Source organism: Bufo bufo, chromosome 1 (genome assembly GCF_905171765.1).
Source record: "Bufo bufo chromosome 1, aBufBuf1.1, whole genome shotgun sequence".
NCBI lineage: Eukaryota > Metazoa > Chordata > Amphibia > Anura > Bufonidae > Bufo > Bufo bufo.
The window spans coordinates 260,962,750-261,034,838 of record NC_053389.1 but is presented as its reverse complement, the minus strand read 5'-3'; positions in this window follow the sequence as shown (position 1 = coordinate 261,034,838).

Genomic DNA, 72,089 nt, shown 5'->3' with positions numbered 1-72,089 from the left:
TTTAGACTTCTGTTTCTCCGTATCCAGGAGGAACAGGTGGTCTACCCAGCTCCTAGTTCAGGGATCGGCGGAGCATGAGTAGGGATCCGATGTTCCTGAGCATGAGCCCTCCTACCTTCAAGGTCGGCTCATGCAGCTAGGAGTTAGGGTCAGATTAGGGATGCGTTACGAGGTGACCTGCTCCCTAGTTCTGTGGTCCTGGCCGAGCAGCCACTTACATCTCGTGGCATCGCACGGCTGAGGGTTTTTCCCCATCCTCAGCCGTGACAACTGCCTTAAACAAGTTCTCAGCAGCAAAAATGCCCAATCCACTATTAATTTATTACTGGATGATATAAATACGTAGGTTATCCAAAGACATACCTTCCCTGAAGTGGCCGACAGTACCATATTTAATGCTGGGGTTTTGGATAGTGGTGTGGCTATGTCATTTCTAGGAATGATCTACAATTACCAGTTTTGCTAAATAGATTGTCGTTAACTATCTTGGACATTGCCAGGGTGGGGCTTACATTCCCCGAATTTACCAGCTACAATGTTGGCAAGTATGTCCCTGCAGCTATAGCGTCTTTGCTTTGCAGTTGATGATGTGCCTTACATGCATATGACCACTGCAGCCAATCACTGGCCTCAGCAGTGATGCTATCATGTAGGCCACAAGACTGATGAGGCCAGTGGTTTGGTGGAAGTATTTGATATAATCACTACAAGGAAGGGTTTCCAACCATCCAGAAATGTCTGCACTGTCTGTAAAAATAGGTGATTTTTTTCCTGTGTCCATGAAAAAAATAGACGCGTCTGTGATATTTTGAGGCTGGTGGTACTTTATCTTTATCAGTTGTTATGGGTTTCCAATTTGCAGTAAAAAATGTTGTCTGTCTGTGATTTTGGGATAAGTTATCCAGAAAAAAGAAAAATTGTGGTTGGCAACTCTGCTTCAAGGCCAGTATACAAAGACCACCTGGAGTGGTTGGAGCTTTACCAGTTGAAAACTGGCTATTTTATTTATTCTATCACATTCCCTGTTTCACAATTTTTTTAAAATATAGGAAACTATGAGCAGAGGAATTTGCCAGACAATATATCAGATTATTGACCCCTGAAGCAATGGGGCCAGCTCCAGAGACACAACTGTTAATCATGGGACCCCATAGCAACATTTTAAAGGGAATTTGTCATCAGTGACCTACTTCCTTATCTAACTGCTTGCATAGACACATAGCAGTGGTTCATCTTCTTAAAATGCTTTATTTTTTTGTTGTTGATCTGAGGCTCCGTCCCCGGCTGTCATCTAAAGGCACAAAGGAAATGGTCTAAGGTGTCCCGTGAAAAATAATATCAAATACATGTAGGAAAGCTCAGAAATTAATTAGTTACCCATATTTGCAGTTAGATAGACCCATTGCTACAAATGAAAACACTTCGCAATTAAGCGGTTAAACCTAAAAAAGCATAAAGAAATAGGGCACACCATCATAAGGGTTAACTGGAAACCTGCTTCTGTGTTGCTATGCCAAATTTTAGGGCAAAACATGGTCTTGCTGATGAGTAGAAATGAGTGAAGTTTTTAAAAATTTGAGACGTCAGTTTTGCCGAAGTTTGACAAGAAGTTAAATTTGTTCCGAATTAATTTGTCACGAATTGCTGTGTTAAAACCCCATTCAGGCTATCAATCAATGGAACCATTTTTAACGGCCGCATAGACAGAAGTGCACCTGCCTAAAAGCCGTTAAAAACAGTAATGCTATAGTGCAGGGATGGCCAACCTGAGGCACTCCAGCTGTTGCAAAACTACAACTCCCAGCATGCTCAGACTGCCTACAGCTATCAGCCTACAGCAGGGCATGGCGGGAGTTGTAGTTTTACAACACCTGGAGAGACGCAGGTTGGCCATGCCTGCTGTAATGCAACAGGGCCTTTAGGATTTTAAAAAAAACATACTCGCCTCATCCACTGTGATCAGTGATGACGTCACCATGTGATCATCATGACACTCAGCACAAGTCCTTTGGCAGATCTTTTTCAATCAAGAGACCAGTGGACTGTTCCTCTCTCGACTGATGTGAGGTTTTTTTTTCTGTTCTTTCAACTCCAGGAGCCATTTTAGGAAAAATGCTTAGTTACCACGAAGTGTGAGGACATTCAGTTTTGTTTAGAGATTGAATTCCACTTTAGATGGTTCGCTTCGTTCAACACTACTGATCAGGATTATTTTTTCAGCTTTACTACCTTCCTGAAAGTATAAATCATGACATTTGTAGAGTCCCAGACCTGGGGGTACTACTAATTGTATATTTTTTTATTGTTATGTATTTTACTGTTATTTTCCTGACAGTTAGTACCATCAAGAAAATAGCAAAGGTTGGCAGGAACAGGGTTAACCATCCAGTTGCTCCACTCTTGGTAGGAGTGGGCTGGTCCTGCTTCCTGCCAAGAGGGGGGAGTTCCAGTGTAGCTACTGAGCAGAGAGGAAGCAATCAGCAGTGCTCCTGTTCCTGTTATCTAATCTTCAGAGGGAGCCATTCCAAATTGTTCTCAAGTAAAGCCTTGAGAGTCCAGACAGAGTGACCTTCTACTTCTGCATCTACAGACACTGTTGTACGGTGAGAGAATACCATGACCACTACACTTCGATCCCATTGCGATTCTTGGGCGTGAAAGCTGTTTCGTGACCAAGATCACCATGCAGCTGTGAGAGGGGGAAACAGTTCTCCTTGTCTAAACACAGTTTGTGTGAATAAATTAGATGTTCTGGACTGACATTCTGCTGTTTAGCCACAAGATGCCACTGTTTCGTAACATAGCTACAGACTGCACATATATCTCCATATTCATGAGAAAGGTGGGGTTTACACACAAGCTCTGGAGAGGAAGAGAAAGACAGAGCAGCCATCTTAGAGGGAGGTGAAGCTAAGGAGCTGTGTGAGCAGAGAGTCTGATGGCATCCAGGTGTGAGAGCAACCCTCAGATACCAGAGCTGCAGCTGAGTGCAGCTGATCGTATCCAAGACCCTGATCCTGTCCATAGGAAGGAAGATTGCGGCCAGGAATGCTGATGAGAGCAGAGGAACAAAGCAACATACACTGCGGTACCGCATGCTTGTTGGAGACACATTTGTTCTGTTCAGACTCATCAGCGGATGCATCATCGGTAAGATCGTGCACGCACCTCATCACAGTGTTGGGGCCTAGAGACTGAGACCAGGCATGTAGTTAGTTAGTAAGGGTTTCTGTTTGTGTCAGGCCACAAGTGTTATTCCTGTTCATTTCAAGGACTTCATAACTTAAAGTGACATTTCACTTTGGGGAGCTGATAAAATTCTCACAAACTCAAGCCAGGCTGGAGTTTTCTTGCTCAGGAGGAATACTCAGGCACGTGCTACAGGACCAGTTATGGGAGGGGGAATACTGTAGAACTTGTTAAGATTGTAAGCTGTTGTGCTGCATCGCAGGATAGCCCGTAACACACAACCATACAGTGGTTCTTGTTTTTAGGAAAATAGGGTAATGCCCACCAGCCTGTAAATTACTTCACTTTTTTCCTTCATCCATCGGATGGCTTTGTGCTATGCAGCACAAGGGTCTCAGCCTACGGGCTGTGTGTATGTAAATTGGTTGTATGTTCTCAGCATTTGTGATTGTGTTTATTGCCACATTTAAGTAAAATTCAGTTTTGGCAAAAGATGTGTTGGGGTTGCTTTCCTCGTTCGTGACTTCACTGTATCCTGGGGAGCCCATCCCAGTACATGGCTTACACAGCCGAACCCTAATTATACAGGTATGATGATTTTGTTCAAAAAATAACAACAGCTCAAGATAATTAAAAAAGTTATGTGAAGGAAATGAATCTCCTTACGGGCCCTAAGGAATGACATACAGTCAGGTCCATAAATATTGGGACATCGACACAGTTCTAACATTTTTGGCACGATACACCACCACAATGGATTTGAAATGAAACGAACAAGATGTGCTTTAACTGCAGACTGTCAGCTTTAATTTGAGGGTATTTACATACAAATCAGGTGAATGGTGTAGGAATTAGAACAGTTTGCATATGTGGCTCCCACTTGTTAAGGGACCAAAAGTAATGGGACATAATAATAATTAAAAATGAAGCTTTCACTTTTTAATACTTGGTTCCAAATCCTTTGCAGTCAATTACAGCCTGAAGTCTGGAACGCGTAGGAATCACCAGACTCTGGGTTTGATCCCTGGTGATGCTCTGCCAGGCCTCTACTGCAACTGTCTTTAGTTCCTGCTTGTTCTTGGGGCATTTTCCCTTCAGTTTTGTCTTCAGCAAGTGAAATGCATGCTCAATCGGATTCAGGTCAGGTGATTGACTTGGCCATTGCATAATATTTAATTTCTTTCCCTTAAAAAACTCTTCGTTTGCTTTTGCACTATGCTTTGGGTCATTGTCCATCTGCACTGTGAAGTGCAGTCCAATGAGTTCTGAAGCATTTGGCTGAATATGAGCAGATAATATTGTCTGAAACACTTCAGAATTCATCCTGCTGCTTTTGTCAGCAGTCACATCATCAATAAATACAAGAGAACCAGTTCCATTAGCAGCCATACATGCCACGCCATGACACTACCACCATCATGCTTCACTGATGAGGTGGTATGCTTAGGATCATGAGCAGTTCCTTTCCTTCTCCATACTCTTCTCTTCCCATCACTCTGGTACAAGTTGATCTTGGTCTCATCTGTCCATAAGATGTTGTTCTAGAACTGTGAAGGCTTTTTTAGATGTCGTTTGGCAAACTCTAATCTGGCCTTCCTGTTTTTGAGACTCACCAATGGTTTATATCTTGTGGTGAACCCTCTGTATTCACTCTGGTGAAGTCTTCTCTTGATTGTTGACTTTGACACACATACACCTACCTCCTGGAGAGTGTTCTTAATCTGACCAACTGTTGTGAAGGGTGTTTTCTTCACCGGGGAAAGAATTCTTCGGTCATCCACCACAGTTGTTTTCTGTGGTCTTCCGGGTCCTTTGGTGTTGCTGAGCTCACCGGTGCATTCCTTCTTTTTCCACGCCTAATGTTTTTGCTATCTCTCTGATGGGTTTGTTTTGTTGTTTTCAGCCTAATGATGGATTGCTTCACTGATAGTGACAGCCCTTTGGATGTCATCTTGAGAGTTGACAGCAACAGATTCCAAATGCAAATAGTACACTTGAAATGAACTCTGGACCTTTCATCTGCTCATCGTAATTGGGATAACAAGGGAATAACATACACCTGGCCATGGAACAGCGGAGAAGCCAATTGTCCCATTACTTTTGGTCCCTTAACAAGTGGGAGGCACATATGCAAACTGTTGTAATTCCTACACCGTTCACCTGATTTGGATGTAAATACCCTCAAATTAAAGCTGACAGTCTGCAGTTAAAGCACATCTTCTTCGTTTCATTTCAAATCCATTGTGGTGGTGTATAGAGCCAAAAATGTTAGAATTGTGTTGATGTCCCAATATTTATGAACCTGACTGTATGTAGGCTGTCTACATGGGTTGCAGGACATGAAAATTTTTCTTGTAATATTTTTAATATTTGGATTAAAGTTGGAGTTTTTATGATTTCCCACTGAGTGCCAGACTTCTTGCCCTTTTTTGAATCTTTACTTTTACTCTCCTCTGTCAGGTTAATGGCACCATTATGGCTGTTTTCCTACTAGAAATCCAACAGATGTGGTTAAAAGTATTAATTTTTATCATTTCAAATATAAAGTATCATTTAAAGTACAAGTTATAGTGAGTAATATAATTGCCAATTCATGACATATCATCCGACATGTTTTACCGCAGGGTCTGCTGTAGATGGAAAAATCACTGAACAAAGTGGCCTAAATGGGAGGAAATGCTCAACCCCAAACACTGTAGCGTGTTTATAATCGGGGGAGAAATTCCTCTGCAAGTTATCCGTTGGTAACGGAAAATCCCAGCAAAAATACATACAATGGAGGATGCCGGCAGCGGACCACATGCACCACAAAAACATCCTACACAAGATGATTTCTGTATTCTTATATTTTCATCCACACATTATTTCATCTTGTGTAGGATGTTTTTGTGGTGCATGTGGTCCACTGCCGGCACACGGTGTGATGTGGGTCTTACCACTAAACTACCTATCGTGTGTGAACACAGTCTGATAGGTGCTAAGGACCAACTCACAGCCAAACTTCTACATACCTCCATAGTAAGATCACTAATATAATGGGAGGGAGGAGGAGGCTGCGAGCCCCACCTATAACAGGCCATGTGACACAGGCTACCAGGTGCACCAGAATGTTACCAATGACAAGCATTAGTACATTCAATACATGTAAAGAAAATTACTGAGTAAAGTGGCCTAAATAGGAGGAAATGCTCAACCCCAAACACTGTAGCGTGTTTATAATCGGGGGAGCAATTCCTCCGCAAGTGATCCATTGCTAATGGCAATCCCCAGAAAAAATGCATACAATGTAGGATGCCGGCAGCGGACCACATGCACCGCAAAAACATCCTACACAAGATGAAATAATGTGTGGATGAAAATATAAGAATACATAAATCACTGAAAAAAAGTGCACCACAGTAATATGCGACTGACCATACTGGCTAGACCCTCACTCTGATGTTAAAAGCTGAGACTTTAGCCAATATATTCCAGTCAGGGGTGCGCAGGGCTCCGATATGTTCCTGACTGGAATATTGTGATGAATACCGTACCACTCGTGCCCCGACTGATGCCGAACGTCAACTACGTCGAGCTCATGAGATACGGTATGGTCACTGGTTACCAAGGCATGATGTTACACCCACCTGGAGGAGCGGGTAAGGTCAGTCTTGGTACAGTTTTCACAGACTTCTCCTGTCCACACCGGCACAGAGAGGCAACAAGCTGAGAGCCTTTTCACTGCCCAAGACTGCCACCAGTTTCTTGTTTGATATAAGCCCGGTCCACTAACGGGATTATATAGGGCAAGAAACCAACCCGCGGTAGCGTATAACTAGGCCGAAACACGGACGTGGGGATTCATGATCGAGATACAAGACAGCACAAGATTAAATTATATATTTAATCGCCTTAAGGGCTCACTAGACAATACACTATACACGCAAGGAATATATACTGTGGTCTGAGGTTACAAATACAGGTGGTATGGTACAAACAGGGTTAAGCAGAACAAAAGTCAGTTTACCAGATGGATGAGTCCTTTTGGGTTGCGATGAGTTCTTAGCTGTATTCACATGGAGGGCAGTGATGTCAGCAGGTTGCACGTCCCTCTAAACACATGGCAAGATGTGACCCTCCTTCAGAGAAAATACACGCCCGCTTGCTGGCACAAGCCTTTTAAACTGTAGCCGGCCCCTCCTCTTCCCGCCTTTGGGAAGGGTCCTCCCCTCCCTGCTGATCCTGGCAGCTCAATGACCCGCAAAACCCTTTAGGGTTCATAGCTCCAGACCAGAAGGTCACAGGGAGATGGTTCGGGGACCAACTGACCTGTCTGGATTCCGTCTACAAGTAGAGTCCAAGCATGGTACCGTTATTTCGTTTCTGTGGGAAGATATGTATATCTCCCTTTCCTGGCATCCCACCGCCATACTATGACCATGGGCCTGTTTATCGTGGCTACAGGGACACAAATATGTATCCTGTTTGTGCCTGTGATGGCCAGGCGATTCATAATTCCTTATGAACTGCCAGATCCAGAAAGTCTGATAATTTCCATTGAACTAAAGAATGGACTAGTCCTCCTGCAGAGAGGTTTTTCCGGTTCCATTAGCTGGGTTCCTGGCTGGCTGAATGGAAGTGTGAAAAGCTGTAAACACTAGTGGACTGCTAGAGGTCCTCTGCCATCTGCTGGCTATGAAGCATCCCCCCCCCCCCCCCTTCCCTGTGGAGCTCACTACCTCTGCTAACTTTTTAGCTGCTGGCTTGTGTGGTGACATGGCTGACAGTAAATATTAATCCATATTCCTCACAAATATATTGGCTAAAGTCTCAGCTTTTAACATCAGCGTGAGGGTCTAGCCAGTATGGTCAGTCGCATATTATTGTGATGCACCTTTTTTGAGTGATTTATGTTTGCTGTAGATAGGGCTCTGCTCATGAAGTAGAACGGAATGTGACGCATGGGATGCCATAAGCAGATTAGGAGTGTTAGTCCCAGGTTCCCGGTTATAGCTGTTAAGTAAATAATTGTCAGCAGAGGGCTTATACGTAATGTATGTGTGGTTTTACATTAAAGGTGGGAAAGGATATGAATTATTGAGTTGTGGGCAGTATGATGTATTCATGAGATGCTGCTGGTGAATTACTGATGTGATTTGACAGTTGCAGTAGAACAGTCAATACAGAAACTGCTCATTCAAATTGCTTGCCCAAGGCATTATACAGCTATCTCTATTATTAAATCTGTTATTAAATCAGGGCAACTAGCATGGTCTGATGATGTCACCTTTCTCATGGCCTCCAGATCTTGCCTTACTCCAAGGTTAGTGTTTCTGACCATTTGCAGTCTCACTTTGTATGCTGCAGCAGCAGTAAGCTATTCAGTTTCACAATGTCCTTACCTTCTGCCTTCTTGCTTCCCTCCAACTGGCAACTTCTTTGCTGGACTATTTGATATATATATATATTTTTTATATTTGATCTTTATTACTTTTTTCACTTTAAAATTGACAGCATTAGGGCCATATGCCCCGTGTTTGACAAAGTATACAAGACATAATGCAATTGTGACAGTATGATATAAAGAAGGGGACGCAGACCCTGTTAACATTTACTAAGAATCACAATGACAATCACAAAAACATTTTAACATTTCGAAACTATCAATGGGATACCACTGCATACATCCTAAAGCGAGCGAACAAGACATGTTCCTGATATACTGTATTGCTACAAGAAAATAAAATTGAGTCAACTGTGATTTAAAGAATGACTTCTACTAGAGATCATATCGATGGTCAAGCCAACCTCTCACTCCCCTCCCGGACCTGTAATCTACCTAGACTCCCCCGCAGCTGCTCCATCAAGTACCACTCCGTTAAAGTAAATGGTTGCACAATAGCCCGTAATTCGGCATCAGACATATATTTGACAAGGTAGCACCTCCACTTCTGGAACAATTTCTTTGCATGTTTTTCTTTAGTATGAAAAGTCGCCAGTCTCTCTAGTCCAAAAAGAGCTTTGATTTGTATATGCTTACCGGCTATTGTCGGTAACTCCGATTGCAGCCAATGTTGCAGTATTTGGCGTTTGGCAACCATACAGAGTGAGTGGGACAATTGAGGGGGACTCCCTTCCCTATCGGTATCTTCTACCCAGTGAAATAAATATAGCAAGGGATGTAATGTATACCTCCGTCCCCATATCTCATATGCCATTTCATCCACCGCAGACCATAGTTGCTGACTTTTAGGACAAGACCAGAGACCGTAAAAAAGATCAGTGAAACCTTGACCGCATTTTGGGCAATGTGTTATACAATCCGGTCTAAGCGGGTGAGGTGATATGTTAAAACCATATATAGCCTTGTGCATTATGCGTAGCTAAGTGTCCCTCCACACCTCATTAATCCCTTTAGCAATACCTGAGAGACATTTTCAACTCCCAGGTGTACCTCCCACTGACTAAAGTCTCCCATTTTATTATATTGCGTGTCTTCTTGTCGTAAGCCATGATAGAGACGAGAGACTGATGTCCTCCCACCTCCTAGCCCCAAAAGCTTATCCATCACATTTTGCCCGATCTCCTTATGTACCATGACTAGATTGGAATGTATGGCCGCTTTTACTTGTGCAAATTGTATCGTTTGGAACCTACTTAGGGAGTACTTCTCTACTAGTTCATCTTGACTAAACCAGCGAGGTTCTGAAGAATGCAGTAAATGCTTAGCCTGCTGAATCCCTTTATCTCTCCATTCTCTAAAGAGACTATTGGTTCGGCCCAGAGGAAATTCAGGATTTTTCCATAAAGGTAGATGTTTAGATACCCTGAAAGAAAACCAGTACTTCCAACGCAAGATGCGCCAGGTCGCTATGGTATTCTTAAAGAGTATCGAGGATTTAACATGAGTTGGGACACAAGACAGGCTAGCATGAAGCAGGGCGGTTACGGACCATGGAGCACAAAACACACTTTCTAATGATAAAGCAGAGAAATAACTAGTTCCGTTAATCCAATCTGCTATGTGTCTAGCCATGCAAGCCAAGTTGTAACGTCGAACATCTGGGAACGCAATACCCCCTAACTCTGTGGGGGCAATGAGCTTCTGCAGGTCTATTCTGGGACGTTTGCCATGCCATAAGAATCTAACAAATGCTGAGCATAGTTTATTCACGCCTTCGTGTTTTAATAGTAAGGGAATCGTCTGCAATGGGCATAGTAGTTTTGACATGGACATAATTTTTAATAGATGGTTGCGGCCCATTAATGATAAAGGGAGGTTGTGCCACTGTTGTAGCTCGGTAATAATCTTTGCTATTAATGGGGTATAATTTAGTTTGTAAATGGATTCCATGTTGCTTCCTATTTTGATGCCCAAATATGTGATGAAGGACCTAGCAATTGGTATTCCTTCTATCTCTGCTTCCATGTTTCTGTTGGCCTTGCCATGCAGAAAAAGGATTTAGCTTTTGGCGTTGTTCACTTTAAGACCCGAGAATGAGCCGAAACTTGACAAGGTTTGAAGAACGTTGGATAGATGCAGTATCGGATCTTCCATAAATAACACTATGTCATCTGCGAACAACGCGAAACTCAAATTTTGGGATCCCACCTCCAACCCCTTGAAAACACCATGAGAGTTAAGGTATCTGGCTAAAGGTTCAATGGCAAGGTCGAATAAAAGGGGGGACAGAGGGCAACCTTGCCATGTACCCCATCGTAACGCAAATCTTGGGGACATGAAACCCGTCAGGGAAATCCTGGCAGTGGGATTAGAGTATATCTGTGCTAGTGTGGTACGAAAGTTACCCCTAAATCCCAAGACATCTAACACCTGATTAAGCCAGCGCCAACTAATACTGTCGAACGCTTTCTCAGTATAAAGCGTGACTATGGCCGGTGTTTTTTATTTGTATTTAAACGTTTTCGCCACAGAAAAGGCCAACAATACTTTTCTAATGTTAGTCACCGCGGATCTCCCCTTAACAAATCCCACCTGTAGCGGCGAGACCAGTGAAGGGAGGATCCCCGCCATTCTATTCGCCAGGATCTTTGAAAGTATTTTCATGTCTTGATTAATTAGGGAGATAGGTCTATATGAAGAGGGATCCTCATAGTCCTTGCCCTTTTTATATATGAGAGAAATCAACGCCGTGTTCATTTGATCTGGGATCCCCTGTCCTTCCATAATAGAGGAATATAGTGTAGTCAGTGTCGGCGTTACCTGTTGGCTTAATATTTTATAAAAATCAGACGTGTAACCGTCCGGACCTGGAGCCTTTCCCGTGGGGAAAGATTTGATGGTAGTTTGAATCTCAACCGCAGAGATTGGCGCATTTGTTCCTCCGATAATTTTGGCAGAGACAGGCCCTCCAGGAAATTTCTTCCCAGCTCCTCATCTCCTTCCCTGCTTTCATAAAAGTGGGCAAAGTATTCCCCTAAAACATTGGTGATGTGTTGGGGATTATGCACCCTAGTATCATTACTAGTTTGAATACTATGGATATGTGTACGTCGTCTCTTCCCTTTCGCCAGGGACGCCAGATTTATGTCCAAATTTGTGCAGCTCTGTCAAGTTTGGTTCGTTTGAATTGTTCCAGTTTGTCCGCCCACTCATCAAATTCCTTCTGAGCTGATACCCACTGTTCTTTACGGTCGGGGGTTTTCTCCAACTGGAAGTTTTTATATGCACAATGTAATGTCTCACTAGAAACCTGATAGCGTTCCCTTGCCATTTTCTTGATCGAGGATACATACGCTATTAAGCGCCCCCTCAAAACTGCCTTCCCCGTCTCCCAAAATAGAGCTGGTGAATGTACATGCTCCTTGTTGTCCCAAACGTATTCCATTCACCAGCCCTATACAAGCTGTTGGAAGTTATCGTCAGGTATAAGGAAGCTCGGAAACCTCCAAACATAGTCTTGCCCTCTGGGAAAGAGGTCTATTAAGTCCAGTAGTATCGGGGCATGATTACTATCTCCAATAGCTATCTTGAATATCTTCCCTAAAACACTAGGGGACAGAAACATGTAATCTATCCGCGATCAGCTATTATGGGCGTGAGAATAATGCGTATACTCCCTACCCTGGGGGTGCTTAAGCCTCCAGCTATCCTTAATGCCAGTAGAGGCTGCAAAATTAGGCAAGGTCCACACTTGTTTTGTATTACCATCATTTTTCCTATCCTCGAGAACATGCATCGCTAAATTAAAGTCTCCTCCTACAATTTTGAAGGGATGAGGGTCGCTCACTATCGTGTTTCCTACCTTATCTAAGAATCCCTTTTGATCCTGGTTTGGTGCGTAGATATTGTAGATACTGTAGTCCCCAAAAGGGCCAGATATATCGATATGTAACATTCTGCCTTCAGTATATGGAACATTCGCATGGAGCACATGAGGAACATGCCGCCCTATCAACGTCACCACCCCTGCTTTTCTCCCAACTGCTTCAGAGCCATAATACCGTTCCTACCCACAGTTTCTCCATTCGTGCAAAGTCATCCCTGGTGAGGTGGGTCTCCTGTAGCAGCGCCACGTCGGATTTGAGCCGTTTCAGTTGTCTTAGGATTTTCATGCGTTTGTTGGGGGAACGCAGCCCCTTTACGTTCCATGATATAATTCTCATGTAACGCCACTACAGAAGACCTCGCATCTACAACTAAACCACCTACTTCCACAGGAGAAGGATTGTACCCAGTTTCTACAGAGGGGTTGCCTCCCAGCCGAGCACCCCCTCCATCGTACATACATCTCTTGTTGCTTACTCTCTAGATGCACAGTGATGATCCCCACAAACTCGAAAAACGATAACAACTTAAAGAGAAATAAAAATAGTGGTAACATCAATCTAACACAGTAATACTGGGTCACTACCCCAGGTAAATAGACTTTCCTTTTTTCTGGTATAAACGGCAATCAAGTATACAGCATTTTCTCACCGTTAGTAAACTATAGGCTATAGACCAAGGTCCTCCTCTATGCGCTGTCAAATATACAGGGAAGCGGTCGCATCAGTCACGGGGCTGCTTGATGCTGCTTGGCCGAGGACCTCTGTTCTTTAGGCGAACCGCGAACCCTGGAAAAGGAAGCAGATGGCACTCTATTCCAACTGCGGCTGTCATCCGAGTTTTCTGGGGTCTTCTGTCGTGTCTCTCTTGGCGATATCTCTGCTCCGCCGTAACGGTGTAGGTAGTTCTCGGCAGTCTTCGGGTCTGAAAATTGGCTAAATGTGCCATCATCATGTTTTATCTTAAGGACGGCAGGGTAAATCAGTTGAAATTTAATTCCTTTTTCGTATAGTTCAGAGCACATGGCACTAAAGGCTCTACGTTTCCTTGTGGTTTCTGCCGAATAGTCCGCAAAATCTAGCGCTTTATGACCACAAACAATTAACGGTTCCTTTCTCAGCCTGTATGCTTTTAAAATGTCCTCCTTGTCAGTGTAATCTAGATATTTGCAAATGACCTGACGTGGCCGAGAGTTCACAGAAGGTGAAGAGGGTGGTTCTCTCTGGGGTCCCACACGGTGTGCTCTTTCTACTCTTCGTCTCCCAGGAAGACCAAGGGCTTGGGGCAAATCCGCCTCGAACAGGCGGCGCAGATCTTGTGGCGGCACCGATTCAGGTATCCCCACCAGCCGCAGGTTACTCCTTCTGGACCTGTTTTCAAGGTCCTAAACTTTCTCATGAAGCTTAGCCATTGATTGAGCAAGATCTTTATGCTTAGTTGTTGCCTCTGCTGAATCTTCTTCTATACAGGCCACTCTCTGTTCAAGCTCTTGGAACCTGTGATCATGTAGTGCCACCTCCTCTTGCAGCTTGTTCAATGCTGCTTTGATTGTGGATGATAAAGAGGCTGTTAGGTCTGGGGCAAGCTGTTTGGCTACTTCTATAGCTAGTTGTTTTATGTCAGCTGCCACCCCCCCCGCTGAGGCAAACATATCGGCCTAGGTACTTTCTGTGTCATCGCTCACCGCCCTTTGTTCTCCGCTCTGCGGCATCTTTGTAGGTGTCTGCGCCATTTTTGAAGGCTCCCTGGTGACTTCTGAAGCTGCGCGGCTGGAGGTAATTGCTTTGTGCCCACTCCTGAGCAGGTACCTCTCCATACGATCGGTGATGGCCGTGGGTAATTGTTTGGTGTCATGGCTAGCAGGGGAGGTCTGTGGAGCGGGTCTGTTGTGACTAATGGTGAGGAGCTGTAGCTGCCGCGTCCTCACATACCAGCACCGGAACCGGAAGCCGACTATTTGATATTGACCTCCATCTTCTCGCTATGCTTTACGTCTTCTGGTAATTTTGACTTTATGGTATTGACAATTGGCTATCCTGCATTCATACATCTGTGATGCATATCTGGGACTGCAACCTTGACCTCTTACTGAGAACGTCTGTACTTCCATGGGGGGTTAAAGGTGAAGATTATAAAAGTTCTTCATACCAGGGTTAGTCAGTGCCAAATTGGTAGCAACAGTAGAGTTTCACATTGGCCATGGCGCTCACCCAGTTGTTTCTAACACTATATCATACCGTACCAGTAACACTGGTAGATGAGTTCATCTCCCTTTTTCTCCTTGCAGAATTACCTCTACATGTCACTGAGCATGCTCACTACATTCTTCCATAGAAGTCATTTAGTTATTTTCTGACTTAGTTGTATTTTATCCTGGTTCCATAATGGCTGCCCTCATAATAATGTACCACCACTCAAGCACAGGAAGACAATAGTCAGGTCTATAAATGGGTTCCCTGGGATTTCTATATTGATTGCTCATTCTTAAAATGAGATTGGGGGGAGGGGGTCTGACCTCATTCACCTTCACCAATCAGATGTATGCTAGTAGCTTCAGCACCATTTATAGGTGCGATATGCTAGACCTAACAGGGGAATTATGCGTGAGGTCACGGTGTGAGCAATAGGTGGGCCGAGGTAAATACAGTTCTGGTTACTCACGGTTATGTCGTCCCTGGGCAGGCTTGCATACTGTAAGTGAAGAGGAGAACGGCACAGGAATTCTCTGGGGCACACTCTGGTGTAAGGGACACAGGCCAGATGGTGGTTCGAGGTGCCCTTGATGGTCTGTATTAATGTGCCTATGGCAAGGTCCTTTGTAGTCGTGATGCCAGTACCTTTTGTATGGAGGTACAACCATTTACTGTAGTGTTAATTGAGGAACTTGAAACTGAGACAAGAAGGATGAAATCCAGGGTGGAACTTTACGGAAGATAACTCCTGATAACAGTACATCCAAAGTATTAAACAGTCTCTTGGTACAGCCAGGCATTAAGCACAAGCTCACATGCATATGAGGGAAAAGGGAAATGCAAGTCCTCAGTGAAAAACAGGCTCTTTGTAATGAATATGAAAGCTATTGCTTCAGATTAGGCTTGTAAAAAATGAAAGTCTTAGGCCTCATGCACACGACCGTATTTTTTTGCGGTCCGCAAAACGGGGTTCCGTTTTTCCGTGATCCGTGACCGTTTTTTCGTCCGTGGGTCTTCCTTGATTTTTGGAGGATCCACGGACATGAAAAAAAAGTCGTTTTGGTGTCCGCCTGGCCGTGCGGAGCCAAAAGGATCCGTCCTAAATTACAATGCAAGTCAATGGGGACGGATCCGTTTGACGTTGACACAATATGGTGCAATTTCAAACTGATCCGTCCCCCATTGACTTTCAATGTAAAGTCAGGAGTTAATATACCATCGGATCGGAGTTTTCTCCAATCCGATGGTATATTTTAACTTGAAGCGTCCCCATTACCATGGGAACGCCTCTATGTTAGAATATACCGTCGGATTTGAGTTACATCGTGAAACTCAAAGCCGACAGTATATTCTGACACAGAGGCGTTCCCATGGTGATGGGGACGCTTCAGGTTAGAATATACTAAAAGAACTGTGTACATGACTGCCCCCTGCTGCCTGGCAGGTGCTGCCAGGCAGCAGGGGGCAGCCCCCTCCCCCCTGTAGCTAGCACATTGGTAGCCAGTGTGGCCAGCCCCCCCTCCCTCCCCTGTAGTTAACTCATTGGTGGCCAGTGCGGCCGCCCCCCCCTCCCCTGTAGTTAACTCATTGGTGGCCAGTGGGCCCCCCCCTCCCCTGTAGTTAACTCATTGGTGGCCAGTGGGCCCCCCCTCCCTCCCCTGTAGTTAACTCGTTGGTGGCCAGTGGGCCTTCTCCCCTCCCTCCCCCTCCTAATTAAAATCTCCCCCCTATCATTGGTGGCAGCGGAGTGTACCGATCGGAGTCCCAGTTTAATCGCTGGGGCTCAGATCGGTAACCATGGCAACCAGGACGCTACTGCAGTCCCGGTTGCCATGGTTACTTAGCAATTTGTAGAACCATTATACTTACCTGCGAGCTGCGATGGTCTGCGTCCGGTCGGGAGCTCCTCCTACTGGTAAGTGACAGGTCCGGCCGGGAGCTCCTCCTACTGGTAAGTGACATGACCTGTCACTTACCAGTAGGAGGAGCTCCCGGTCGGACCTGTCACTTACCAGTAGGAGGAGCTCCCGGCCGGACCTGTCACTTACCAGTAGGAGGAGCTCTCGACCGGACGCAGACCATCGCAGCTCGCAGGTAAGTATAATGGTTCTACAAATTGCTAAGTAACCATGGCAACCGGGACTGCAGTAGCGTCCTGGTTGCCATGGTTACCGATCGGAGCCCCAGCGATTAAACTGGGACTCCGATCGGTACTCTCCGCTGCCACCAATGATAGGGGGGGGATTTTAATCAGGAGGGGGAGGGAGGGGAGAAGGCCCACTGGCCACCAACGCGTTAACTACAGGGGAGGGAGGGGGGGGCCCACTGGCCACCAATGAGTTAACTACAGGGGAGGGGGGGGCCCACTGGCCACCAATGAGTTAACTACAGGGGAGGGGGGGGGCCCACTGGCCACCAATGAGTTAACTACAGGGGAGGGGGGGGGGGGCCGGCCGCACCGGCCACCAATGTGTTAACTACAGGGGGGGGGGCTGCCCCCTGCTGCCTGGCAGCACCTTCCAGGCAGCAGGGGGCAGAGTCATGTACACAGTTCTGTTAGTATATTCTAACCTGAAGCGTCCCCATCACCATGGGAACGCCTCTGTGTTAGAATATACTGTCGGTTCTGAGTTTTCACGAAGTGAAAACTCAGCTTTGAAAAAGCTTTTATGCAGACGGATCTTCGGATCCATCTGTATAAAAACTAATCTACGGCCACGGATCACGGACACGGATGCCGATCTTGTGTGCATCCGTGTTCTTTCACGGACCCATTGACTTGAATGGGTCCGTGAACCGTTGGCCGTGAAAAAAATAGGACAGGTCCTATTTTTTTCACGGCCAGGAAACACGGATCACGGATGCAGCTGCAAAACGGTGCATTTTCCGATTTTTTCCACGGACCCATTGAAAGTCAGTGGGTCCGCGAAAAAAAAACCTGAAAACGGCACAACGGCCACGGGTGCACACAACGGTCGTGTGCATGAGGCCTTACACTGGTAAAAACTCCGGCCTTATTCTAACCTTGGTTGAAGGTGCTTTTCTAAATCCTGGAACTTCTATTCCAATGTTGTTCTGACAGTTGGCCTAACTGTCCTCAGAGTTTGAACTGGTGGCAAGGGTGCCTTACGCTGTCTCCTACACCTGATACAAAGGTGCCTAGTAAGCCCTTAAGTAATGGCCGTCTTGCTGATCCTTTGTCCTGAATAAATTTTAGTAATCCCTTAGATACTCGGCTGAATGCAGCTTGGACATTGGTCACCCCGGAGGAGCGATCTATAGGAGTGGATTGCTCACCTCTAGGTAGAATAGTTGCAGGCTTTAACCCTGGATTGTGGAACCGGCAGGGACAGAGCAGAGAGGCTGTGAATAGGACTCCCTCCAGCTGTACAGCTACATTGCTGCTGCTTTCTGACTAAGCTTATGAGTGAACTGGTCTGTTCTAGAATGAACTCTAAACTCAACTGCCTAACTAGGTCTGAGCTAAGCTATATATATACACTGACACTACTCCATCTTGTGGAGAAACTAGTGTAGTGCACCCTAACTAGGCCTCTGTAAAGAATATTGCATGTAGAATCACATTGTGACATGGGAGAATATGACAGGAGATGAAGTACAAAATGCAGGCATATTACATGACATTAAAACATAATAAAAACACGTTTGCGGTGCCCACCATCACGTAGTGGGACACTGCATAGGCACTGGAAGTACTCAGCTCCACCCATTAAAGTGAATGGGAGCAGAACAGCAGTAACCAGCTCTGTCCACTACACATTGGACAGAGCTGTGGATTTCTAGAGCTGATCCTGTGTCTGAGATAAATTGAAACAGCTTGTTGGTGGAGGTGAAGGGGGTCATCGGACTCCTGCCGATCAGATATTGATTGCCTATTCTGAAGATTGGCCATCAATATAAAATTCCCAGAGGACCTCTATTCCAAGGCTGCAGACCATGAAGTCAGAAGAATGAGAATATTTTCTGTTATGCATCATTTTTACATCAGGACAAGTAGCAGAAATAATGACTGTGTGTTTGTTTGTTCTTCTACCTGACTATTCCAGCCTCACCGCTGCCCACACACTCAATAAAATTCATCGTATACGAAAGGATTTGTGAATGTTTGTCTTCTGGAGAGATTTAATTTCCTAAACGATTGTTATGTCTGCAAAGTAAAATTCGGGGCAATTATTGTAACAAATAGTGTAATTAAATTGAGTTGCATTTGTAACATTACTAAATGAGTTTAACTTTCGCAATTTGCCAGGTGGTCTCTCCATGTTTTTTTTTTTTTTTTTTAGCTTTACTTTAGCCCAGGGGCAGACACAGACAGCAGAGGGCCCTTGCCTGGCCCCTTCCCCCCAAGCCAAATTCTCAACATAACCTATTCCGTCCTAACATTACTTATAGTAATACAAAACATACAGGGTAAGGCAACTTTCACACCTGTGGCACTACGGCCACCTGATTCGGCAGAGAATGCATGGAATTGGCCGGACACAAACTCAGGCATGCAGCAGTTTGTGTCCCGCTGATTCTCTGCATTTTTGCCAGATTGTGGCCAGATCTCTGCCAGACCCCATTATATTTAAAAGGGTTTTCCGGGTTCTTAACCCAGACATACCCTTATTTTCACCCAGGCAGCCTCCCTGAAGCTAGCATCGGAGCATCTCATACTCCAAAGCGCTCCCTTGCCCTGCGCTAAATCGCGCAGGGCACGGGCTCTTTTGTTTATCATAACACACTGCAGAAGCTTCCGCCCGGCAGTGTGTTCGGTGACATCACCGGCTCTGATGGGCGGGCTTTAGCGCTGCCCTAGCCGTTTTACTGGCTAGGGCAGCGCTAAATCCCGCCCATTAGTGTCGGTGATGTCACCAGGCTTCCTGGCAGCCCCATGGAGAGCCCGGTACGTTACCGGATCTCCAAAAAATGCCTTTGCGATTTAGCGCAGGGCAAAGGAGAGCATCGGAGCATGAACTGCTCCGATGCTCAAGTCAGGGGGGCTGCCTGGGTGAAAATAGACGTATGTCCGGGTTCAGCTCTGAACTCGGACAACCACTTTAATGGGGCCGGCGGGCATTCTGCTTCCTGGAGCATTCCGGCAGGCTGTTCTCTGCTGGAAGAGCCTGCCAGAATCACTAATTTAGATGTGAAGGTAGCCTAATACAGGTCCACATACCTCTTACTTCCAGTGATGTCTCCTTTGATGTAGATGTTCTCTGTCCTCATCTTCTCCATTCAGATCAGACCGCCATGGTGATTTCTTTCAGCCATTTCTTCTCTCTGCAGAGTTTGACAGACAGACATCTTAGTTTCCTAGTTTTCCATCATCCTCCCACCTTCTGAACACCCCATCCTGCAACCTCTAATATTGTGCCTGCTGTGCTCCCCATACTAGTTACACACAGATAGTTGCCCTTAAATAATTGGCACAGTGTCCTAAAAAATAACTGCGCCCAGGAAACAGTGTCCCTAATAGTGTAAACATAATGTTCCCCAAAAATAATTGTGCTAAGCTGATACTGTGCCAGTATGCCCACCAAAGTAACAGTGCTCCCCAAAGTCCCACCAATTGAAATAATTATCTACCAGACAACACTTAGTAGTAATAGTGCCCCTACAGTAATAATGTCCCCACTGTGTCCCAGAAGTAGTAATGCTCCCATAGTGCTCATACTAGTATTCAGATTCCTCATAGTCCCTCAACTGTAATAAAGCCCACCATAATGCCCCGGTAGTAATAATTATCTTTATCATGTGTAACAGTAAAAAAATGCCCCCTTATAATGTGTGCCAGTACATAAAAATGCCCTGTTGTGTGGCAGTATAAAAAATACCTCCTCTTAGTGCCCCCTGTAGAGTCAATGTCCCCATAGTACCCTCATAATGTGTGCCAATGCCCCCCTACTGTGTGCCCAAAAAACCCTCTTAGTGCCCCCAGTTGAGCCAAGGTCCTCATAGTGCTCTATAATTTGCGCCAGTATAAAATACTCCTATATTGTGCACCTCCCCTTGTCCCCATTTTGCCTGACAATGTGCCAGTATAAAATGCCCCCATAATGTGTGCCAGTATATAAGAGAGAGTCACCAGTAGATGCCCCCATAGTGCTCCCCCCTTCTCCATAGTGCCCCCCATGTGTGTTAGCATATAAGATAGGGCCCCCATAGTGCTCCTCCCCCTCCATAGTGGCCCCCATATCTGTCAATATATAAGATAGAGCCCCAGAAGATGCCCCCATAGTGCTCCTTGTGGCAGGCGCAGCACTATGAAGTGCCTTTTGCACTGTGGCATTAGAAGAATTTTGATATCTCTGACCTTTTAGTCTAACCAGACTATCTATTTCCATTCTATGGAAACAGTAGGTTTAAAGAGCACACCAAATGCTTGAAATAACTTCTTTATTAACTTCAACTTTTTGTAACGGTCACGTCCACACACACACAGGGGAAAGGATAGTGACCACTGCGCTCCACCCTCACCCCTGGCCCTGCCTACTTGCCTCACGAGTCCTGATGACAGGGGACAACTGGACGACAGTCCCTAACTTAGGATATGTGCAGGGAAGACAGACAAGACAAAATACGGAACATGAACGGACCGGGTCAGAACCAAGAGAGCTACGCAGTACAAAGGATTAAGCAAAGAATGGTCAGGAGAAGCCGGGGTCAAATACCAGGAGAGCAGAGAAGTACAAGAGGAGTCCTAAGAGAGTAGTCAGGTGGGAGCCGAGGTCACAATACCAGGACGGATGCGCAGTACAGGAGGAGCAGGCAAAAGGATGGTCAGGGAACAGGATCAGGTAAGTATTCAGCAGTCCAACAAATAGCCAGGAACCTAGAAATTAACAGGCAACCTGTAGCCAGCAGGCTGCCTGTATTTATAGTGGGGAGTGAGGGTCATGTGACGTGGCCAGCGTCACATGACCGACAGACCAACCAGTCGAGCACAGAGTGATCAGCTCGGCACTCAAGGCAGACTAGGAGCAGGGAGCCACCCAGCTAGTAAAGCCGCCCTGGGAATGAGGTCAAACACAGAACCTCATTCCAAAAGCTAAGCAACAGGTCTGCGGGCAATGGGGGACCGAGTGCACCTTCGGAACCCCGTGACACTTTTCTTCATATATAACACTGCCACCTCCGCAGCAGATAGTCCATATACAAAACACGTGTTGAGTAAAGTATCATAGAATGGCAGTATGCATAAGATGGTGGTTCAACTGTTCAACCTTGTCATTCAACATAAAATGGTGGATATATTTCTCTCTTCAGTATCTGTACTCTCACTTTAAGGTATTTAAGTAGTGTTGAGCGAACAGTTCGAGCATAGTTCGGGTCCGTACCGAATTTTGGGGTGTTCGTGACACGGACCCGAACCCGAACTTTTTCGTAAAAGTTCGGGTTCGTCGTTCGGCATGTATTTTGGCGCATTTTGAAAGGCTGCAAAGCAGCCAATCAACATGCATCATACTACTTGCCCTAAGATGCCATCGCAGCCATGCCTACTATTGGCAAGGCTGTGATTGGCCAAGTGCAGCATGTGACTCAGCCTCTTTATAAGCTTGTGCGCACGTCGGGACGTGCTCACTCCCGATGTGAATAGAACAGGGATAGACGCAGCTGATGCTAGGGCGAGAATAGGCAGGGATAATTGAATAACTGGAAGCAAATTTCTCTCCTCCACCTGTGATTCATCTGAACAACTGCAGCTGAGCTGCTTTTTTGATAGGGATTGGCTATTTTTAGAGTGGCCAGAGTGATTTTTCCATCCACATGTACCTGGGCTGACCGCCGGCCGCCATTTTGCGACTTGTAGTGCTGCAGCAGAAGCTGCCACAGTGTGCATTCCAAAGCTCCAAACAAGTCAGACATCTACACCTGGGATTCAGACCAATAGCGATTTAGCAGCACAGTCCAAGGCTATTTTTTTTAAAGGTTGTGCAGACCATTTTGTGGCACATGTTACTGGGCTGATAGGCGGCGGCCATCTTAGGACTAGTGCTGCAGCACAATCTCTCCCAACGTCCATTAATCACTTGTAATAGTGGTCTGTGCCATAGAAATCCTACATCAGGGACTTGGGTGTGCTTGTGTCACCCCTACTAATACCAGTCCACCTGTAATCCATACAGTGAAAAGCCATAAAGTATTCCAGTGAGGGAATTTTTTTTTTATTTAAAAAAGGCCAAGTTAGTTTATCTGGCGTTCAATATACTAGATACAGTTAGGCCTGCGTTTCATACATCTGGAATTAGCAAACTAATGTGCTGGGGTTGGGAAAACATATATGTACCCATACTAGAATCTGTCAAAGAAAGCGGTACTCACATATAACAGTCATTCCATCTGTAATCCATACAGTCAAAAGACTGAAAGTATTCCAGTGAGGGAATTTTTTTTATTTAAAAAAGGCCAAGTTAGTTTATCTGGCGTTCAATATACTAGATACAGTTAGGCCTGCGTTTCATACATCTGGAATTAGCAAATTAATGTGCTGGGGTTGGGAAAACATATATGTACCCATACTAGAATCTGTCAAAGAAAGCGGTACTCACATATAACAGTCATTCCATCTGTAATCCATACAGTCAAAAGACTGAAAGTATTCCAGTGAGGGAATTTGTTTTATTTAAAAAAGGCCAAGTTAGTTTATCTGGCGTTCAATATACTAGATACAGTTAGGCCTGCGTTTCATACATCTGGAATTAGCAAACTAATGTGCTGGGGTTGGGAAAACATATATGTACCCATACTAGAATCTGTCAAAGAAAGCGGTACTCACATATAACAGTCATTCCATCTGTAATCCATACAGTCAAAAGACTGAAAGTATTCCAGTGAGGGAATTTTTTTTATTTAAAAAAGGCCAAGTTAGTTTATCTGGCGTTCAATATACTAGATACAGTTAGGCCTGCGTTTCATACATCTGGAATTATCAAACTAATGTGCTGGGGTTGGGAAAACATATATGTACCCATACTAGAATCTGTCAAAGAAAGCGGTACTCACATATAACAGTCATTCCATCTGTAATCCATACAGTCAAAAGACTGAAAGTATTCCAGTGAGGGAATTTTTTTTTTATTTAAAAAAGGCCAAGTTAGTTTATCTGGCGTTCAATATACTAGATACAGTTAGGCCTGCGTTTCATACATCTGGAATTAGCAAACTAATGTGCTGGGGTTGGGAAAACATATATGTACCCATACTAGAATCTGTCAAAGAAAGCAGTACTCACATATAACAGTCATTCCATCTGTAATCCATACAGTCAAAAGACTGAAAGTATTCCAGTGAGGGAATTTTTTTTATTTAAAAAAGGCCAAGTTAGTTTATCTGGCGTTCAATATACTAGATACAGTTAGGCCTGCGTTTCATACATCTGGAATTAGCAAACTAATGTGCTGGGGTTGGGAAAACATATATGTACCCATACTAGAATCTGTCAAAGAAAGCGGTACTCACATATAACAGTCATTCCATCTGTAATCCATACAGTCAAAAGACTGAAAATATTCCAGTGAGGGAATTTGTTTTATTTAAAAAAGGCCAAGTTAGTTTATCTGGCGTTCAATATACTAGATACAGTTAGGCCTGCGTTTCATACATCTGGAATTAGCAAACTAATGTGCTGGGGTTGGGAAAACATATATGTACCCATACTAGAATCTGTCAAAGAAAGCGGTACTCACATATAACAGTCATTCCATCTGTAATCCATACAGTCAAAAGACTGAAAGTATTCCAGTGAGGGAATTTTTTTTATTTAAAAAAGGCCAAGTTAGTTTATCTGGCGTTCAATATACTAGATACAGTTAGGCCTGCGTTTCATACATCTGGAATTAGCAAACTAATGTGCTGGGGTTGGGAAAACATATATGTACCCATACTAGAATCTGTCAAAGAAAGCGGTACTCACATATAACAGTCATTCCATCTGTAATCCATACAGTCAAAAGACTGAAAGTATTCCAGTGAGGGAATTTTTTTTTTATTTAAAAAAGGCCAAGTTAGTTTATCTGGCGTTCAATATACTAGATACAGTTAGGCCTGCGTTTCATACATCTGGAATTAGCAAACTAATGTGCTGGGGTTGGGAAAACATATATGTACCCATACTAGAATCTGTCAAAGAAAGCGGTACTCACATATAACAGTCATTCCATCTGTAATCCATACAGTCAAAAGACTGAAAGTATTCCAGTGAGGGAATTTTTTTTATTTAAAAAAGGCCTAGTTAGTTTATCTGGCGTTCAATATACTAGATACAGTTAGGCCTGCGTTTCATACATCTGGAATTAGCAAACTAATGTGCTGGGGTTGGGAAAACATATATGTACCCATACTAGAATCTGTCAAAGAAAGCGGTACTCACATATAACAGTCATTCCATCTGTAATCCATACAGTCAAAAGACTGAAAGTATTCCAGTGAGGGAATTTGTTTTATTTAAAAAAGGCCAAGTTAGTTTATCTGGCGTTCAATATACTAGATACAGTTAGGCCTGCGTTTCATACATCTGGAATTAGCAAACTAATGTGCTGGGGTTGGGAAAACATATATGTACCCATACTAGAATCTGTCAAAGAAAGCGGTACTCACATATAACAGTCATTCCATCTGTAATCCATACAGTCAAAAGACTGAAAGTATTCCAGTGAGGGAATTTTTTTTATTTAAAAAAGGCCAAGTTAGTTTATCTGGCGTTCAATATACTAGATACAGTTAGGCCTGCGTTTCATACATCTGGAATTAGCAAACTAATGTGCTGGGGTTGGGAAAACATATATGTACCCATACTAGAATCTGTCAAAGAAAGCGGTACTCACATATAACAGTCATTCCATCTGTAATCCATACAGTCAAAAGACTGAAAGTATTCCAGTGAGGGAATTTTTTTTTATTTAAAAAAGGCAAAGTTAGTTTATCTGGCGTTCAATATACTAGATACAGTTAGGCCTGCGTTTCATACATCTGGAATTAGCAAACTAATGTGCTGGGGTTGGGAAAACATATATGTACCCATACTAGAATCTGTCAAAGAAAGCGGTACTCACATATAACAGTCATTCCATCTGTAATCCATACAGTCAAAAGACTGAAAGTATTCCAGTGAGGGAATTTTTTTTATTTAAAAAAGGCCAAGTTAGTTTATCTGGCGTTCAATATACTAGATACAGTTAGGCCTGCGTTTCATACATCTGGAATTAGCAAACTAATGTGCTGGGGTTGGGAAAACATATATGTACCCATACTAGAATCTGTCAAAGAAAGCGGTACTCACATATAACAGTCATTCCATCTGTAATCCATACAGTCAAAAGACTGAAAATATTCCAGTGAGGGAATTTGTTTTATTTAAAAAAGGCCAAGTTAGTTTATCTGGCGTTCAATATACTAGATACAGTTAGGCCTGCGTTTCATACATCTGGAATTAGCAAACTAATGTGCTGGGGTTGGGAAAACATATATGTACCCATACTAGAATCTGTCAAAGAAAGCGGTACTCACATATAACAGTCATTCCATCTGTAATCCATACAGTCAAAAGACTGAAAGTATTCCAGTGAGGGAATTTGTTTTATTTAAAAAAGGCCAAGTTAGTTTATCTGGCGTTCAATATACTAGATACAGTTAGGCCTGCGTTTCATACATCTGGAATTAGCAAACTAATGTGCTGGGGTTGGGAAAACATATATGTACCCATACTAGAATCTGTCAAAGAAAGCGGTACTCACATATAACAGTCATTCCATCTGTAATCCATACAGTCAAAAGACTGAAAGTATTCCAGTGAGGGAATTTTTTTTTTATTTAAAAAAGGCCAAGTTAGTTTATCTGGCGTTCAATATACTAGATACAGTTAGGCCTGCGTTTCATACATCTGGAATTAGCAAACTAATGTGCTGGGGTTGGGAAAACATATATGTACCCATACTAGAATCTGTCAAAGAAAGCGGTACTCACATATAACAGTCATTCCATCTGTAATCCATACAGTCAAAAGACTGAAAGTATTCCAGTGAGGGGATCTTGCTTATAAAAAATAATATATTTCATTGTGGTGCGAGTTGAATCGCAACAATGAAGAAAAATACTATTAAGGGACGAGGACGCGGTCGTGGTGGTGTCCGTGGAGCCTCTGTTGCTGGTAGAGGACGTGGCCGTTCGGCCCCAGGCGCACACAGTAGGGAACGAACTCCCTCAACTAGCCGGCAGAATGTACCGCAATATCTCGTGGGGCCCAATGACGCTCTTAGGATGGTAAGGCCTGAGCAGGTACAGGCATTAATCGATTGGGTGGCCGACAGTGCTTCCAGAACGTTCACCACATGGTCTTCCACCCAGTCTTCTGCGGAAAGCGCACAGGTGGCACCTGAAAACCAAGCCCATCAGTCTGTCACATCACCCCCAAGCATATCAGGGAAACGGTCTGAGCCACAAGTTATGCAGCAGTCTCTTCTTCTGTTTGAAGACTCTGCTTCCAGGGTTTCCCAGGGGCGTCCACCTAGCCATTCCCCAGTGGAGGAAGACATACCATGCACTGACGCACAACCACTTATGTCTCCAGATGAAGAGGACATGGGAATACCACCACAGCAGAGTCACCGACTCTCTGATGATGACGAAACACAGGTGCCCACTGCCGCGTCTTTTTGCAGTGTGCAGACTGAACAGGAGGAGGTCAGGGAGGGAGACTGGGTGGAAGACGATGCAGAGGACGATGAGGTCTTAGACCCCACATGGACTGAAGGTCGTGGCGATGACTTTCACAGTTCAGAGGAAGAGGTAGTGGTGAGACCGAGACAACAGCGAAGCCAAAGAGGGAGCAGTGGGCCAAAGCAGACGAGCCGCCGCCCCCAGAGTTCGCCTGCTACTGGACATCGCCAACAGGGACCCAGCCCCACAAAGGCAGCTTCAAAGAGTTCCCTGGCATGGCACTTCTTTAAACAATGTCCTACCGACAAGACCCGAGTGACTTGCACGCTCTGCCATCAGAGCCTGAGGCGAGGCATTAACGTTCTGAACCTCAGCACAACCTGCATGACCAGGCATCTACATGCAAAGCATGAACTGCAGTGGGGTACACACCTTAAAAACCAGGCACTCGCTGAGGCTCCCCCTGCTCCCTCTACCGCTGCTGCCTCGGCTTCCGCCTCGAGAGGAATGTTGCCACCTGCCGAGCAGCAAACAGAGGATGTGCCACCGACACCACCACCACCGCCACCGTCAACTAGCGTCTCCACTATATCACACAGCAGCGTTCAGCTCTCAATATCTCAAACCTTAGAGAGGAAGCGCAAATTCCCCCCGAGTCACCCTCGAGCCCTTGGCCTGAACGCCAGCATTTCTAAACTGCTGGCCTTTGAAATGCTGTCATTCCGGCTGGTGGACACAGACAGCTTCAAACAGCTGATGGCCATGGCTGTCCCGCAGTATGTGGTTCCCAGCCGCCACTACTTCTCCAAGACAGCCGTGCCTTCCCTGCACATGCAAGTGTCCGATAAAATCAAGTGTGCACTGCGCAACGCCATTTGTGGCAAGGTCCACCTAACCACAGATACGTGTACCAGTAAGCACGGCCAGGGACGCTATATCTCACTAACTGCACACTGGATGAATGTAGTGGCGGCTGGGCCCCCGGCGGACAGTTCCTTGGCGCACGTCCTTCCGCCCCCTAGGATCGCAGGGCATCATTCTCTGCCTCCTGTAGCCTCCTCCTCCTACTCGGCTTCCTCCTCCACTGCTTCCACCAGCTCATCCGGTCAGCCACACACCTTCACCACCAACTTCAGCACAGCCCGGGGTAAACGTCAGCAGGCCATTCTGAAACTCATATGTTTGGGGGACAGGCCCCACACCGCACAGGAGTTGTGGCGGGGTATTGAACAACAGACCGACGAGTGGTTTCTGCCGGTGGGCCTCAAGCCAGGCCTGGTGGTATGCGATAATGGGCGAAATCTCGTGGCAGCTCTGGGACTAGCCGGTTTGACGCACATCCCTTGCCTGGCGCATGTGCTGAACTTGGTGGTGCAGAGGTTCATTCACCACTACCCCAACATGTCAGAGCTGCTGCATAAAGTGCGGGCCGTCTGTGCGCGCTTCCGCCGTTCACATCCTGCCGCTGCTCGCCTGTCTGCGCTACAGCGGAACTTCGGCCTTCCCGCTCACCGCCTCATATGCGACGTGCCCACCCGGTGGAACTCCACCTTGCACATGCTGGAGAGACTGTGCGAGCAGCAGCAGGCCATAGTGGAGTTTCAGCTGCAGCACGCTCGCGTCAGTCGTACTGCCGAACAGCACCACTTCACCACCAATGATTGGGCCTCCATGCGAGACCTGTGTGCCCTGCTGCGCTGTTTCGAGTACTCCACCAACATGGCCAGTGGCAATGACACTGTTATCAGCGTTACAATACCACTTCTATGTCTCCTTGAGAAAACACTTAGGGCAATGATGTTAGAGGAGGTGGCCCAGGTGGAGGAGGAGGAGGAGGATGAGGGCTCGTTTCTAACACTTTCGGGCCAGTCTGTTCGAAGTGGCTCAGAGGGAGGTTTGTTTAAGCAGCAGAGGACAGGTTCACAAGTCGCCAGCCAAGGCACTGTACTGGAGGACGAGGAGGAGGAGGAGGTGGAAGGGGACGAGGATGACGCAAGTTCAAAGCGGGGTGGCAGCCCAGGCCCATCACTGGTGCGTGGCTGGGGGGATACGGTGGACGATGACGATACGCCTCCCACAGAGGACAGCTTGTCCTTACCCATGGGTAGCCTGGCCCACATGAGCGAATATATGCTCCAATGCCTGCGCAACGACAGCAGAGTTGCCCACGTTTTAACGTGTGCAGACTACTGGGTGGCCACCCTGCTGGATCCCCGGTATAAAGACAATGTGCCCACTTTAATTCCTGAACTGGAGCGCGACCGTAAGATGCGCGAGTACAAGCGCACGCTGATAGAGGCGCTCTTGAGAGCATTCCCACATGTCACAGGGGAACAGGTGGAAGGTGAAGGCAGAGGAGTGGCAAGAGGTCGCCAACGCAGCTGTGTCACGGCCAGCTCATCTGAGGGCAGGGTTAGCATGGCAGAAATTTGGAAAAGTTTTGTCTCCACGCCACAGCTATCTGCACCGACACCTGATACGGAACGTGTTAGCAGGAGGCAGCATTTCACTAACATGGTTGAACAGTATGTCTGCACACCCCTCCACATCCTGACGGATGGTTCGGCCCCATTCAACTACTGGGTTTCGAAATTGTCCACGTGGCCAGAGTTAGCATGTTATGCCTTGGAGGTGCTTTCCTGCCCGGCGGCCAGCGTTTTATCTGAACGCGTATTCAGCACGGCAGGGGGCGTCATTACTGACAAGCGCAGCCGCCTGTCCACAGCCAACGTGGACAAGCTGACCTTCATAAAGATGAACCAGGCATGGATCCCACAGGACCTGTCCCTCCCTTGTGCAGAGTAGTCCTTATTAACTGCCTAAAACATGTCTTGTTGTGCTACGGGCCACTTCTTTATTTGATACAAATTTTATGAAACCCACAGTTGAATGAAACTCTTCTCTGTCTGGGCGCCGGGGCCTAACCAGATGAAAGTGGCCGGTTAAACTAACGGGTGACATGAAGCCATAACCTCTGCCATGCTACCTCTGTCTTCTGTCTGGGTGCTGAGGCCTAAGTCAAATAAAGCGGTCTTCTGCTGTGCTGGGGGATATGAAGCTAATCTCTGACCTCTCTCCTCTGTCTGGGTCCAAAGGCCTAAATCACTGAAAGAGGCCTTCTCCTGTGGTGTGTGATATGATGCCAGAATATGTGCTGTGGGGCCTCTCTCCTCTTCCTGGGTGCAGGGGTCAAATAAACTAAATTGTGGCCTACTCCTGTGGTGGTTGATATGATGCCTGATTCTCTGATGTGGAACCTCTCTCCTCTGTTTGGGTGAAGGTGTCAAAGTAACTAAATGGTGGCTTCTCCTGTGGTGGCTGATATGATGCCAGAATATGTGCTGTGGTGCCTCTCTCCTCTTCCTGGGTGCGGGGGTAAAAGTAACTCAATGGTGGCTTCTCCTGTGGTGGCTGATATGATGCCAGAATATGTGCTGTGGTGCCTCTCTCCTCTTCCTGGGTGCGGGGGTCAAAGTAACTCAATGGTGGCTTCTCCTGTGGTGGCTGATATGATGCCAGAATATGTGCTGTGGTGCCTCTCTCCTCTTCCTAGGTGCAGGGGTCAAAGTAACTAAATGGTGGCTTCTCCTGTGGTGGTTGATATGATGCCTGATTCTCTGCTGTGAAACCTCTCTCCTCCATCTGGGTGTAGGGGTCAAAGTCTTTCAAAGTCGCCTTCTCCTGTGCTGATTGATATAAAGCTGATGGTTGTGCCATCTGACATGGTTGCCAGGGTCTGATTCAATGGGGGCCTACTCCTGTGGTGGGTGATCTAAATGCCTGATTCTCTGCTGTGAAACCTCTCTCCTCCGTCTGGGTGTAGGGGTCAAAGTCTTTCAAAGTCGCCTTCTCCTGTGCTGATTGATATGAAGCTGATGGTTGTGCCATCTGACATGGTTGCCGGGGTCCCATTAAATTGGGGCCTACTCCTGTGGTGGGTGATCTAAATGCCTGATTCTCTGCTTTGAAACCTCTCTCCTCCGTCCGGGTGTAGGGGTCAAAGTCTGTCAAAGTCGCCTTCTCCTGTGCTGATTGATATAAAGCTTATGCTTGTGCCATCTGACATGGTTGCCGGGGTCTGATTCAATGGTGGCCTACTCCTGTGGTGGGTGATCTAAATGCCTGATTCTCTGCTGTGTAACCTCTCTCCTCCATCTGGGTGTAGGGGTCAAAGTAACTAAATGGTGGCCTACTCCTGTGGTGGGTGATATGATGCCTGGTTCTCTGCTGTGGGACCTCTCTCCTTTGTCTGGGTGCTGTGGTCAAAATAATAGTAAGTGACCTTCTCCATTGGTGGGTGACTTGAAGCCTGATTCTGTGCTATGGGACCTCACTCCAATTAATATTGTTTAATTTTTATTTATTTTATGTTAACTCATCATTTCCCTATCTACATTTGTTTGCAGGGGATTTAACTACATTTTGCTGCCTTTTGCAGCCCTCTAGCCCTTTCCGGGTGTGTTTTACAGCCTTTTTAGTGCCCAAAAGTTCGGGTCCCCATTGACTTCTATGGGGTTCGGGTTCGGGATGAAGTTCGGGTCGAGTTCGGATCCCGAACCCGAACATTTTTCGAAAGTTCGGCCGAACTCGTCGAACCCGAACATCCAGGTGTTCGCTCAACTCTATATTTAAGCACTTTATGATCTCTCTGAGAGGTATATCTGAGGTTAAGCAATAGTTCTACTTGCTCAACTTGGTTTGCACTATACAATTGCTTATGATCTGGTATGAGCAGTTCACAGTTTGTATGGTTGCAATTTGTATGGAATTTGTATGGTTTGCAATTGTATGGTATTTGCAATTGATGGAAGCCTCTCTGCTTCCATAAAACACAGCTCTTAGTGGAGTAAATGTCTGTTCAGCTTCTCGCTCTGGTGAATAATAATTTCTAGCTGCTCCTGCTAGGGAATTTCCCACACAGGCTATGTGTGAGGCTGGCTGTGATTGGTCAAAACTCATGGTCTGTGTGAGGCTGGCTAGGATTGGTCAAGGCTCCAGCCAAGCAACAAAAGTTTAAAATGCTTTCTGTTGTCTCTGCTATGTCATTGAGCTTACCTTAGATTATATAATGAATCTTAAAGGCATATTATCTTTTCTGCTTCTGTGGACACAATATATATATGTAACAGTTATATGACATCAAAACATGAAGTCACTGTAAATAACTCTGCCCTTGTCTTTAACACACAAACATAGCAACTGTAATAAGGTTAATGGCAGGTCTAGCTGTATAAACATATAAGCTATATTAGCAACCTAGGACAGGTCTTAGCTGGCCAGCTACACTCCTCTCCCCCCTTCTCCATAGTGCTCCCCATGTGTGCCAGTATATAAGATAGGGCCCCCATAGTGCTCCTGCCCCTCCATAGTGCCCCCCATCTGTGCCAGTACATGACAAGATAGGGCCCCGAGTAGATGCCCCCATGAGTGCCAAATAGGACCCCTAGTAAAGTGTAAATAAAATAAAAAAACTCACAAACTTACCTTCTTGCCGCTTTCAGCGATGCAGGCCTGTGTCCCGCGCTGTACGGCTCAGGTGGCGTGATTACGTCATTGTGCCAGCTGCGCCGGCCTTTGATAGGCTACAGGCACTATGCACAGTCGGTATGTCCGCCCCTGCTTTAGCATACAGTTCTGGTAGATATTGAGAAGAAAAGGAGGACTTTAGATTTTATTGTGGTGTCAGTTGGAGCACTGTGGTCACCGTTACTAGTATTGCACACGGTATTCTTTACTAATAACATCGTTTTTCGGAGGTGAATCGCCTCCTTCATCAGGTAAAATGGTACAGATGGATGTACTATTTTACCTGATGAATGAGGTGATTCACCTCAGAAACGCGTTGTTGCAATATTCCTACCGGTAACCGCAGTACCCCACCACCATAAAATCTAAAGTATTCCTTTTTATCTACTCTACTTACCTGGATTCCTCCAATGATCTGTTCATTAAGACTGACCAGAGGACGTGGGCAGCAGCGAGGAGCACCAGCCATCATATGGCCCGGACATATCATGCTTGGATTGCTGTTGTGACTTTCACTTACCTCTATTCTGATGCTCACTGTAACCCATGATGTTTTGCATGAGGTGCTCTCTCTCTCTCTGTTGTTTTTCTCATGTTCTAGGAGATCTGTGTGACAGCCCAAAAGGTTGCCCGTTACACCTATTCACCCAAAAAAAATATATGCTCTACTCACCAGGAAAAGGGAGTCCCAGTCCCACATTGTTAGTGAGTGTAGGTACTGTAGCAATGAATAAAAGTTAAATCTAACACTCATTCTCAAGGTTCTATCAAGACATTGTCACGTGCCGGAGGCCCAAGGCAGACCTCCGGGACGTCTTGCAAACAGGACATGGGCAAGATTCAGACCAGGGACCAACAGAATACTTTATTACACATGCAATAAAAGCACATGACAGTAAAACAGGTTAGGTAGTGGTAGCACTACCACAGAACCAAGTGCATCTGCACACCAGAGGCAAAACCAGAGGGCAGAAAGCCAATGAGCCGCGTTCTTCACAAAGCCCCTGGTGGTGGGGATGAACTTGGCCGAGGGCTCACTGCTCACACCTCCAGGAAGGTCCCAATAGACTTGGCCCCTACCTGCAAGGAACCACGCTGGTATAAGCACCAGCGGAATAGACAACAGGACTGGAACCCAACTAAACACAGGAAAAGAATCAGACAACAAGACAAACGGGAACCAGCACAGAAGCAGGTGCCTGGACCCCAAGCGGAATGGAAGCATGGCGGTCTCAGGCAGAGATGCACACAGACTAGAGATCCACATAGACTGTAGAGATCCTCCCTCCAGAGAACCCAGGGACCCTCTCACGAAGGCAGGACAAACACGGGATAGGAACAGAAGCAGAAAGGAACTACAGACAGACAAGAACAGACAAGGATCAGAAGTAGTAGGCACTGCCAGGCAGGACATGGGACAGAATACATCAGAAGCAGTTTAGCACTGCCAGGCTATCAGATGCAGTTGCGCACTGCTAGGCGAAACAGACAAGAATAACATAAACATCATACAGGACAGGTACAGATCAGACAAGGACATAACATCAAACACCAATGCAAAACCATGCGACAACACACTAAAGGGTAGATGGTGAAACCCCCTTGGTCAGCGGCAAGGGGCTACACCTAGCAAGACACAGGAAAGACTGACCACAAGCCCCACAGCTCACAGAAAGATAAAGCTGGGTAACGAGGGCACCTGATAAGCCACACCCAGGAACAGATCAGGGGAAGTTAACCCCATCAGAACCAAACAGGGAGGGGAGCCTGCATGAACAGAGAAGTGAAACACACAGGCTGCAGTACTGGACTTTTCCCCTGGCAACCAGCATACATGGAGTACACCGCAGCCAGTATGCCAGAGCACAAACAACCTGTGACACAATAGAAATGCATACATGCTAAGGCCATATTCACTCACAAGGCCGCAGCCAGCACGCATCGCAGAACCAGCATGCATGGGGATACCCACAGCCAGTACACAAAGCGCATGCAGCCAGCACAGCACCAGAGACATGAGTCACAGAGATGCAGACACGGGAAAACACAAACACAGTTTACAGTTCACACATTACACCGCAGCCAGCATGCAGTCCCAAGCAACCAACATGTACAGGTGTCAGCTTACAGCCAGCCTGCACGGCAACAGTGATAAGAACTGCACAAAGAAGCATACACGGGGAGAGCAAACATTCACAGGAAGCAGTTCCACAAAACACCGCAGCCAGCATGCAGCCCCAAGCAACCAGCATACACAGGTGTCAGCCTGCAGCCAGTACGCAAGAGGGCATGCAGCCAGCCTACACGGCCAAAACTGTCACAGTGAACCGCACCGTGACAGATATCTCAACAAGCTTACGCGTTTTCAACCTCAAGGATACATGGATCCTACTCATAGTTTTTACAAGTGCCTATATTTCCCCAGCTAAATGTCACCTAAGTAAGGGTGCTCTACCTATGCTCCACTCAAGGTCAATGTCATGGTCTGTTTCTAAAGGCGAATTTAGACCAGCAGATGAGCAGCAGAAAGGAAGGAAGCGTTTCTTTCTGACAGTCACCTGCTCTTTCAGTGAGGGTGAAGCAATGCATTTACATGCAGCCATCACCTCCACAGTAAACAGAGATCGCTATTGCGATCTCTGGTCCTCACACAGCTGCATTGTTTCTGGGCAGCGTAATCACTGTTTAGACAGCACAATCTGCTTTCCAGAAACTATAATTTAGGTGCCTACACTAACGATAGTTTCACAACAAGCGCTTAATTTGTTCATTGGGTGATCGACTGCCGATTTAGACAGGCAGATTGTCGGTAACAATTGTTTTCAGGATCTTTCGTTCCTGACAATCTGCCCAATTATCTGCCAGTCTAAATCCGCCTTAAGGCAACCTTCATGAGGGCACTTGCTGCCTGGCACTGCTTATGGGGGCAATCACTGAGTATATGGATGGAAGTTACTGTATCTATGAGCACTCACTTCCGTGTACTCACTGGTAGTATTGTGGCACTCCTCGGTAGGCAATGAGCATGGGGACACTATGCAAGGTACTGTATAGAGGGCAAATTCTGCCTCACACTGTATGTGGGGTCAGTCTCTGGTATGCAGTGATCATGGAATCAGCCACAAGCAGTGGCAATATATGTGGCGTTTAGTGAGCCCCCACCTTTGATGATGGTGCAGCACTGTGGCAGCCACTGAATTTAGGGGCAATATATGGGGTTCGGACCGCGCTTCTAGTCCAGGTCAGTGTGCAAGTTCTTAGTCCTTCTTACTTCTTCGTTCACAAAGAGAGCCTGAGGGCTGCAAATATCCCTTAAGTAGATATCCTGCAACCAATGGAATTATAATAGTGTAAGTCTGTATGTGACAGTAACCTGCATTGCACTGATTATACTCACAAGATGTGTATCACACAAAGCGTAAATGTAATCCCTCCGTGGTAAGTTGCACTTGTTCTATCGGAACAGCCACGTTTCCATACAATCTGGTTAGATCCCCACACGGACCCAAATGGTATATACCTCAGACCAATCTATATTTCTTTTCTTCAGATTCCTGAAGGTTTTAAGACAACTTCTTAAAACAGCTTTTTAAAACACATAAAATTCCCAGCGTCTGCTGCTTCTGCCCGACCCGGGTTTCACTCCTAGAGCTTCGTCAGGGGCACACTTGTTTTCACCCTCCCCCTCCTTCTTATTCATCCATTGCAACTAATCAGGAGTCAGGTGTGTTCCTCCACAGTGTTTTCCTATCCTGCTATTAACCCTATACTGGACTCTCCTCATCCCCAGGGGAAAGAAGGCAGATGTTATTAAGTCCCTATTCACATGAGCATGCTTTTTTGTATATCGTTTGTTCGCTAATTCAATACAGCTTGCAGGTCGAAATCCACATTTAGACCTCCCGGCTGTAGTGTACCTAATTCGTATATCCACTTGGTTTCTTGCCTATTAATGGTTTTGTACGGATTCTACTCCCATAAACTTTAGACCTTCTGGATTTTTTTGGTGGTATCTTTTATAATGGGCCGATACTCCATGACTTTCAAGACCTTTTTTTATATTTCTTATGTGTTCCTGTATGCGGACTTTTAGGGGTCTAATAGTCCGTCCAACATACTGAAGGCCACAAGGGCACTCCAGTACATATACAACCCCTTTACTATGACATGTCATCTCACCTACTACTTCTAATTGTTTGTCTTTATTGGTACTTTTAATTAGCGTATTTTTTTGTAATTTTTCTGTTCTTTTTCTGTTCTTGCATGGAATGCAAAAACCGCACCAATTAAAGCTATTTTTCGTTTTTTTATTCCTGTATTTATTTTCAAAACGATTTGCGCTGTGTACCAATTTATTTTTTAAGTTGGGAGCCTTTTTATAGATGACTGTCGGTTGTTCAGGAATTACACGTCCCAATACTGGGTCATTTTTTAAAATCGACCAGTTCTTTCTGATTGCGTTTTTCAGTTCACCAGAACACTGTGTGAACTGGGTTATGAATGAAAAACGGAAATCCATGGTCTTCTCCATTTTTTTAAGTTTATTGGGGGTTCCCTTTTGCTGTTCAGTTACATCTTTTATGCACCTATCCAGGTCTTCACTTTTATAGCCTTTTTCCACAAAGCGCTCCTTCATTACACTGCTTTGTTTTTTAAAAATCGCCGAATCAGTGCAGTTGCGGTGGATTCTCTGGACCTGTCCCTTCGGTACATTAAGTAGCCAAGGGGCATAATGACAGCTCGTTAAATCTATATAGCCGTTTACATCAGTTGGTTTAAAAAAGGTCTTAGTTTTGAGCCGTCCTTCTTCGGCGTATATAGTTAGGTCCAGGAAATCCACAGCAACCGCACTGATCGTACTGGTAAAGCTAAGATTCCATTCTTTATTTTCCAAACCGGCAATGAAGGTCTCAAGTAGGTTTTTATCCCCTTCCCATATCAACAGGCAATCATCTATATATCTTTTCCAGGTTTTTAGGGTTCCCCCTTTCTTGGATTTTTTTAACTCTGGGTCAATGAACTGCTTTTCCCACCTGGTCATGAAAATATTAGCGAAACTGGGGGCGAATTTCGCCCCCATCGCCGTCCCGACCTTCTGCAGGTAAAACTGATCCTTGAACCAGAAGTAGTTATGTTCTAAACAGAATTCGACACATCGTATTATGAAATCCGCTTGTATTCTAGTCATATCAGGGTCACTGTACAGGGTTTCTCTTATTGCTTGCAGTCCTAGTTTTTTCGGGATGATGGTGTATAGGGACGATACATCGATGGTGGCCATCCACGTATTGTCCCCAATTCCCTGCAATTCCTTTATTATTTCAACCACACTCCCGCTATTTTTCAGATAGGAAGGTGCCATTGGTACATACTTTTGTAGGAAATTATCTATATACTCCGTCATTCTACTAGTAAGAGAATTGATCCCCGATACTATCGGTCTCCCGGGAGGATTTATAATACTCTTATGTATTTTCGGCAGTATATAGATAATTGGGGTCATTGATTCTTTTATATTTAAATAATCCATCTCTTTTTTGCTCAGGATGCCTTTGTCACCACCATATTTCACCAGAGTTTGTAGTTTATTTTTATATTCTAGGAGGGGGTCTTTTTTCAGCACGGCATAGGTCTTGTTGTCTCCCAACTGTCTTAATACCTCTGCTTCATAGTCCTCAATATTCATAATTACCACCCCCCCCCCTTTATCCGCAGGTTTTATTATTATATCTGAATTTTCCTGTAACGTTTTTAGTGCATCTTTTTCTTTTTTGGTTAGATTGCCCCTTTTCTTTTTTGCATCTATTTTTTCCAATTCATTTAAGATGCCTCTCTTAAAGGCATCTATGCACTCATTATTTCTGTTTTTCGGATAAAATTTTGACTTATCTTTTAATTTCGTATGTATATATTCTTGTTTCTGTTCTACATCATTCTGGTTACTAGCTGACTCCTTTCCTGCAAAAAATTTGGCTATATTTAACTTCCTGATGTACTTGTGGACATCTACAAAGGCATCGAATTTATTTAAACTTTTCGATGGCGCGAATTTTAACCCTTTTCTGAGTACCGCTTTTTCGGGTTCTGACAAGGTGTGTCTGCTGAGATTAAATATCCCATCATTCACACCTTGCTTTTTTTGTTTGCGGATTTTGTGTTTTTTCCCCCCTCTTTTTCCTCTATGAACCTTCTCTTTTGCGGTGTATTGGTGTTCGGTGTGATTGTGTTTATTTTTTCTTGCACTTTCTCGTATTTTTCTTGTTCCTCCCTCTGTACACCCTTGATCGCTTGGTGTGGAAAATTCTGTTGATCTAACTTTTTCTCTTCTTGTACTTTAACTCTAGGCTCTGGGGGCGAAATTCGGGTCGGGACGGCGATGGGGGCGAAATTCGCCCCCAGTTTCGCTAATATTTTGATGACCAGGTGGGAAAAGCAGTTCATTGACCCCGAGTTAAAAAAAATCCAAGAAAGGGGGAACCCTAAAAACCTGGAAAAGATATATAGATGATTGCCTGTTGATATGGGAAGGGGATAAAAACCTACTTGAGACCTTTATTGCCGGTTTGGAAAATAAAGAATGGAATCTTAGCTTTACCAGTACGATCAGTGCGGTTGCTGTGGATTTCCTGGACCTAACTATATATGCCGAAGAAGGACGGCTCAAAACTAAGACCTTTTTTAAACCAACTGATGTAAACGGCTATATAGATTTAACGAGCTGTCATTATGCCCCTTGGCTACTTAATGTACCGAAGGGACAGGTCCAGAGAATCCACCGCAACTGCACTGATTCGGCGATTTTTAAAAAACAAAGCAGTGTAATGAAGGAGCGCTTTGTGGAAAAAGGCTATAAAAGTGAAGACCTGGATAGGTGCATAAAAGATGTAACTGAACAGCAAAAGGGAACCCCCAATAAACTTAAAAAAATGGAGAAGACCATGGATTTCCGTTTTTCATTCATAACCCAGTTCACACAGTGTTCTGGTGAACTGAAAAACGCAATCAGAAAGAACTGGTCGATTTTAAAAAATGACCCAGTATTGGGACGTGTAATTCCTGAACAACCGACAGTCATCTATAAAAAGGCTCCCAACTTAAAAAATAAATTGGTACACAGCGCAAATCGTTTTGAAAATAAATACAGGAATAAAAAAACGAAAAATAGCTTTAATTGGTGCGGTTTTTGCATTCCATGCAAGAACAGAAAAAGAACAGAAAAATTACAAAAAAATACGCTAATTAAAAGTACCAATAAAGACAAACAATTAGAAGTAGTAGGTGAGATGACATGTCATAGTAAAGGGGTTGTATATGTACTGGAGTGCCCTTGTGGCCTTCAGTATGTTGGACGGACTATTAGACCCCTAAAAGTCCGCATACAGGAACACATAAGAAATATAAAAAAAGGTCTTGAAAGTCATGGAGTATCGGCCCATTATAAAAGATACCACCAAAAAAATCCAGAAGGTCTAAAGTTTATGGGAGTAGAATCCATACAAAACCATTGGAGGGGAGGCAGTCTTTTGGAAAAAATTAATAGGCAAGAAACCAAGTGGATATACGAATTAGGTACACTACAGCCGGGAGGTCTAAATGTGGATTTCGACCTGCAAGCTGTATTGAATTAGCGAACAAACGATATACAAAAAAGCATGCTCATGTGAATAGGGACTTAATAACATCTGCCTTCTTTCCCCTGGGGATGAGGAGAGTCCAGTATAGGGTTAATAGCAGGATAGGAAAACACTGTGGAGGAACACACCTGACTCCTGATTAGTTGCAATGGATGAATAAGAAGGAGGGGGAGGGTGAAAACAAGTGTGCCCCTGACGAAGCTCTAGGAGTGAAACCCGGGTCGGGCAGAAGCAGCAGACGCTGGGAATTTTATGTGTTTTAAAAAGCTGTTTTAAGAAGTTGTCTTAAAACCTTCAGGAATCTGAAGAAAAGAAATATAGATTGGTCTGAAGTATATACCATTTGGGTCCGTGTGGGGATCTAACCAGATTGTATGGAAACGTGGCTGTTCCGATAGAACAAGTGCAACTTACCACGGAGGGATTACATTTACGCTTTGTGTGATACACATCTTGTGAGTATAATCAGTGCAATGCAGGTTACTGTCACATACAGACTTACACTATTATAATTCCATTGGTTGCAGGATATCTACTTAAGGGATATTTGCAGCCCTCAGGCTCTCTTTGTGAACGAAGAAGTAAGAAGGACTAAGAACTTGCACACTGACCTGGACTAGAAGCGCGGTCCGAACCCCATATATTGTACCTGTTTATAACGTGATTGAACCCACATCACTTTTCGGACCTGCTGCATAGCAATTTTTGCGGACTGGTGATATATTTATTTTTTACTGAATTTAGGGGAACTTTATATATGACCAAGTCAGACCCCCTGTGTTGCACTGCTATGCCACTGCACTATAAGACATTCTTATCTACAGGTAAATTATTTTATATTGACTTAGCGTTTCTCCACTATTGTGGATGGTAAAAAGGGGGAGGGATGTTTACTATCAGTCATCTCATTAAAGAAGATACAATCAGCCTCTCCGTAGACTGAAATGGCTGATAACATCAAAGAGCAGAACACATTCAACTAACGAGCAAATGGAGTTATTAAATTATTTGCTTCAACCTTATGACCATTTTGCATGTTTTTATGTTTTCTATGTCATTATCTGTTTTTATTTTTGCAAGGGCACCTGAATTTATTGTTAAAGGTAATGAATAATAATAATCTTTATTTATATAGAGCCCACCGTCAACATATTCTGCAGCGCTTTACACGCAGGAAGTTCAGAGTCATAAAATATATAGCAACAAACAAGTCAATAATTAAAACAAGAGGAATGAGGGCCCTGCTCGCAAGAGCTTACAATCTATGAGGAGATTGGGGTGAGACAAAAGGTAACAAGTGTTTGATTTGTGCAATGTAGGGATGAGCGAACCCGAACTGTATAGTTCGGGTTCGTACCGATATTATTTACCGATATTATCGGCCGATATTCAGGATTTTCAAAGTTATCGGTATCAGCATCTAACCTTGCCGATATGCCGATAACGAATCGCGAACGAATTCCCTCAGCAGCACAGGGGAGAAGGAAGCAGTCCCTTCCCCCTGTGCCGCTGCTGCCGCTGCCACCAGTGAGAGGCAAGAGGGGAGGAGGAGGGGAGGGGCAGTGGCCATTGCGCCACCAATGATGTTAACTCAGTTATTAATTCAAATATAGGAGGCGGGTGAATCATATAGCTGCACCTGAGGGGTTAACTGTCGCGGATCGCAGCTATCTCTCATAGAGGTCAGGTGTCGCTATATTTTAATTAATGGGCAAGTTATCTTCATTGGTGGCAGTGGCAGCTTCTGATCAGAGCCCAAGCAGTGTAATTGCGGGGCTCTGATCGGTTACCATGGCAGCCAGGATGCTACAGACGCCCTGGCTGCCATAGTCAGCTCCCTGCTGACATGTGTACTATGCACAGGGCAGCAGGGAGAGTGTGAAGTCCTATTCACCCTGATAGAGCTCTATTAGGGTGAATAGGACAAGGGATCCAGGTTCTAGCCCCTAAGGGGGAGATAGTTATTAAATAAATAAAAAAACACCAAAATATTAAGTATTTAAAGGGTTTCTATCACTTTGTTTCACCTATTTAGCTTTCAGACACTAGCGATCCGCTAGTGTCTGCTTTATCTAACCATCCTAATATAAGAGCTTATTGTCCTGCCGTTTAGCTAAAAAAATAACTTATATAGATATGCAAATGAGCCTCTAGGTGCTATAGGGGCGTGATTAGCACCTAGAGGCTCCGTCTACCTTAACAAACTGCCGCCGCCCAGCGCGTCCCTCCAGCCCGCCCATCTCCAGCTGAAGCGATCCTCTCCGTGCGCGTCTCTGTTCTGCGCATGCGCAGTGAATGTCTGATCGCTTCCCTGCTCAGACATCTCCACTGCGCCTGTTCCTCGGAGCACTATGATGTCATCGGCGCAGGCGCAGTGGAGATGTCTGAGCAGGGAAGCGATCAGACATTCACTGCGCATGCGCCGAATACGAGGAGCATCGCATTCCGGAGGAGATGGGCGGGCTGGAGGGACGCGCTGGGCGGCGGCAGTTTGTTAAGGTAGACGGAGCCTCTAGGTGCTAATCACGCCCCCATAGCACCTAGAGGCTCATTTGCATATCTATATAAGTTATTTTTTTAGCTAAACGGCAGGACAATAAGCTCTTATATTAGGATGGTTAGATAAAGCAGACACTAGCGGATCGCTAGTGTCTGAAAGCTAAATAGGTGAAACGAAGTGATAGAAACCCTTTAATCTTAGATATATAATGGCATCTCTTCATTTAACAACAGATTTGTGTAGGAATTTGTGAAAATGCACAAAATATTGGTATAAATTATCGGCTATCGGCCTGAAAGCCAGGTTATCGGCTGTAAAAAAAATCTATATCAGTTGATCCCTAGTCCCGGGTGTCAGACCCCCACCAATCAGATACAGATAACCTATCCACAGTCATATATGACTGATATCAGCCGCTCCTCTTATAACGCTCCAGTACTGATATAACCTCCAGAGACATTACATCCTATGTGACTGATATCAGCCGCTCCTCTTATAACGCTCTAGTACTGATATACCGTATTTTTCGCCCTATAAGACGCACCTAGGTTTTTGGGGAGGAAAATAAGAAAAAAATTATTTTTAACCAAAAGGTGTGCTTTTGGTGGGTTTGGAACTAATGGTGGTCTGTGGATGGCACTGTTACTGGGGATCTGTGAAGGAGACTGTTATGGGGTGGAGGATCTGTGAAGGACACTTATGGGGGGATCTGGGGATGGCACTGTTATGGGGGATCTGTGGATGACGCAGTGTTAGGCCTCATGCACACGACCGTTGTTTTATTCCGTGTCCGTTGTTCAGTTTTTCGTGATTTTCTGCGGACCCATTGACTTTCAATGGGTCCGTTGAAAACTCGGCTAATGCACCGTTTGTCATCCGCGTCCGTGATCCGTGGTTCCAGTCCGTCAAAAAAATATAACCTGTCCTATTTTTTCCACGGAAAACGGTTTGCGGACCCATTCAAGTCAATGGGACCGTGAAAAAACGCGAAGGCACACAAGATTGTAATCCACGTCCACGTGTCCGCATCCGTTTTTTTCCTATCATTTGCATGGCAAACTTGACTTAGATTTTTATTTTACTTTCCTTCATGTCTGGTGATCCTCCAAAAATAAAGGAAGACACACGGAAACAAAAACAGAAACGGAACAACGGAACCCCATTTTGCGGAACGGAAAACAACAACGGTCGTGTGCATGAGGCCTTATGGGGGGGATCTGTGGATGACGCACTGTTATGGGGGATCTGTGGATGGCACTGTTATGGGGGATCTGTGGATGGCACTGTTATGGATGTGCCATCACAGACCCCCCCACCCCATAACAGTGCCATCCACAGACCCCCCCCCACCCCATAACAGTGCCATCCACAGACCCCCCACCCCTTAACAGTGCCATCCACAGATGTCCCCCATAAAACTGTCATCCACAGATCCCCCCCCCACCGCTCCAGTGCTGCAGTATACAAATATAAAATGTCTCATTCAATTAAAAGTGATTAAACATGCCCCCTCACTCCTAATATTACCGTACACCCTAACAGCTTTTGTACTACGCAGGCAGGCCGGGCGGCCAGCGCGCCACTCACTGACGTCACGTGCCTGCGCCGCCTGCTTGATTCATAAAGTAGGTGGCGCAGGCAAGTGACATCAGGGAGTTATGCTGCCGCCCGCCCGGCCTGCATTCTACAGAAGCTGTTAGGGTGTACGGTAATATTAAAAGTGGGGGGGGGGGGCATGTTTAATCACTTTTAATTGAATGAGACATTTTATATTTGAATATTGCAGCACTGGAGCGGCGGGGCCGGAGTACAGTGACTGCACCAGCCCTGCCGCTATTGCCGGCCCCCAGCTCCTCCTCCCAGTCCCTCCCCGCTCGCTCATACATCGCAGCCTGCGATGTAAAAATGTCAGCATTCGCCCCATAAGACACAGGGGCATTTTCCCCCCATTATGGGGGGGGGTGCGTCTTATGGGGCGAAAAATACGGTAACCTCCAGAGACATTACATCATATGTGACTGATATCAGCCGCTCCTCTTATAACGCTCCAGCGCTGATATAACCTCCGGAGACATTACATCCTATGTGACTGATATCAGCCGCTCCTCTTATAACGCTCCAGCGCTGATATAACCTCCAGAGACATTACATCCTATGTGACTGATATTAGCCGCTCCTCTTATAACGCTCCAGTACTGATATAACCTCCAGAGCAGGGGCGTACATGCAGGGGTCGCAGTTGCAACCGGGCCCAGCTGCCTGTGGACCCCTGGCCCCGCAGTAGTGCTGTGCCTGCCTGTATAAGGGCTGTTTCACACGAGCGAGTGAGTGTTTCACACGTGTGTGAGTGTGAACCTCCGCTCTGGACATAGCGACATAAAGCTGTCAGTATGATTCTGTAGAAATAAGGTCAAGCAGAGGCACATAGCATTATAAATCATGATAATGCCGTGCGCTCCTGCAAGTCCAGAGCGGAGGATCACACTCACACACGGAGCGTGATTCCCGCAATGGACTCGCTCGTGTGAAACAGCCTTAACCCGGGCGTCCGACCCGGGGCCTGCCGCCCAGTGTTGCGTTTCTGCGCTGCAGTGCCAGGCCAGGCCAGCCCTACCCTCCTTGAGTGAGAGTCTCCTCCCCCTGATTCTCCTCCCTGTGCGCCGGTGCGGCGGTGCGGCGTGGCTAGTCATTTCCTGTTGGGTGGCCGCACCGGACATGACGTTTCCCTAGGCTGCGCAGGCGCACAACAACGCCGAAACGCAGCACCGAGAAGGCGCCGGAAAACTTTTCGGGAGAGCGTGAAGAAGCCGGTGCCGGTCCGGAAGTGAGGATAAGATTTGTAAAAAAAAAAAAAGTCCTTATAATTGCTCACCACATTTATGGTCAGTGAGTTCAGAGTAGGGTCTGATGGGGGCTGGCTTTATAACTAGCTCTGCTATATTTCTGTAGCCTGCAACCTCTGACTGCCCAGTTGGGCTAAAACTACTACACCCAGCATGTTCTGGCAGTAATAGTAAATGGATATTGGTGCAATTCTGAGCTACTAGTCTATATAATATTATATTGTATTATATAGACTAGTAGCTCAGAATTGCACCAATATCCATTTACTATTACTGCCAGAACATGCTGGGTGTAGTAGTTTCAGCCCAACTGGGCAGTCAGAGGTTGCAGGCTACAGAAATATAGCAGAGTTAGGCCTCTTTCACACCTGCGTTTCTGGGTCCGCTTGTGAGATCTGTTTCAAGGCTCTCACAAGCGGCCCCAAAACGGATCAGTTTAGCCCCAATGCATTCTGAATGGATAAGGATCCGCTCAGAATGCATCAGATTGGCTCCGTTCAGTCTCCATTCCGCTCCGGAGGCGGACACCAAAACGCTGCTTGCAGCCAAACGGATCTGTTCTGAACGGATACAAGCGTTTGCATTATAGGTGCGGATCCATCTGTGCAGATTCGTTTTGGTGTCCGCCTGGCGATGCGGAGCGAAACGGATCCGTCCTGTCTTACAATGTAAGTCAATGAGGACGGATCCGTTTTCACTGACACAATATGGTGCAATTGAAAACGGATCCGCCTCCCATTGACGTTTAGTGTAAGTCAAAACGGATCAGTTTGCATTATCTTGTTTTTTTTGTTCGTGGTAATGCAAACAGATCCGTTCTGAACGGATACAAGCGTTTGCATTATAGGTGCGGATCCGTCTGTGCAGATACCAGACGGATCCGCACCTAACGCAGGTGTGAAAGTAGCCTAACTCTGCTGCTGGTGGAGGGAGGTTGGGGGGGGGGGGGGGGGGGGGGACGGGGAGGGGGGCCCCATGGTTCAGTTTTGCACTGGGGCCCCATGGATTGTGTGCACGCCACTGCTCCAGAGACATTACATATTATGTGGGGGTGAGGGGCTGGGAAAGTGTGAAATGCCACTGATGAGAGGGAAGAGGGGGACACTGGGAGACATAACTTCTTGCTCTGTATAAAGTATAGGTGAGATAGTTGGTGGGAAAGGTCTGTGAGGGGCTGGAACAACAGGGACACAAGATGTGCAGGGGCAGCAGCTTCAGGACTCTCCTAACTTCCCAGTTCCCACCCACAGTAACTTACCCCAGTTCTGCTGTGTGGAGTAGTGGGACCAGAGAAGAGGACTGGACTTTATACTGGAGCCACAGTGACTCAGAGAGAGCAGCGTCTCCATTATCTCCTGCTGCTGCTGCCTCGGCTCCTCCGGCTCCGCCCCCTCCTCACACATGATGGAATCTCACACTGCAGAGAGGAGGGGGGGGGAGCTGTCCGCTCATGTCGGGTCGGTGAAGTTTACTTTGGAGAAAGGAACAAGCGCTGCAAAGTATTGTGCTGTCCCTTTCACCAAAGTAAAATTATATGTGCGCCAGTGCTGCAGTCCAGCACCTGATAACAGCCAGGCGCCTGAAAGTATAGTAACTGCCCTGCCCCTGCTGGTGGCTCTGGCTGCAGTATAAGCAGACAGGCAAGGGGCCCACCGGGCATTTCACCGGCTTCCCGGTGAGCCAGTCCGAGCCTGCCTACATCAGGGGCACGCTGCCACCAAGTCCATTTAACCATCAATAGTGTGGTTATATTTTTGCTATGTCCTACATCAGGGGCAAGCTGTCACCAAGTCCATTTAACCATCAATAGTGTGGTTATTTTTTGGCTATATCCTACATCATAGCAGTACCCTAAATCTGGTGTTTCAGCTGTAGCCAGCCAATTGTAATACTGTCTGCTGTCTGGCAAAGGATATATTTTTGTTCTGGGTTGAAATACAATTCCCAACTTAGCAATTTCCTAAATTAGTGGTTTCTGTTGTATCAGGGCTACTTTAAATCTATTCATTAAAAGGGTATATTAGATTCAAGGTGCTGATAGGGTCATTCTCAATAACTTCACACACACGCTACTGTGCATATCCAAGTCTAATTCTGTCCGTAAACGTATACCTGTCACCCAGCGCCTAAATAATAGGCCTCAAATTTATATTCAGCTAAATCTGTGGTTATTGCTGTAGCTGGTCAAGTTATTTTGTGTCCGTCAAAGCACAGTTTTTGTTCTGGGTTGAAATACAATTCCCAACTTAGCAATTTCCTAAATTAGTGGTTTCTGCTGTATCAGGCTTACTTTAAATCTATCCCTAAAAGGGTATATTAGATTCAAGGTGCTGATAGGGTCATTCTCAATAACTTCACACACACGCTACTGTGCATATCAAGTCTAATTCTGTTCGTAAACGTATACCTGTCACCCAGCGCCTAAATAATAGGCCTCAAATTTATATTCAGCTAAATCTGTCATTACTGCTGTGCCTGTATTAGTGTAATACGGTACCTAAATAGATAGCCAGATAGTGTTAGGTGTCTGTAAAAAAAGGCCTGAATTTGAATTCAATACATTGGGCCAAATAATATTTTTCTTATTGTGGTGAACGGTAATAATGAGGAAAACATCTAGTAAGGGACGCGGACATGGTCGTGGTGGTGTTAGTGGACCTTTTGGTGCTGGGAGAGGACGTGGCCGTTCTGCCACAGCCACACGTCCTAGTGTACCAACTACATCAGGTCCCAGTAGCCGCCAGAATTTACAGCGATATTTGGTGGGGCCCAATGCCGTTCTAAGGATGGTAAGGCCTGAGCAGGTACAGGCATTAGTCAATTGGGTGGCCGACAGTGGATCCAGCACGTTCACATTATCTCCCACCCAGTCTTCTGCAGAAAGTGCACAGATGGCGCCTGAAAACCAAGCCCATCAGTCTGTCACATCACCCCCATGCATATCAGGGAAACTGTCTGAGCCTCAAGTTATGCAGCAGTCCCTTATGCTGTTTGAAGACTCTGCTGGCAGGGTTTCCCAAGGGCATCCACCTAGCCCTTCCCCAGCGGTGGAAGACATAGAATGCACTAACGCACAACCACTTATGTTTCCTGATGATGAGGACATGGGAATACCACCTCAGCACGTCTCTGATGATGACGAAACACAGGTGCCAACTGCTGCGTCTTTCTGCAGTGTGCAGACTGAACAGGAGGTCAGGGATCAAGACTGGGTGGAAGACGATGCAGGGGACGATGAGGTCCTAGACCCCACATGGAATGAAGGTCGTGCCACTGACTTTCACAGTTCGGAGGAAGAGGCAGTAGTGAGACCGAGCCAACAGCATAGCAAAAGAGGGAGCAGTGGGCAAAATCAGAACACCCGCCGCCAAGAGACTCCGCCTGCTACTGACCGCCGCCATCTGGGACTGAGCACCCCAAAGGCAGCTTCAAGGAGTTCCCTGGCATGGCACTTCTTCAAACAATGTGCTGACGACAAGACCCGAGTGGTTTGCACGCTGTGCCATCAGAGCCTGAAGCGAGGCATTAACGTTCTGAACCTTAGCACAACCTGCATGACCAGGCACCTGCATGCAAAGCATGAACTGCAGTGGAGTAAACACCTTAAAAACAAGGAAGTCACTCAGGCTCCCCCTGCTACCTCTTATGCTGCTGCCGCCTCGGCCTCTTCTGCTGCTGCCGCCTCGGCCTCTTCCTCCGCCTCTGGAGGAACGTTAGCACCTGCCGCCCAGCAAACATGGGATGTACCACCAACACCACCACCTGCGTCACCAAGCATCTCAACCATGTCACACGGCAGCGTTTAATTCTCCATCTCACAAACATTTGAGAGAAAGCGTAAATTCCCACCTAGCCACCCTCGATCCCTGGCCCTGAATGCCAGCATTTCTAAACTACTGGCTTATGAAATGCTGTCATTTAGACTGGTGGACACAGACAGCTTCAAACAGCTCATGTCGCTTGTTGTCCCACAGTATGTTGTTCCCAGCCGGCACTACTTCTCCAAGAGAGCCGTGCCTTCCCTGCACAACCAAGTATCTGATAAAATCAAGTGTGCACTGCGCAACGCCATCTGTGGCAAGGTCCACCTAACCACAGATACGTGGACCAGTAAGCACGGCCAGGGACGCTATATCTCCCTAACTGCACACTGGGTAAATGTAGTGGCGCCTGGGCTCCAGGCGGAAAGCTGTTTGGCGCACGTCCTTCTGCCGCCAAGGATCGCAGGGCAACATTCTTTGCCTCCTGTCTCCTCCTCCTCCTACTCAGCTTCCTCCTCCTCTTCTTCCACCTGCTCATCCAGTCAGCCACACACCTTCACCACCAACTTCAGCACAGCCCGGGGTAAACATCAGCAGGCCATTCTGAAACTCATATGTTTGGGGGACAGGCCCCACACCGCACAGGAGTTGTGGCGGGGTATAGAACAACAAACCGACGAGTGGTTGCTGCCGGTGAACCTCAAGCCCGGCCTGGTGGTGTGCGATAATGGGCGAAATCTCGTTGCAGCACTGGGACTAGCCGGTTTGACGCACATCCCTTGCCTGGTGCATGTGCTGAATTTGGTGGTGCAGAAGTTCATTCACAACTACCCCGACATGTCAGAGCTGCTGCATAAAGTGCGGGCCGTCTGTTCGCGCTTCCGGCGTTCACATCCTGCCGCTGCTCGCCTGTCTGCGCTACAGCGTAACTTCACAGCGGGGTGGCACCCAACGCAGCTCGGGCCCATCACTGGTGCGTGGCTGGGGGGAAACGCAGGACGATGACGATACGTCTCCCACAGAGGACAGCTTGTCCTTACCTCTGGGCAGCCTGGCACACATGAGCGACTACATGCTGCAGTGCCTGCGCAGCGACAGCAGAGTTGCCCACATTTTAACGTGTGCGGACTACTGGGTTGCCACCCTGCTGGATCCAAGGTACAAAGACAATGTGCCCACCTTACTTCCTGCACTGGAGCGTGATAGGAAGATGCGCGAGTACAAGCGCACGTTGGTAGACGCGCTACTGAGAGCATTCCCAAATGTCACAGGGGAACAAGTGGAAGCCCAAGGCGAAGGCAGAGGAGGAGCAAGAGGTCGCCAACGCAGCTGTGTCACGGCCAGCTCCTCTGAGGGCAGGGTTAGCATGGCAGAGATGTGGAAAAGTTTTGTCACCACGCCACAGCTAACTGCACCACAACCAGATACGGAACGTGTTAGCAGGAGGCAACATTTCACTAACATGGTGGAACAGTACGTGTGCACACCCCTCCACGTACTGACTGATGGTTCGGCCCCATTCAACTTCTGTGTCTCCAAATTGTCCATGTGGCCAGAGCTAGCCTTTTATGCCTTGGAGGTGCTGGCCTGCCCAGCGGCCAGCGTTTTGTCTGAACGTGTATTCAGCACGGCAGGGGGCGTCATTACAGACAAACGCAGCCGCCTGTCTACAGCCAATGTGGACAAGCTGACGTTCATAAAAATGAACCAGGCATGGATCCCACAGGACCTGTCCATCCCTTGTGCAGATTAGACATTAACTACCTCCCCTTAACCATATATTATTGTACTCAGGGCACTTCCTCATTCAATCCTATTTTTATTTTCATTTTACCATTATATTGCGGGGCAACCCAAAGTTGAATGAACCTCTCCTCTGTTTGGGTGCCGGGGCCTAAAAATATCTGACTGTGGCCTGTTCCAGTGGTGGGTGACATGAAGCCTGATTCTCTGCTATGACATGAAGACTGATTCTCTGCTGAGTCGCTGACATGAAGCCTGAATCTCTGTTATGGGACCTCTCTCCTCTGTCTGGGTACCGGGGCCTAAATTATATGACAATGGACTGTTCCAATGTTGGGTGACATGAAGCATGATTCTCTGTTATGACATGAAGACTGATTCTCTGCTGACATGAAGCCTGAATCTCTGTTATGGGACCTCTCTCCTCTGCCTGGGTGCCGGGGCCTAAATATCTGACAATGGACTGTTCCAGTGTTGGGTGACGTGAAGCCTGATTCTCTGCTATGACATGAAGACTGATTCTCTGCTGACATGAAGCCAGATTCTATGGTATGGGACCTCTTTCCTCTGCCTGGGTGCCGGGGCCTAAATATCTGACAATGGACTGTTACAGTGGTGGGTGACGTGAAGCCTGATTCTCTGCTATGACATGAAGACTGATTCTCTGCTGACATGAAGCCAGATTCTATGTTATGGGACCTCTCTCCTGTGCCTGGGTGCCGGGGCCTAAATATCTGACAATGGACTGTTCCAGTGTTGGGTGACGTGAAGCCTGATTCTCTGCTATGACATGAAGACTGATTCTCTGCTGACATGAAGCCAGATTCTATGTTATGGGACCTCTCTCCTGTGCCTGGGTTCCGGGGCCTAAATATCTGACAATGGACTGTTCCAGTGTTGGGTGACGTGAAGCCTGATTCTCTGCTATGACATGAAGACTGATTCTCTGCTGACATGAAGCCAGATTCTATGTTATGGGACCTCTCTCCTCTGCCTGGGTGCCGGGGCCTAAATATCTGACAATGGACTGTTCCAGTGGTGGGTGACGTGAAGCCTGATTCTCTGCTATGACATGAAGACTGATTCTCTGCTGACATGAAGCCAGATTCTCTGTTATGGGACCTCTCTCCTGTGCCTGGGTGCCGGGGCCTAAATATCTGACAATGGACTGTTCCAGTGTTGGGTGACGTGAAGCCTGATTCTCTGCTATGACATGAAGACTGATTCTCTGCTGACATGAAGCCAAATTCTATGTTATGGGACCTCTCTCCTCTGCCTGGGTGCCGGGGCCTAAATATATGAAAATGGACTGTTCCAGTTTTGGCTGACGTGAAGCCTGATTCTCTGCTATGACATGAAGACTGATTCTCTGCTGACATGAAGCCAGATTCTCTGCTATGGGACCTCTCTCCAATTGATATTGGTTAATTTTTTATTTATTTTTTTTAAATTCATTTCCCTATCCACATTTGTTTGCAGGGGATTTAACTACATTTTGCTGCCTTTTGCAGCCCACTAGCCCTTTCCTGGGCTGTTTTACAGCTTTTTTAGTGCTGAAAAGTTCGGGTCCCCATTGACTTCAATGGGGTTCGGGTTCGGGACGAAGTTCGGGTCGGGTTCGGATCCCGAACCCGAACATTTCCGGGAAGTTCGGCCGAACTTCTCGAACCCGAACATCCAGGTGTTCGCTCAACTCTAGTGCAATGGTCTGGCCATTTTAAAACATAATAGCGGAGTAGATCTAAAGCTGCATGACCCAACTAACATCCGATATCTGTAGGGCTTTTGAGTGTAAAGGATATCTGACCATGGATCAGAACTGGTGCAGCTTGGGAGAAGTCTTGGAGGCAGGAGTGAGAGGTTCAGATTATTATATATGTCAGTCATAAGTCATTGGCTGAACAGATGGTATGGGTAGGATGGTAGACAGAAATAAGGGAAGAGATGTAGAGCAGTGCAGCACTGTGGAGAGCTTTGTGGGTGAGAATAAGGATTTAAAATTTAATCCTTTACTGTATTAGCAACCAGTGCTATGAGGCATGATAATAGCAGCTAGACAGATAGATGAGCCTCGCTACTGCATTCAGGATAGATTGTAGAGGGGAGAGTCTGGTGAGAGGGATCCAAATTTGTAATGAGTTACAGTAATCCAGATGGGAATGGATCAGGGCAACAATGAGAGTTTTTGGTTGTTTCCACAGTGAGAAAGGGGCAGATTCTGGAGATGTTTTTGAGATTCAGGCGGCATGAGTGGGCAAGAGATATAGGGGTTGAATGAAAGACCAGTGTCCAACATAACACCAAGACAGTGGGCGTGCTGCCTAGGTTAATAGATAGAATAAAAACCAGAAGTTCAGCTTTGGATAGATTCAGTTTCAGATAGAGAGAGGACATGATGTTACAGACAGTGGATAGACAGTCACTAGTGAATTGTAGTACAGGGGTGATGTTACGGGAAGAAGTACATAGTTGGGTGTCATTGGCATAGAGATGTTACTGGAAACTGCTAATAGTCTGTCCAATAGGGGCTGTGTACATAGAAAAGAGGAGAGGACCTAGGACAAACCCTGAAGAACTCCAACAGCAAGAGGGAGAGGACGGGAAGTAGAGCCAGTGATTGACACACTGAAAGAGTTGCCAGAGAGATAGGAAGGAAACCAAGAGAGGACTGTGTCATTAAGGCCGATAGATTGGAGCATGGTGAGTAGGAGATGGTGGTCTACAGTGTCAAATGCTGCAGAGATTGAGGAGAATTAGTAGAGTAGTCACCGTTGCAATTTGCTGTCAGGAGGTAATTTGTCACTTTGGTGAGGGCAGTTTCTGTTGAATGTAGAGTGCAAAAAACAGATTGTAATGGAACAAGGAGAGAGTTAGTGGAAAGATTGTGGATGAGGCGAGAGTAGACCAGATGCTCCAGGAGTTTCTAGGTGAAGTCGAGATTAGAGACAGGATGGGTCAAGTGCTTTTGGCCAGGGAAGCTACATTTCCCTGATGGCACACTGGGTGAACGTTGTGGAGGCCGGGAGCCTCCACAACGTTACCTTCTCTCGGGGTGGGTCAAGAGAAGGTAATCATGAATGATTTGGGAGGAATACCCACCCCAAATCTTAGAGTAGTAATTGCCAGCCCAGTCCGTGAATTATCTATCTATCTATCTATCTATCTATCTATCTATCTATCTATCTATCTATCTATCTATCCTTCTATCTACTTAGTTATGTTCTATCAATTTATCTATCTACCGATCTCTCCATCTATAAATCTACTCTATCTATTAGTGTTGATCGAGCACCAAAGTGCTCGGGTGCTCTGGTACTTGAGTAGAACGCTTCGGGATGCTCGGGTGCTCTACAGAGCACCAGAGCACAATGGAAGTCAATGGTAGAACCAGAGCATTAAACCCGGCACCCCCTGCTTTGAAGAGGGGATGGTGTCTGGTTCACAGGAAAAGGTCAGAAATTGATGGAAACACCACAGAAATGGTTCGTGAACAGCATGGGGAGGATGTCTGGATGCATCTTGGACTCCCAGGTCGCTGCTGGGAACGATGTTGTCCGAGTAGTACGCCACTTTTACAGACTGACAATAATACGCACAAAACCGAAGATAAAATCCATTTTAGAGGAAAAATTGTTAGGAAACATTCTTTCCTGTATATTTACTTGTATATAAAGTGCAAGTGCTGCCAAAAATTACAAGGAAGAGGCACTCCGATACAACCTGTATATCACATAAAGGAGGGCCTCATTCACATTGTGGTACAATTGTTCAGGTAGTGGGACTCCTACACTCATAAAGCCTATGCACTGTGAAAGGGCTGCCAAAAATGACCCTCAAAAACATTAGGAGCAAGGGCCTGCTGGTGACCCTCTAAAACATTAGGGGCGAGGGCCTGCTGCTGATCTGACCATCTAAAACATTAGGGGTGAGGGTCTGCTGCTGAGCTGACCCTCTAAAGCATTAGGTGTGAGGGCCTTCTGCCGATCAAACCATCTAAAACATTAGGGGTGAGGGTCTGCTGCTGAGCTGACCCTATAAAACATTAGGGGCGAGTGCCTGCTGATGATCTGACCATCTAAAACATTATGGGCGAGGGCCTGCTGGTGACCCTCTAAAACATTACGGGTAAGGGTCTGCTACTGAGCTGACCCTCTAAAACATTAGGAGCGAGGGCAACCTAATAAGCATGTGGATATGATGGAGGAGGAGGTGAACGAAAAAAGGAAGATTGAACCATATACCCTTTTTTTGTGGTGGACATTGTGTATGGGAATAGAGTGTATTCAATACACCATAAAAGCAACATTTAAAGAGCCTTTATGTTCATCCGGTTTTCTCTGGTGGAATAGAGAAGTCAGGGGCAATCTAGGCCTTGTTCATTTTTATAAGAGTCAACCTGTCAGCATTTTCAGTTGACAGGCGAATACTCTTATCAGTTATTATGCCCCCAGCAGAACTAAATACCCGCTCTGACAAAACGCTGACGGCAGGGCAGGCCAGCACCTCCAAGACGTAGAGCGCCAGTTCGTGCCAGGTGTCCAGCTTGGACACCCAATAGTTGTAAGGCACAGAGGGATCACTGAGGATGCTGACACGGTCTGCTTCGTACTCCTTTACCATCTTCCAAAACTTTTCCCTCCTTGTGACACTAGACCGCGTATCAAGGTGAGGGTGCTGGCGGGATGTCATGAAACTGTTCCAGGCCTTGGAGAGTGTTGCCCTGCCTCTGATGGAACTGCTGTGTGTTCCAATCGTCTTCCCTCCTTGGTTGCCCAAGGAACTAAGTACTCTGCCGCCAGCGTTGTCAGCTGGAAATTTTGGGAGCAATTTTTCCACAAGGACCTTCTGGTATTGCACCATTTTGCTAGTCCTCTCCACCACAGGAATGAAAGATGAGAAGTTCTCTTTGTAGTGGGGGTTCGAGAAGGGTGAACAACCAGTAATCGGTGTTGGCCAAAATGCGTATAACGCGAGGTCACGGGAAAGGCAGCATAACATAAAGTAAGCCATGTGTCCCAACAAACAAGACTTCGCTGTCCTCATCAGGAGGATGACTCTCAGTCTCCTCATCCTCTTCCTCCTCTTCAGCCCATCCACACTGAACAGATGTAATAAACCTGCTATGGGTACTACGCTCTGTAGCGGAGGCAACTATCTCTTGCTCCTCCTCCTCATCATCATCCAATTCGTGCTGAGAAGACAAACTGAGGGTGGTCTGGCTATCACCCTGTGTACTGTCTTCCCCCATTTCCACCTCTTCCAAATGCAAAGCGTCCACATTCATTGTGAGCAGCCAGCGTTTCAGTAGACACAGAAGTCTACTGCACTCTGCTGCTCACAAAGCCTGGCCAACATGTGGAACGTGGGGTTCCAGCGCGTGCTCACGTCGCACAACAGTCGTTGAGCTAGCAATTGCAAAACCGGTGGCAGATGTAGATGATATTCTGAAATGGGCACACACGTGGCGCAACTTCACCAGTAGCTCAGGCAAATTGGGGTAGGTTTTAAGAAACCTCTGAACCACTAAGTTGAACACGTGGGCTAGGCATGGTATGTGTGTGAGCTTGCCGAGCTCCAAAGCCACCACTAAGTTACGGCCATTATCAGACACAACCATGCCAGGTTGTAGGTTGAGTGGCGAGAGCCACAGCTCAGTCTAGTCCCTTATACCCTGCCACAGCTCTGTGGCGGTGTGCTGTTTGTCACCTAAGCAAATTAGTTTCAGCACGGCCTGTTGCCGCTTCCCCACTGCAGTGCTACACTGCTTCCAGCTACTGACTGTTGGCTGACTGGTGCTACAAGATGATAATTAAGAGGTGGAAGTGGAGGAGGAGGTGGAGGAGGAGAAGGGGGGTTGCAGACACTAATGTAGGTGGTGGCGGAAATCTTGATGGAAGTGGGGCCCGCAATTCTTGGCGTCGGCACCACCTGTGCCATCCCAGGGTACGACTCGCTCCCGGCCTCCACAACGTTCACCCAGTGTGCCGTCAGGGAAATGTACCTTCCCTGGCCAAAAGCACTTGTCCATGTGTCAGTCGTTAAGTGGACTTTCCCAATAACTGCATTGGTCAGGGCACGAGTGATGTTACAGGACACATGCTGGTGTAAGGCGGGGACTGCACACCAGGAAAAATAGTGGCGGCTGGGGACTGAGTAACGAGGGACGTCCACCGCCATTGGACTGCGGAAAGCCTCAGTGTCCTCAAGCCTAAATGGCAACATTTCCAGGGCCAGCAATTTGGAAAGGTGCGCATTTAGTGCTATGGCCTGTGGGTGGGTGGCTGGGTATTTGCGCTTTCGTTCAAAGGCTTAGGTTATGGACAGCTGTACGCTGCGCTGGGACACAGAAGTGGATGTGCTAGCTGATGGTGCTTGTGAAGGTCCAGGTGCAGGGCGGGAGGCATCCGGCTCTGTGTCTTGGACAGGGGATTAGCCAGCACGTAACACAGGGGAAGAGGATGCAGTGGTGTGACCCACAGACACTGATTGCGGACCCAGGCGTTCGGCCCACCTATTAGGGTGCTTTGATGCCATGTGGCGGATCATGCTGGTGGTGGTGAGGTTGCTAGTGTTCACGCCCCTGCTCATTTTGGTATGGCACAGGTTGCAAATGACAATTCTTTTATTGTCCGCACTTTCCTTAAAAAAGCGCCAGACTGCAGAACACCTACCCCTTGCCAAGGGAGATTGCCACAAGGGGGTGCTCCGGGGAACAGTTGTGGGCCTGTGTGGTGTGGCCTGCCTTCTCCCTTTTGCCACCCCACTGCCTTTTCCAGCCTGTTGCGGTGCTGCAGATCCCTACCCCTCTGTACTGTTGTCCTAACTTGGCTTGCCCCCTTCCCAGGTTGGGTCAATGATTTCATCGTCCACCACCTCCTCTTCCACTTCCTCACTCTGGTCATCCTCCTGACTTGTTGACCTAACAAGAACCTCACTTATTGACAACTGTGTCTCATCCTCCTCATCAACCTCTTGAGACACTAATTGCCATTGATTTATTGGCAACTGTGTCTCATCGTAATCATCCACCTAGTGAAACACTAATTGCCGTTCCCCACCATCATCTTCTTCTTACTGTGGATGCTCAAGAGTTTGGGAATCAGGGCACAAGATTTCCTCATGTCCCTCTTCAAGCGGGCTTGGCGAGAGGCCCAAATCAAGGAATGGCGATGAAAAGAGCTCCTCAGAATATCCCAGTGTGGGATCACTTGTTTGCCAAGACTCTCCATGGTGGGAGGAAGGAGTATCATGGTGAGGATTCTGGCTACTGAGACTGGACTTTGTGGAAGACAGGGTGGTGCTTAACCGACTGGATACATTATCTGCTGCAATCTAACCGATCACCTGGTCGCACTGGTGTGACTTCAAGAGTGGTGTCCTGCGCCGCCCTGCAAACTGGGACATGAAGCTAGGTATCGCGGATGAGTGTGTTTCTTGTGCTCTGGCAGCAGGCACAGTTTCACCACGCCCAGGGCCATCAGCAGCACGGCCACCTCCCCCTCTTTTACTGCTCGCCTTGAGAATATTAAATGGTATATATGCTTGCAATGGTACTGTCACACGTACAGTAGCGCAGGTTTTGTAAGTGTATGCGCAAATAAATTACACTGAATGTCACAGATATTTAGGATAGTCAAATGTTATACAGGAGATGTAGCGCAGGTAATGTCGCTGTCACCAGCGGCTAAGAAAAAATTACACTGAATGTCACAGATATTTAGGATGCGCAAACGTTACACAGAAGATGTAGTGTAGGTAATGTTGCTGTCACCAGCGGCAAAAAAATTACACTGAGTGTCACAGATATTTAGGATGCGCAAACGTTATACAGGAGATGTAGCACAGGTAATGTCGCTGTCACCAGCGGCTAAGAAAAAATTACAATCAATGTCACAGATATTTAGAATGCGCAAACGTTATACAGGAGATGTAGCGCAGGTAATGTCGTTGTCAGCAGCGGCCAAACAATTGCGCTGAATGTCACAGATATTTAGGATGTGCAAATGTAACACAACAGATGTAGCAGAGGTTGTGTAACTGTCAGCAGCAGCCAAACAATTGCACTCAATTTAGCGCAGGTTGCGCTAATAATATATATTGCAGCCAGATAAAAAAAATAGTCCTTAAAAGGACTTTTGGGTCTCTAACACCTTTCAACAGAAAAAAATATATATTCCTGTCCCTACACTATCTGTCCCTGCTGCTGCAGCTCGCCCTGACTAAGACTGAGCTGAACCACGTGTCTATATAGCATCCGATGACGCGTTCCCGCCAGTCAATCACTGTAATGCCAAGTAACCGGGACGTGGGGAGGAGAATCGAGCATCACGATGCTCGAGTCAAAATGGTGTTCGGCCGAGCATGCTCTCCCAACACTATGATCTATCTATCTGTCCTTCTATCTACTTAGTTATGTTCTATCAATTTATCTATCTACCTATCTCTCCATCTAAAAATCTACTCTATCTATCTACGGTATTTATCTATCTTTCTATAATCTGTCCTATCTATTTAGTTATGTTCTATCTATTTATCTATCTACCTATCTCTCCATCTATAAATCTACATTGTCTATCTTTCTATCAATCAATCAATCTATCTATCTATCTATTCTATAAATCTACATTCTATCTATCTATCTATCTATCTATCTATCTATCTATCTATCTATCTATCTATCTATCTATCTATCTATCTATCTATCTATCTATTCTATAAATCTACATTCTATCTATCTAGCTATCTATTTATATGTCTGTCTATCTAATCTGTCTACCTTATTCTCACATAAATGTTCCCTAAATTCTGTGTATACTTTAGCCTGCACAGTCATTATTCTTCCATCCAGCTATCTTGCTCCATGTGTGCTACAAACATTGCTGTAGTTACTGGGAAAACCATTCTCAGGAGACAATTGTGTGTTAAATTATTTGTATGAGGACAAATATTTGAATCACACATGACTAAATAAAGCCCATCATCACATAAACACAATCCACTTACTATTCTGGGTCCAGCTTGTCTTTCTTACCGGTAGAACAGGCACAATAAATAAATGTGGAACACTGTTTTTCTTTCTATCAAATGTAAAACAAGTTACAACAAATGAAGCTAAACATGAGCTGAATATTAATGTTTTTGACATTTTTATGACCTCCCCTGAGATATCCACTTCCCGAATCCTCTTCATATTGGTAGATTTGTGATGATAGAGGTACATGTATTCCTTGTACTGCTTTATATGTGGGTCATGCTTGTGCCCCCGTAGATCTCACTGCTGGATGAAGAATAGAACATAGTTAAGTTTTTAAAGGGATTGTCTAGTTCAGAAACCCCTCTATGACACACCTTATTAGGGAACTCTGAGTGAAGAAGTATTTTATTCAGGGGCACCATCTATTTACTGTGGTGAAGAATAGGTGCAAAAGGGTTTCTTGGTTCGGAGGACACAAGACATGCAAGCATTACACAATCAGACCACTAGGCACCGTAGGGAAAGTGAAAAGGTGCTTTCAGGTTCTCCCACAGGTTACAGCTGATCCCGGGGGTTGGCAGCAGTGGGACACCCTGTGATTAGCTTATTGGGGGAGATTTATCAAACTAGTGTAAAGTAGAACTGGCTTAGTTGCCCATAGCAACCATTCAGATTCCACCTTTCATTTTCCAAGGGCTGTGAGAAATGAAAGGTGGAATCTGATTGGTTGCTATAAGCCAGTTCTACTTTACACCAGTTTGATAAATCTCCCCCACTGTCTAACTAAATAGGATTGTACAAAAAGCTTGGCAATCAGTAGGTCTGAGTCCTGGTATCTTTCAACATGGCCCAATTATGGTGCATACAGTATATCACCCTTGTGACACATAGATCTGTATGATTTGAGGCAACAACAATGTAGACACATCAAATTAGAAGTGTATTTGCATTTCAATTTTTCACTTCCAATAGTAAGTCTTCTTGAATGCCTACTGTTATAAACTTACCTCACCAGCCTCTAGCGGTGTCGTCTTTCCTTCCAACAGCCGCCACTGTGATCTGTGATATAGTGCTGGGGGAGTTGGAGAGCGGCACGAGCGTTCTGAAGACAGAAGGTACCAAAAAGGGGAAAGCAGTCGGCACTCCTCTGGCAGAGTCGTGGTGCACGCGTCCAGGGTATGAAAAGCCCACTTACAATATGGAACAGAAGACCGGCACTTCACAGGTGGAATCTTCAAACTTTTATTTCAGCATAGGAGGAAATAGCACAGATGCGACACGTGTTTCGGCTCAGGTGTGAGCCTTTGTCAAGCATAATGAACTATTGCATGAAACACATTTAAATAGGCCGCCTACATGGGCGTCGAACGTGATGAAGTCACATCACCATGGGAACGGAGATACAAATCATAAGGTGCAACAATTCTCTACATTGTTGCAACAAGGTACTATGCTGTATGTGATACAATTACATCTTTAAGAGTATTGCAGAAAAGAGAAATCAATAGTAGACATGGGATACAATAAATCTAGAAATTACAATAAACATATTCAATGTAATGATAATAATAATCATCTATTTGAGAACTAAATAACCCACTGGCTGTCTCAAAATATCAACATATTAAATCTTGCTGCTCTTTTTTCTTTTTTCAGATGCTTCATTATTTTCATTTTCTCTGTGACTGAATGAATAAAGAATATATATAGTACATTAAAAATGTAATTACAGTAGAATTTCCTATTGGATCTTACAGGAATGCACTCAAATCATATTCTCGATTTAAACCTTTCGGTTCAATGGTCTGCAGGGTGTGAATCCAAAAACTTTCACGTTTTTTCAGTAATAGCAACCTGTTGCCACCTCTGCGTGGTGGCAGTACCTGCTCAATTATTTGAAACCTTAATTGTGAGACATTGTGAGCACACCTGTCAAAATGAAGGGGAACAGGCAATTGCAAATTTTTCTTACGTATGGTGGATTTGTGATTACTGAACCTGTCCTTCATTCTGACAGATGTCTCACCAATGTACAATAAGCCACAAGGGCATTTTAGCAGATATACAACAAAATTGCTATCGCAAGTGAAGAAACCTTTTACTGGAAATTTCTTACCAGTGTGCGGATGAAAAAAGGATTCGCCCTTAATTACCGCAGAACAGTGAACACACTGTAGACAAGGGAAAGTGCCTCTTTTTGGTGTGGAAAGAAAAAGTTGACGGGGCATGCTAGTAGTACCACCTATGTCCGCTTTTACAATAGTGTCTCTAATGTTCCTGGTTCTCTTATAGCAGATCATAGGGATATCGTGGAATTCGGCAACATCTGGATAAGCTGAGCGCATAATCCCCCAGTGCTTATTAACCACATGACGAAACTTATTTATCCAGGGGTGATATTTGACAATAAACGGTAACCGCTTATTTTCAACATGGGGCTTAAATGTCTCAATCTTACATTTCTCTATCTCTGAATCTAAGAGGGGTTTAGGATATCCCCTTAGCAAGAATTTTTCTGCCATTTCATTGAATCTGACCTCCCTCACTAATGGATCTGACACAATCCTCTTGATACGCTTAAATTGTGAGGAGGGTAAAGACCTTTTCACCGCCGGTGAATGGTTGCTGGAGTAGTACAACAAACTGTTCTTATCCGTTTTTTTGATGTATAAATCAGTCTGTACACAACCATCATGACCCTTTATCACCAAAGTATCTAAAAAATTAATTTTGTCATGGTCATGCTGCACTGTAAAGCACAACTCGGGCCATATATTGTTAATGTACTGGGTAAATTTTTCCAAGGACTCAATGCCGCCCCGCCATACGCAAAAAATGTCGTCTATAAAACGACGCCAGGCAATACACGATTGTTTATATAATGGATTTACGTATATGAATTTCTCCTCAAGCCACGACATATAGCTATTTGCGTACGGCGGTGCGGCATGCGAGCCCATCGCGGTACCCCGTTTCTGCTGAAAGAATGTGTCCTGGAACAGAAAATAATTTTCCTGTAAAGTCAGTGCCAATAATTGTAGAAAAAATTGTTTTTCTTGACTAGAATATTCTGACTGTTCCAGGATCCATTCTACGGCAGTAAGACCTTTTGTGTGCTCAATAGATGTGTAAAGACTGCACACATCAAATGTTACCAATAAATCTCCTACCTCAAGACGTAAATTTTTAATGTCTAACAAAAATTGATTAGTGTCAAGTACAAAAGATGGCATTTTTTTCGTTAATGGGGTGAGGACTTTTTCAATCAACATGGCTGGTGCAGATAAGATGGAGTCATTTGATGCTACAATGGGCCGTCCCGGGGGGGCTGTCATACATTTGTGAATTTTAGGCAGCGTGTATAAAACTGGTGTGACAGGATGTTGATTTATCAGAAATTGACACAATTTTTCATCGAGCAGACCCAATTCTTTGTATGTGTGAACAATACTGGTTAATTTACGTTTAATATCATAAACAGGGTCTCTATTTAGAGGTTGATAAGTATCTCTGTCGGACAGTTGTGTCAAAATTTCTGAGATGTAGTACTCTCTATCCAGCATAACTAGAGAGCCACCTTTATCTGCTGGTTTAAAAATAACAGATTTGTCATCCAGTATACTGCGTAATGCCTGTCTCTCTTCCTTTGACAAATTATGCGCTATAGTTAAACCATCATGTTGTATATCAGACAAAATAGCATCAAAATCCCTTTGCACCAGAGATATGAAAGCCTCTGTTGGATGTTGTGTTTTAGGAGGTTGAAAATGACTTTTCAGTCTCAAGCCAAATTTGCTTAATGTTAAACCACTAGTAACAGGTGCGTTAATCACAGAGGCTGACACATTCCCTGCTGCAAAATGAGCCTTCAATCTAACACTTCTAAAAAATCGGCGACAGTCCATATCAAACTGAAAAGTATCAAATGATTCAGTTGGACTAAAGGATAGACCTTTCTCCAATAACTGTACCTGAATAGGAGTCAGATTTTTAGATGATATGTTATATAGCAAAGTCTCGTTTATACCTGGGACCTGGTGGTCATGGACGCTTGTGTTTCTCCTGTAGTGCCGTCCTGCTCTCCTTGTATTCTTCCTCTTCGGCGCCTTTGTCCTAAAAAAGGCGCCTGAGGGCGTACACCGGTGGAATAATCGCTGCCTGATCCTGATGATTGAGAGCCTGTTCGGCGTGTAAAGCGTCTTGTCAATGGAATAGCTGTACCCAGCGAGTCCTGCCATTTGTATATCCTTTTATTCTGATAGTCCTCCAAGTCACGTGTATATTTTTTACGCTTGGTAGCTTCAATGTCCTTTTTCAGATCGCTGCAATTTTTATCAATCTTTTGTTTTAAGGATATCAAATCTTCAGCAGTGAGAGAATCCTGTAGTTGCTGTTCAATCGATGAAATATGAATCTTGGTCTCAGCAATAGATGTGTTCAAATGTTCTATGGTGAGTATCATTAAATCATGAGAACACTTGTTAAGTATGTTGGCAAATTGAGTGCAATACTGCAGATCATCGCAGAAAAAAGTGGGTCTCAGATTAACCCTCAAGCCGCGTGGGATTCTCTGGTGTCTACAATACTCAGCTAATGTAGCCGCATGTAATTCCCACGCCACCAGTGAAGACAGAAGGTAGTGTTTGTGACAGTCAAATAGCTGTTCCCTTAAATTAATTGTCTCACTTCAGCATTCATCATGTAGACAAAGTTAATACAAGGCACTTACTAATGTATTGTGGTTTTCCATATTGTCTCCTTTCCTGTCTTGATTCATTTTGCCATCACATTATACACTGTTCATATCCAGAGCTTATGGCCACCCTGCAGTCCAGCAGCGATAACTGTGTTTGCACATTATAGGAAAAAGCACCGTTCTCTCTGGTGGCCGGGACCATGGGAGTAGACATAGGCACGCATGCGCAGCAGTTCCTGTCCTGGCCATCTTGTATCCAGGGGCAGACAAACCACCGGTTCAGCTGCACAGGGGCCTAGCGTGGGAGGGTAGCCCATTCTAAGCAGCAGTGGCAGGGCCAAGGAAAATGAGCGCTTCCATAGTGGAAGCACTCATCTCTCTATATTCACCCTTAGGACTGCGATACAGATGATTGCTGGGGTGGGGTAGGGGAGAGGTGTCTCCCTTCTGCCTTCCTCTGATAGGCTACAAGCACTAGGCCTGTATGGATGTACACTAGGTATCAAAATTACCTACAGTAGAAGATATATATATATCAGCTCTCATAGCTGTGTGGGTAAGTGCCTTGCCTCTGATGTGAAAGGTCACGAGTTCGAATCCTAGGAGAAACTTTTCTGAAAGACATGCTAAATGAGATTTAAATACACCAGGGTCTTGTAGCTCACAGTGTGTGTGTTTTGTGTTGCTGCAGCTGCTGCCTCAGCCTGTCAGCTGCGTGCCGCTCGCTCTGAGACAGTGAGTGCCAGGGGGCGGCCGGGCTGCGTGGCACACAGGCTCAGCAGGGCAAGAGTAAGTTAGCAAGTTAATTGTTTTCCGCCCTGGCGCCGCCCCCCCTTCTCTGCGCCCTCAAGCAGCCGCTTTGGCTGCCTTATGATAGAGCCGGCCCTGCTGCCTGATTGCACGTCCCCGTGACATCCACGATCCATTTGGATATCTTCCCTATCAACTTTCGATGTTCTTTTATGCGCCTATCATGGTGATCACGGGTAACAGGGAATCAGGGTTCCATGCCAGAGAGGGAGCCTGAGAAAGGGATACCACATCCAAGGGAGGTCAATGGCTGAAATCTGATTGGGTGGAGAGGGTGGGTCAAGTTATTAAATTAAGTTCAGCACATGCGCCAGGCAAGGAATGTGCCTCAAACCGGCTAGGCCCAGAGCTGCTTTGAGATTTCGCCCATTATCGCACACCACCAGGCCAGGCTTGAGGCTCACTGGCACCAACCACTCATCGGTCTGTTGTTCCATGCCCGTCCACAGCTCCTGCACGGTGTGGGGTTTGTCCCCCAAATAGATACGTTTCAAAACTGCCTGCTGTCGTTTACCCCTGGCTGTGCTGAAGTTGGTGGTGAAGGTGTTACACTGACCAGATGAGGAGGCGGTAGAGGATGAGGAAGCGGAATAGGAGGAGGAAGCAACAGGAGGCAAAGAGAAACGCCCTGCAATCCTCGGTAAGGACATGCGGCAAACCGCTATCCGCCTCAGGCCCAGCCGCCACTGCATTTACCCAGTGTGCTGTTAGGGAGATATAACGTCCTTGACAGTGCTTACTGGTCCACCTATCCATAGTTAGGTGAACCTTGCCACAGATGGCGTTGCGCAGTGCGCACATGATTTTGTCCCCCACTTGGTTGTGCAGGGAAGGGATGGCTCGCCTGGAAAAGTTGTGGCGGGCTGGGCACAACGTACTGTGGGACATCCACTGCCATCAGGTTTTTAAAACTGTCCGTCTCCACCAGACGGAATGACAGCATTTCAAAGGCCAGGAATTTTGTAATGCTGGCATTCAGGGCCAGGGATCGCGGGTGGGTAGGGGGGTACTTCCTCTTTCTCTCCAGTGTTTGGGATATGGAAAGCTGAACGCTTCCATGGGACAGTGTGGAGATGCTTGGGGACGGTGACAGACGTGGTGGCGTTGCTGCCACATCCTCTGTTTGCGGGGTGGCAGGTGCCAATGTCACTCCAGAGGTGGAGGAAGAGGCCTAGACAGCAGCAGAAGAAGAAGTAGGAGGAGCCTGAGACCTTTCTTGGTTTATGGGTTGCTTACTCCACTGCAGCTCGTGCTTTGCATGTAGATGCCTGGTCATGCAGGTTGTGCTCAGATTTAGAACGTTTATGCCTCGCTTCAGGCTCTGATTGCACAGCGTGCAAACCACTCGTGTCTTGTCATCAGCACATTATCTGAAGAAATGCCACGCCAGGGAACTCCTTGGAGCTAGCTTTGGTGCGCTCGGCCCCTGGGTGCGGTGGGCAGTAGCAGGTGTACTGTCTAGGGGACTGCTGCTCCGCTTTTGCACCCTGCTCCCTCTTTTGCTATGCTGGTGCCTCTGTGCGACCACCGCCTCTTCCTCCGAACTACACACGTCACTCGAATGACCTTTATTCCATGTGGGGTCGAGGACCTCATCATTCTCCACATCATCTTCCACCCACTCTTCACCCCTGCCCTCCTTGTCGGTCTGCACACTGCAGAAAGCCACAGCAGTTGGAACCTGTGTTTCGTCATCATCAGATACGTGCTGCGGTGGTCTTTAAATGTCCTCATCCTGAAACAAAAATGGTTGGGCATCGGTGCACTCAATCTCTTCCACTTCTGGGGCATAGCTATGTGAATGGCCCATGCAAACCCTGCCAGCAGAGTCATCAAAAAGAATAAGTGACTGCTGCATGACTTGGGGCTCATACTGCTTGGCTGATTTGCAAGGGGGTGAGGTGAAAGACAGATGGCCATGGGATGCAGGTGCCAACTCTAAGCTTTCCGCAGGGGACTGGGTGGGAGATAATGTGAAGTAACTGGAGGCACTGTCAGCCACCCAATCTACTATCGCCTGTACTCGTTCTGGCCTCACCATTCGTAGAGTGGCATTCGGGCCTTCCAAATAACGCTGAAGGTTCTGTCACCTACTCGCACCTGAGGAAGGTGTTTCACTTGTGCGTGTAGCTGGCACAGATCGACCAGGTCCTCTCCCTGCAACAGGAGCTCCGCCAACACCAGCAGCTCTCCTAATTCTTTGCGTTCACCCACCAAACTAACAGATGGTTTATGTCAGGCGACAATGTAAACGCCAATAGTCAAACAAGTTCACCGACAGTAAGGCTGTACCGGTGTCATAAAGAGAAAACATTTCTTGAGGTCACACAACAGTGTGACAGACGAATTTAATACAATTACTTCACGGTCACAAAAAATTAGAATTTGTCAACCAACAATGTAACCGCAGTATTGACTGGTTTTAGTGGACTGTCAGAAATGCAGCGCAGGCCGCAAATGTACTATCTAGCACAAAAAGTGTGCTTTTTTCAACCAACAATGTAACAGCAGTATTTAACGGTTTTATTTGACTGTCAGAAATGCAGCACAGGCCGCAAATGTACTATCTAGCACAAAAAGTGCATTTTTTTTAACCGACAATGTAACAGCAGTATTTGACGGTTTTAATGGACTGTCAGAAATGCAGCGCAGGCCGCAAATGTACTATCTAGCACAAAATGTGTGATTTTTTTCAACCAACAATGTAACAGCAGTATTTAATGGTTTTAGTGGACTGTCAGAAATGCAGCGCAGGCTGCAAATGTACTATCTAGCAAAAAAAAAGTGTGCTTTTTTTCAACCAACAATGTAACAGCAGTACTTACCGGTTTAGTGTACTGTCAGAAATGCAGCGCAGGCCGCAAATGTACTATCTAGCACAAAAACAGTGATTTTTATTCAACCAACAATGTAACAGCAGTATTTACTGGTTTTATTGTACTGCAGGAAATGCAGCGCAGGCCAAAAAATTTACTTTCTAGCACAAAAAATGGGAATTTGTCAACCGACAATGTAACAGCAGTATTTGCTGGTTTTATTTGACTGTCAGATATGCAGTGCCGGTCTCAGAAAGAGAAAAAATCGCTTTAGGTCACACAAATATGTGACAGACTAATGTAATTAAATTATTTGCACTGCAGGCCGCAGGGGTACTTGACCGCCAAAAAAAGGGAATTTGTCCCCCTGGTATCTAACAGGTGGATTTAATGAATAGATTTTCCCTGTCAGATTTTCAGTACAGGGGTACTTCACAGAAAAAAATGTGAATATGTACCCCCCTGGGGCCCTGAAGTCACGGACGGATTACCTATATTATTTTCCCTTCCCCTGGCACATATGCAGTGCAGGTGTCCTTAAAAAATGCCTAGATGTCGCCCACTGAGCTACCAGAACAGGATTAAAGTAATGTCCCTGGCACACATGCAGTTGCAAGTTCACTGCACTTGGAAAAATGGTTGCCGACGCCCACCTAACAAACAGACTGATTAAAGCTTATTTCTCTGTTGCACTGGGATCAGGGGTAAAAAAATGTAGCATAGCACCCACAAAAATAATCGCTGTAGTTTGCAGATTTAACACCAAGAACACCAGAATTGTTTCCTATTCTCTCCCTCACAGCTGCAGCATCCTCTCCCTACACTAGTAAGAGCTTATGTGACGTGCAGCGCTACGTGACTCCAGCTTATATAGAGGCTGGGTCACATGCTGCACTGGCCAATCACAGCCATGCCATTAGTAGGCATGGCTTCTAAGGTCACACAAGTTAAACGCTTGTTGATTGGCTGCCCTGCAGCTTTTCAACACGCGCCATTAAATCGCCGAACACCGAACTCAAACCCAAACTTTTACTGAAATGTTCGGGTCCGGGGTCAAAAAATCGTAAAGTTCGGTACGAACCCGAACTTTACAGTTCGGGTTCGCTGAACCCTATACATGTCATATTTAGTCACTATCTGCAGAAGATGCTAGGTTCCGAGATAATCTACAGTTAGTATCAATACAGGAACTGCTCCAGGAGATCTTCCAACAAACTGTCTACTGATGTCCATCTTTTTATCTGTTTCATGCATTATCAGATCAAAGTGGAAGAGGTCCCAGGAATAGCCTGAAATTTTTTCGGGAGTCCATTATACATCAATGTAGGTCACCTATGTTTAATAATTTGTGGAAGGCATCAATAATTTAGATTTGCATGCGATTCTCGATAGCTGTAAAACCGTAATTTTAACCCCTCATTTTCCATATTATTCACAGTTTCCTCTATTGCTTCTATTTTAAAAAGGAAGGAGGGAAAGGATGACCATAGAGGATTTTGTAAGAAACAAGTTGTTGGGATGAAGTGAAAGGTTATGACAACCTACCACCTACAGTATTTTCATCTACAGAAAAATGTCTCAATAGAGGGTACTATACTACATTATCAATGGTGTCTGCTCCTGGTAGACCTCATGCATGTGTGACCATAACTGGAAATAACTGACCAGATAAACCAAAGATAATTGGCCCCCTCTTAGATGTTTTATGACTACAAATTTGGAAACTCAGCAAAGATCTGTAATAGTGCATTGTATATGAGGCTTTTCTTTCTTTTTTAAAAACTTGGGGGCTGTAGGGAAGCACACAAACTGCCTATGGCTCATCAAGCCTAAAATCTGAGCACCAACACATTAGATTTTTGCAATTTAAAAAAAGCAACAAACCTGTTTCATTTTTTAAAATCCATTAGAAGAATCAGAAATGTTCTGGAGGGATTATTTTATCTGACACATTTTGGCTGACATAATTGAACTAACCTTTTCACATGGTGTTATTACTTACTAGATCTTAGCCCATAATGGATAAAAGTGGTCAGGTCGACAGGACGAGGAAAATGACAGGTTGGATTATCACCTTCCACAGCTCATAATGCAACATAGAACAGGCTTGAGTGCAATTCTCAAAGTCAGGAGATGAAAAACCAGTTCGATTTGATGTAATTAGGTTTTTCTAAATTTTATTCTGTTCTCCTGTTTGATATAAATACATTTGTGGCCTGTTGAAATCATCCTCAGAGCTGAAAAATGGAAGAAATCAGCAGGGAAATTATAGGTTTGCAGCATTTAAGAGTTCCATTATGTTTCAGCTTGATAAATCTGTGTCAGCTGCATGATGAGATAGAAGTATATTTCCATAATGTGCCATATGGGATGACTCATGTTCTAAACAATTTGACAATTTCACCTTGTTTACCTTTATTCATATGCATTGTTCCACCCAGGTTTGCATTTGACACAGTTATATTTCCACAAAGGCAAAATCTGCCATGAAATGAACCCTGCTGAGGATCCTTGAATAAAATTTAGGTTCCCTTGGGTAACTGCTGAACACTAACAACCTTAAAGGGGATGCATGCTTTAGAAAACCTATTTCAAATATCTTATTAGGGAATTCAGAGTTAATAGAAGAAGGGAAGGGCCCTTCGTTCGAGACCTACATTAATTAGCTGGGTTAGAAACTGGCTCAAAGATCATCTCTCACTCTGGAGTGCCATCCACTACCACACAGCTACACCTCACAGAAGAGTTTAAAGGGAAGTGCCACACCGCTATCCTCAGTGGACCACTAGATTTTGTTCAGTGGGTAAATTTGTCACCATGTGTTGTGCAACACTGTGTTGGAAGTGGGGGTATGGGCTGCAGTCCTGATGATGTTCTGTAATAGTACGGTTAATATAGACACAGCACAGGGACATCACAGGCCCTGTACATCTGGTAAAGGAACTGCACAGAGGATGGTATAGTTTCCAATTTAGAAAGATGCACCTTCCAGGACCACAGGTCCTGCACCATCTAGTGAAGGAACTACATAGAGAAGAGTGTAGTCCCCAGGTTAGAAAGATGCAACTGCTAGGACCTGTAATTACATCATCACAGGTCCATCAACCACCAGCATGGAGAAAAACTGCAGAATAAGCTCTCAATTAAGACTAGAGTGGCTCTTTATACTATATATACCGTCTAGGTCAGGTACAAGGTATAATAGACACAGTGGCTACAAATATGTAATATATCCAACAGTGTGTACAGATATATAGTATTCACTGATGAGTGAAAGGGTTAACAATGTTTTGAACTTTTGACTTTCAGGCTCCATATCTCACCATCCACTACCGCTTTGAACATGAGACTACCATCATTTTATAGACAATCATCTTGGCTATCTCATACATAAATTGGACTTGCAACTACTGTATTTAGCATTTGATTAGTTATGTCGATTCTTGTCATGTAACTGCATTGTTACTGTTTTGCTCC